The sequence below is a fragment of the Mustelus asterias genome, chromosome 26 (assembly GCF_964213995.1).
Source record: "Mustelus asterias chromosome 26, sMusAst1.hap1.1, whole genome shotgun sequence".
Lineage (NCBI taxonomy): Eukaryota > Metazoa > Chordata > Chondrichthyes > Carcharhiniformes > Triakidae > Mustelus > Mustelus asterias.
The window spans coordinates 41,740,027-41,812,115 of record NC_135826.1 but is presented as its reverse complement, the minus strand read 5'-3'; the positions used below and the strand labels follow the sequence as shown (position 1 = coordinate 41,812,115).

At 47.7% G+C, this 72,089-nt stretch overlaps 1 protein-coding gene across 2 annotated transcripts; it reads right to left on the bottom strand.

Annotated features, from left to right (window-relative positions):
• Positions 1-25,658: 25,658 nt before the first annotated feature.
• arrdc2 (arrestin domain containing 2) lies at positions 25,659-63,067 on the bottom strand. Of its 2 annotated transcripts, none has more exons than XM_078198596.1 (8): positions 62,236-63,067; positions 34,484-34,553; positions 33,215-33,362; positions 32,017-32,119; positions 30,731-30,987; positions 30,211-30,373; positions 29,319-29,482; positions 25,659-28,307 (listed from the first exon to the last, which is right to left on the bottom strand). In XM_078198596.1, exons 1-8 carry the CDS (start codon positions 62,492-62,494, stop codon positions 28,254-28,256), a joined length of 1,218 nt encoding a protein of 405 aa, XP_078054722.1. In that variant the 5' UTR covers positions 62,495-63,067; the 3' UTR covers positions 25,659-28,253. The 2 variants fall into 2 exon arrangements, with proteins under 2 accessions (XP_078054722.1, XP_078054721.1); XM_078198595.1 differs by lacking the exon at positions 62,236-63,067 and adding an exon at positions 39,222-39,609.
• Between the last annotated feature and the right edge of the window lie 9,022 nt (positions 63,068-72,089).

Genomic DNA, 72,089 nt, shown 5'->3' with positions numbered 1-72,089 from the left:
AATTAGGCAGCATCTGTCCAAGGTAGACTGGAACGAGTTACTTATGGGGAAATCTACAGAAAAGCAGTCAGGGGGTGTTCAAAGATGAAACGGGGAGGGTGCAGGCCCAACATGTTCCCTCTAGGGTAATAGGAAGGTGTAACAAACCCAGAGAACCATGGATGACCAGAGACATTCAGGATACAATGGGAAGGAAAAGAGAGGCTTTTAACAAGTATAAGGGAGTCAGTTTGTGGAGACATTAGTGGAGTACAGAAAGTGCAGGATGGAGCTTAAGAAATCAATTAGGAGAGCAAAGAGGGGATATGAGAAAGCTCTGGCTGGTAAAAGTAGGGAAAATCCTAAGATATTCTATATGTACATCAATGGAAAGAGGATAACCAGGAAAAGAGTAGGGCCCATTAGGGACCAAGGGGGAAGTCTGTGGGTGGAGGCAGAGGACATTGGTAGGGTATTAAACAAATATTTCACACCTGTCTTCACCCACGAGAATGAGGAGGTAGTTACGGAGCTCGGGGAGAGAGACTGTGAGGCTCTAGAGAAAATTATCATCGGGAGTGACAAGGTATTGGAGGGCTTAAAAGTGGACAAATTTCCAGGTCGGGATGAATTGTGTCCCAGGCTGTTGTGGGAGGCAAGGGAGGAGATTGCAGTGGCTCTGACCCAAATTTTTAATTCCTCCCTGGCCACCGGGGAGGTGCCAGAGGACTGGAGAACAGCTAATGTGGTCCCACTATTCAAGAAAGGTTGTGGAGACAAGTCAGGGAACTACAGACCAGTGAGTCTCACATCTGTGGTTGGGAAACTACTGGAAAAGGTTCTGAAGGAGAGAATCTATGTCCATTTGGAGAGGCAAGGTTTGATCAGGGATAGTCAGCATGGTTTTGTCACAGGGAGGTCATGTCTAATAAATTTGATTGAATTTTTTGAACATGTAACCAAGTGTGTGGATGAGGGTAGTGCAGTTGATGTAGTTTACATGGATTTCAGCAAAGCATTTGACGAAGTCCCACATTGGAGACTTATTAAGAAGGCTAATGCACATGGAATACTGGGTGATCTGATAAGGTGGATTCATAATTGGCTTGGCGGTAGGAGACAGAGGGTGGTGACAGACTGGAGGCCAGTGACCAGTGGCGTTCCACAGGGATCCGTGCTGGGCCGCCTATTGTTCATCATTTATATAAATAACATAGATGACTATGTGGGGGGTAGGATCAGTAAGTTTGCCAATGACATAAGATTGGTCGGGTGGTTAACAGTGAGGTTGAGTGTCTTTGGTTATAGGAAGATATAGACGAGATGGTCAAATGGGCGGATAAGTGGCAGATGGAATTTAACCCTGAAAAGTGTGAGGTGATGCACTTTGGAAGGAGTAATTTGACAAGGAAGTATATTTTGAAAGGTCTGACAGTGGGAAGTTCCGAAGAACAAAAAGACCTTGGCGTGTTTGTCCATCGATCTCTGAAGGCGGAAAGGCAGGTTAATAGGGTGGTGAAAAAGGCATATGGCACACTCGCCTTTATCAATCGGGGTATAGATTACAAAAGCAGAGAGGTCATGATGGAGTTGTATCGAACTTTGGTGAGGCCACAGTTGGAGCACTGTGTGCAATTCTGGTCACCACATTATAGGAAGGATATAAACGCACTGGCGGGGTTGCAAAGGAGATTCACCAGGATGCTGCCTGGGATGGAACATTTAAGTTATGAAGAGAAGTTGGATAGGCTTGGGTTGTTTTCATTGTAAGAAGTTTAACAACACCAGGTTAAAGTCCAACAGGTTTATTTGGTAGCAAAAGCCACACAAGCTTTCGGAGCTCCAAGCCCCTTCTTCAGGTGAGTGGGAATTCTGTTCACAAACAGGGCATAAAAAGACACAGACTCAATTTACATGAATAATGGTTGGAATGCGAATACTTACAGCTAATCAAGTCTTTAAGATACAAACAACGTGAATGGAGAGAGCATCAAGACAGGCTAAAAAGATGTGTATTGTCTCCAGACAAGACAGCCAGTGAAACTCTGCAGGTCCAGGCAAGCTGTGGGGGTTACAAATAGTGTGACATGAACCCAATATCCCGGTTGAGGCCGTCCTCGTGTGTGCGGAACTTGGCTATCAGTTTCTGCTCAGCGACTCTGCGCCGTCGTGTGTCATGAAGGCCGCCTTGGAGAACGCTTACCCGAATATCAGAGGCCGAATGCCTGTGACCGCTGAAGTGCTCCCCAACAGGAAGAGAACAGTCTTGCCTGGTGATTGTCGAGCGGTGTTCATTCATCCGTTGTCGCAGCGTCTGCATGGTTTCCCCAATGTACCATGCCTTGGGACATCCTTTCCTGCAGCGTATCAGGTAGACAATGTTGGCCGAGTTGCAAGAGTAGGTACCGTGTACCTGGTTTTCATTGGAGCTTGTTTTATTGGACACTTGTTTTCATTGGAGCAGAGAAGACTGAGGGGCGACCTGATTGAGGTGTTCACGATAATGAGAGGCATGGACAGGGTGGATAGGGAGCAACTGTTCCCCTTAGTTGAAAGGTCAGTTACGAGGGGACACAAGTTAAAAGTGAGGGGTAGGAGGTTTAGGGGGGATTTGAGGAAAAGCTTTTTTACCCAGAGGGTGGTGGCAGTCTGGAATGCGCTGCCTGGGAGGGTGGTGGAGGCGGGATGCCTCACATCCTTCAAAAAGGATCTGGATGGGTACTTGGCACAACATAACATTCAAGGCTATGGGCCAAGTGCTGGCAAGTGGGATTAGATGGGCCTCATGGGTCAGTGCAGACTCGATGGGCCGAAGGGCCTCTTCTGCAGTGTGGGATTCTGTGATTCTGTGATTCTAATCTGTGGGAGTGAGACTGATCGCTCTGCATTGTGTTCCTATTGAGTTCTCTTTGTAAATGGGGTTAAGTGCGATCCGAAGGTGTTCAGACGAGTGGGTTCCAGATTCCATGGCCAGCCTGTGTGAATACACAGGATCACACAGTGTTTACAATGCATTCATGCGGAATTAGGCCCACTAGTCTCCGCAGTTTTATGCCCCAAAGCTGCTCCCACCCTATTTGTAGAAGGAATCTATGAAGCAGACTCCCCCGCACCCCCCCTCCCCCCACCCCACCCCCCCACCCCCGTTCCCCCCCCCACCCCCACCCCCACCCCCCCCGTCCCCCCGTCCCCTCACCCCTGTGTCTCCCACAGGGGAAACATCCTCTCAACATCCACCCTGTCAAGCCCCCTCAGGATTTTCTACATTTCACTCAGATCCTCTCCTCATTCTTCTAAACTCCAATGGACACAACCTGTCCAATCAGATTAAAATAACCCCCATCAAAATAACCCCCATCTCTAGCGCCAGTCAACTTAACCTTTGAACCTTCTCTGAACTGCTTCTCACATATTTATATTCTTTCTGGGTGGCACGGTGGTTAGCACTGCTGCCTCACAGCGCTAAGGACCCGGGTTCAATTCTGGCCTTGAGTGATTGCCTGTGTGCACGTTCTCCCCGTGTCTGCGTGGGTTTCCTCCGGGTGCTCTGGTTTCCTCCCACCTGAAGAAGGGGCTTGGGGCTCCGAAAGCTTGTGTGGCTTTTGCTACCAAATAAACCTGTTGGACTTTAACCTGGTGTTGTTAAACTTCTTACTGTGTTTACCCCAGTCCAACGCCGGCATCTCCACACCATTCCTCCCACAATCCAAGGATGTGCGGGTTAGGTGGATTGGCCATGCTAAATTGTCCCTCAGTGTCAGGGGATTAGCAGGGTAGATACGTGGGGTTACGGGGATAGGGTCTGGGTGGGATTGTTGTCGGTGCAGGCTCGATGGGCCAAATGGCCTCTTTCTGCACTGCAGGGATTCTGTGATTCTTTAATAAAGGGACCAAAACTTTACAGATTGCTCTAGATGTGATCCTACCAACACCCTGTACAACTGTAGCAAAGCATCCCTACTTTTATATTCCATACGAACATAGAAACCATAGAAACTCTCCAGTATAGAAGGAGGCCATTCAGCCCATCAAGTCTGCACTGACAACAATCCCACCCCAGGCCCTATCTCCACAACCCCACACATTTACCCCATCTCATCCCTCTAACCATCCCGGGACACTAAGGGGCAATTTAGCATGGCCAATCAACCTAACCCGCACACCTTTCGGATTGTGGGAGGAAACCGGAGCACCCGGAGGAAACCCACGCAGACATGGGGAGAATGTGCAAACTCCACACAGACAGTGACCCAAGCTGGGAATCGAGCCCAGGTCCCTGGCGCTGTGAGGCAGCAGTGCTAACCACTGTGCAGCCGTGCCACCCAGACTGACATACTTAATTCATTATTTTTTTCTTTGACAACGTAAAAATGAGTTTTATTCTCACTCAGCAGCTGCCTGGAACCAATCCCAGAACATTGCTGTGTTCGAAAACTTCAGATGTTTTGTCATTCCTGCAGGAGTCGAAAATTTCACACGCATCTCGACCTTGGAACGTGAATCATTTCATTTTTCCATATTTTCCCTGGGTCAGTGGCTTCTAATAAGTGAAATTTGAGTCTGGGCGGAGCCCATTGGTTCTTGTAGCTTTAGTATGGTCACATTGTTTTGATGCTTTTGACATTTGAAGGGTGTTCAAACTCTGGTTTGTGTGTGTTTCAATGCCCATTCATTCCCACCCCCATCCCCCAACATCAAATCCTGATCTCTGCCAATAATGTCTCTTCTAAGCCCAAACAGAATTTCTTTCATTCCTGCTATCTTGTGATAGCTCTCCAGGACTCTGTAGCTAAATTGCAGCTCTTGTGTTCTCTCAGATTGATGGAAACGATCCCATCAGTTCCCCTGATTTCCTGCTTAACAGCTCTTATTCAGGCCGGCATTATCAACTGGCCTTTTATCCTGCTCCTATCCATGGGATCTTGCTGTGCATTAACTGTCTGCCGCATTTCCCTGCATTGCAACAGTGGCTGCACTTCTGAAGTACTTCATTGAAACATAGAAACTAGAAGCAGGAGGAGGCCATTCGGCCCTTCGAGCCTGCTCCACCATTCATTTTGATCATGGCTAATCATCAAATTCAATATCCTGATTCCCCCCTTCCCCCCATATCCCTTGATCCCTTTCGCCCCAAGAGCTATATCTAATTTCTTCTTGAAATCAGACAGCGTTTTGGCCTCAACTACTTTCTGTGGGAGTGAATTCCACACATTCACCACCCTCTGGGTGAAGAAATTTCTCCTCCCCTCAGCTCTAAAAGGTTTAGCCCTTATCCTCAAACTATGACCCCTAGTTCTGGACCCCTCCCACCATTGGGAACATTCTTTCTGAATCTACCCTGTCTAACCCTGTTAGAATTTTATAAGTTTCTATGAGATCCCTCTCACTCTTCTAAACTCCAGTGAATATAATCCTAACTGACTAAGTCTCTCCTCATATGACAGACCTGCCATCACAGGAATCAGCCTGGTAAACCTTCGCTGTACTCCCTCTATAGCAAGGGCATCCTTTCTCAGATAAGGACACCAAAACTGCACACAATACTCCAGGTGTGGCCTCACTAACACCCTATACAATTGCAGCAAAACATCCCTATCCCTATACTCAAATCCTCTCACCATGAAGGCCAACTATGATTGGCTGGAAATGGGAATGTTTAGTGGTTGTGAAAGGCACAATGAAAATGCAAGTTCTTTGGTCACCTCGCCGTATTCCCTGTATGAGGCTGGTACCAAGTGTCGAGCAGACTAAACATGGGTTGTCATTCCAGAGGTTAATTCTGCCTCTCTCCAGTAGTTGTCCAACAACAGGAGCCTAACTGATCTTGCTCAATTCTAGCCCAGACAACTGAATCTGATCTAACCTTCCAAGATGCAAATTTGAGGCTCTCAGCAATGATAACAAGACTTCCACACGAGAAGCATCTTAATGTCATATGCCCAGCCATTTCCCATAACCCCCTTTCACTTAATTACCTCCCTTACAATCACAGAAGGTGCAACAGCTGTACCCCCTCCCTCCTCTCTGTTTCAGGCCCCAGACACTCCCTTCAGGCTAAGCAGCACTTTACTTATACCTCCTTCAATTTGGTCCACTCTACTCGCTGCTCCCACTGTGGGCTCCGCTACACTGGGAAGACTAAACGCAGACTGGGTGACCACTTTGTGGAACACCTTCATTCAGCCTGCAAGCATGACCCCCAACCTTCCTGTTGTTTGCCATTTTAACTCACTATCTTGCTCTCATGCCCACATGTCCATCCCTGGCCTGCTGCAATGCTCCAGCCTGGCGCAAGCTGGAGAAGGAGTATTCATCTTCTGATCAGGCACGTTGCAGCCCTCAGGACTCAACACTGAATTCCACAACTTTAGACTGTGACCTTTCTCCTCCATCTTTACCTTTATTAACATCCCAAGGATATTTTTGTTCCTATGTTAAATACCTCGCACCCCTCTGCCCTCACCAGCCTGACTGTCATTTTTTATTATGTTTTTGGGCGACACGGTGGCACAGTGGTTAGCACTGCTGCCTCACAACGCCAGGGAACCGGGTTCGATTCCCAGCTTGGGTCACTGTCTGTGTGGAGTTTGCACGTTCTCCCCGTGTCTGCGTGGGTTTCCTCCGGGTACTCTGGTTTCCTCCCAAAGTCCAAAGATGTGCAGTTAAGGGGGATGGCCATGATAAATTGCCCCTTAGTGTCAGGGGGACTAGCTAGGGTAAATGCATGGGGTTATGGGGATAGGGCATGGGTGGGATTGTGGTCGGTACAGACTTGATGGGCCAAATGGTCTCCTTCTGCACTGTAGGGATTCTATGATTGTTCCGTTTTGTTTCAATCTCTCAAATCGCTATTTTCTCTGTTTTAAGTTTATCTATGAGTGTTACAAGTAGGCTTACATTAACACTGCAATGAAGTTACTGTGAAAATCCCCTAGTTGCCACACTCCGGCGGGTGTTCAGGTACACTGAGGGAGAATTTAGCATGGCCAACGCACCTAACCAGCACGTCCTTTGGACTTTGGGAGGAAACCAGAGCATAGAGGCTGGCACAGTGGTTGGCACTGCTGCCTCACAGCGCCAGGGACCTGGGTTTGATTCCTGGCTTGGGTCACTGTCTGTGTGGAGTTTGCACGTTCTCCCCGTGTCTGCGTGGGTCTCCTCCGGGTACTCCAATTTCCTCCCACAGTCTGAAAGACGTGCGGGTTAGATGCATTGACCTGAACAGGCGCGGACTGTGGTGACTAGGGGAATTTCATTGCAATGCTTTACTTGTGACTAATAAATAAACTTAACACGGAGGAAAACCATGCAGACATGGGGAGAACATGCAAACTCCACACAGACGGTGACCCAAGCCGGGAATTGAACCTGTGACCCTGGCGCTGTGAGGCAGCAGTGCCAACCACTGTGCCGCCCCTGAGATGAGGAGGGCAGTGAATCTCTGGAATTCTTTACCACAGAGAGCCGTAGAGGTTGAGATCATCGGTAAGGGAATCAAAATGCAAAGGAGTGAATGATTATCGGATCAGTCATGACCTAATTGAATGGTGGAGCAGATTCAATGCTTCTTTTTTTAATTTTCATTTTATGGGACGGAGGTGTCGGTGGTTAGATGCTTGCTAAACCCTCGCAGAGGCCATTTAAGAGTCATCCACATTGCTGTGGGTCTGGTAAGGATGTAGACCAGGTAAGGATGGCAGGTTTCCTTCCCTGATATTAGTGGTTTCATGGTCACCATTAGACTTTTCAATTGCAGATTTTTATTGAATTCAAGTTTCACCATCTACCATGGTGGAATTTGAACCCAGGTCCCCCGGGCTCTGGATTACTGGCCCAGCAACAATACCACCCACTGCCTCCCTGTCTGCTCCTCCATCTTATGGTCTCTCCCTACGGATGCTGCCAGACCAGCTGAGTTTTTCCAGCTTTCTCTGCTTTTGTTCCGGTATGGTTTGGAGAGGAAGGATAAATGGGATTCAGGGCCAGTGGAATTGCGCCATTGCATCAGTGAGTTAGAGGGTCAAAGGCCTTTGCCTGACTGAAACTTCTGGGATGGTGCTGCCCACACAGAAGCTGACAGGGCTGAATTGGATTGTCAACGGAAAATAATGTCAGAAGGAATGTAAAACAGGCCTCTGTGTCGACAACGAAAGAGTTGGGGAGTTGTACCAATGGCTTGGCCAACATTCCTTCTTCAAGCAACACCACCGCCCCTCATTAAATGAACATTCGCGGTGAGGCGATGGCCCAGTGGGATTATCGCTTGACTGTTAATCCACAAACTGAGCTAACGTTCTGGGAACCCGGGTTTGAATCCCGCCACAGCAGATGGTGGAATTTGAATTCAATAAAAAAAAATATCTGGAATCAAGAATCTACTGATGACCACAAAACAAACAGAGACAGAGTACAGGAATGAGATAGAGAATCTGGTGCGGCAACAATAATCTCTCCCTCAATGTCAACAAAACGAAGGAGATTGCCATCGACTTCAGGAAGCTAAAGAACATGCCCCTGTCTACAACGGGGATGAAGTAGAAAGGGTCAAGAGCTTCAAGTTTTTAGGTGTCCAGATCACCAACAACCTGTCCTGGTCCCCCCATGGTGACACTATAGTTAAGAAAGCCCATCAACACCTTTACTTTCTCAGAAGACGAAGGAAATTTGGCATGTCAGCTACGACTCTCAACAACTTTTACAGATGCACCATAGAAAGCATACTTTCTGGTTGTATCACAGCTTGGTTTGGCTCCTGCTCTGCCCAAGACCGCAAGGAACTACAAAAGGTCAAGAATGTAGCCCAATCCATCACGCAAACCAGCCTCCCATCCATTGACTCTGTCTACACTTCCCGCTGCCTTGGCAAAGCAGCCAGCATAATTAAGTACCCCACGTGCCCCGGACATTCTCTCTTCCACCTTCTTCCTTCGGGAAAAGATAGAAAAGTCTGATGTCACGTACCAACCGATTCAAGGACAGCTTCTTCCCTGCTGCTGTCAGACTTTTGAATGGACCTACCTCGCATTAAGTTCATCTTTCTCTACACCCTAGCTATGACTGTAACACTACATTCTGCATTTTCTCATTCCCTTCTCTATGAACGGTATGCTTTGTCTGTAAAGCGCGCAAGAAACAATACTTTTCACTGTATGTTAATACATGTGACAATAATAAATCAAATCAAATCAAAATCAAAAACCATTGTCGGTTGTTGGAAAAGCCCATCTGGTACATTAATGTTCTTTGGGGAAGGAAATCTGCCGTCCTTATCCGGTCTGGCCTACATGTGACTCCAGAGCCACAGCAATGTGGTGACTCTCAGCTGCCCTCTGAAATGGCCGAGCAAGGCACTCAGCTCAAGGGCAACTAGGGATGGGTAATAAATGCTGGCCCAGCCAGCGAAGCCCATGTCCCACGAATGAATAAAGGACCTCCCTTTCACTTGTGCCACGTTGCAGACTGGGTGATTTATTTGCCTCAATAACAACAGTCACTGTCTCACAGTGTTTGTTTCAGAGATTGAGTGATAAGCATTCTCTCCCACCTCGAAACCAGGAAGCTGAGTTCCATAGACTTTCACCCCATAACTTCAGCTGAGGCAAGCATTTTGCTGCCCTGTGGAACTGTATCACAGCCAAGTTCAGGAAATGATGAACAGACTCACACTAACTTCCACTCAATGCTATCCTAACTCGAGCATTAAGCAACTTATATTAAACCTTAGCAGTGGACTCAGCAGCCTTGCAATTGTAATTTTCACCCTCATTGGCTTCATGTTTATATCTAGAGGGGGTGTTGTGTGGAATTATCTACTCCCAGTAATCAGAATGATCACAATATCAAACACGTTAAATGATTGCACAACGTAAGATCGCAAAGTTTTTTTAAAGTTTATTTATTAGTGTCACAAGTAGGCTTACATTAACACTGCAATGAAGTTATTGTGAAAATCCCCTAGTTGCCACACTCCAGCGCCTGTTCGGGTACACTGAGGGAGAATTTAGCACCGCCAATCCACCTAACCAGCATGTCTTTTGGACTGTAGGAGGAAACTGGAGCACCCGGAGGAAACCCACGCAGACACGGGGAGAATGTGCAAACTCCACACAGGCAGTGACCCAAGCCAGGAATCGAACCTGGGTCCCTGGCGCTGTGAGGCAGCAGTACTAACCACTGTGCTGCCATGCTGCCCACGAACCACCATTTATATACATTTTTCTATATTCTTTTATGGGATGTGGGCGAATTGTTTGCCCATAATTGCCTGTGAACGGAGTGATTTACAAACATAGAAATTAGGCACAGAAGTAGGCCACTCGGCCCCTCAAGCCTGCTTCACCTTCAATAAGATCATGGCCAATCTGATTGTAACCTTAACTCCACATTTTCACCTACCCCCGATAACCTTTCACCCCCTTACTTATCAATGGCCCTCTAGGCTATTTGCAAGGGCAGTTAAGAGTCAACCACATTGCTGTGTCTCTGGAGTCACGTGTAGGCCAGAACAGTTACAGACGGCAGATTTCCTTCCCTAAAGGACATTAGTGAACCAGATGGGTTTTTACAACAATTAATAGTCTCACCATTAGCTGAGGCTAGCTTTCTATTCCAGATTTATTAATTGAATTAAAATTCCACCGGCTGCCATGGTGGGATTTGAACCCATGTTCCTGGGACATTAGTCTGGCTTTCTGGATTACTAATCCAGTGATGTTACCACTGTTGCCCCATCTATATACCACCTTAAATGCAGTTAAGTATCCCGAGTGGCATTATCAAACAAAATGTAATATCTCAGGAGGTATTTGGACAGATAAACCTGGTCAAATAAATAGTTCTTGAAGGAGCAGAGAGAGAGGCAGCGAATTTTAGGGAGCGAACTCCGACATTCGTTTCATCCCATGGCGAACCATGAGTCTCTCCCACTCTTATTGCCTGTCATTGGCGTGTTTGGAAGGATTTTACAAGTTGACACTCAACCTGTTTGACTGCATTTCAAACGACCTTGCTTGGCCATCAAGTCTCGAACGCAATGTTCAAGGGCAGGGCCACTTTGCCACAAGACCTCCTGGGGAAGATTAAGGCTGATCTAATCGAGGTGTTCAGGATCATTAAGGGAGTTGACAGAGAGAAACAACTTCTTCCAGTGAGCAGAGTCCAGAACAAGGGGTAGAACTTTCAAATTCGAGGCAGGCCACATGCAGGGGGGTGGGTGATATCAGGAAGCACTTATTTACGCAGAGGGAAGTGGAAATCTGGAACTCTCCCCCACCCAAGGCTGGGGGTAAGAAATGACAATGATAGATTTATGTTAGGGACTTGATGGTTTGGGTTATAAGGAGAGGCTGGATAGACTGGGACTTTTTTCTCTGGAGCGTAGGAGGCTGAGGGGTGATCTTATAGAAGTCTATAAAATAATGAGGGGCACAGATCAGCTAGATAGTCAATATCTTTTCCCAAAGGTAGGGGTGTCTAAAACTAGAGGGCATAGGTTTAAGGTGAGGGGGGAGAGATACAAAAGTGTCCAGAGGGGCAACTTTTTCACACAGAGGGTGGTGAGTGTCTGGAACGAGCTGCCAGAGGTAGTAGTAGAGGCGGGTACAATTTTGTCTTTTAAAAAGCATTTAGACAGTTACATGGGTACGATGGGTATAGAGAGATATGGGCCAAATGAGGGCAATTGGGACTAGCTTCGGGGTTTAAAAAAAAAGGGCGGCATGGACAAGTTGGGCCAAAGGGTCTGTTTCCATGCTGTAAACCTCTATGACTCTATGAGTCGACAAAGGTTAGGCAATGGTTACAAAATCAAGGTGGGTAAATGAAGTTAATGTGCAGATCTCCCAGAATGGAATTAAATTGCAGGAAAGTCATCTGGTTCACTAATGCCCTGTAGGGAAGGAAATCTGTTGTTCTTACCCAGTCTGGCCTACATGTGACTCCAGACCCACAGCAATGTGGTTGACTCTGAACTGCCCTCTGAAGTGGCCAAGAGAACCATCGAATAGCCTCCTGTGTTTTTGACTTCTGTAGTAAAGAGGAGTTAAGGGGTAGACAGTTCTCTCCTCCCCTCCCCGGGTTTATGCTGTACTGTCCTCGTAAACTGTTTGCTTGGTTCTGATGAAGGAATGAACCTTTCTGAATGTTTCTGTCTCGTGGCTGGAGGAACTGTTGTGGTTTCAGGAGATTGTGTTTCTATTTCAGATTTCCACTGCTTGTTATTTTGTCTCCACTTAATAAGGCAACTGCTTTCGTCAAGGCACCAGGGTGGATTTGGTGAAGAAGGCCCCGGGGTCTGCAAGAAACTTGTTTGTGTCAGGAAGGCCCATCATTAATGCAAAACACTCAGGCTTAGCTCAGAACTCTCATGCAAAATGTTATTAAGGAAAGTGTCACCGAAAATCTCTGTTGCCTTTCGCATTAAATCCTCTGGGTAAATATTTTTGATTGTCTGATTTCCGCTCGCATCCACTAGATCTATGATAGACCAAGGATTTGAATGGGTTGTACATGCATCCCAGGGAGGTCTTGTGGTGCAATGGGTTAGTGCCCCTGCCTCTGAGCCAGAGACTCCAGGGTTGAGTCCTCTCCCGCCAGACTTTGATGGCCAAGGAAGGTGCATTCAAAATGTGGCCAAAAAGGTTTAGTGTCAACCTGTAAATTCCTTGCAACATGCCAATAGCAGGCATTAAGATTGGGATAGACTCCAGATCTACCATGCTTGACATGGAGTGACGCCTCTCAAGCTATAATCCCTGGTGACAGATTAGTGACGTGTTCCAGGAATAACTAGCTGTGGAAACAGGTCTGCCTCAGTGCACCACTTGGTTTCCAGATGTACCACATTGGTTTGGCTCCTGCTCTGCCCAAGACTGCAAGGAACTACAAAAGCTTGTGAATGTAGCCCAATCCATCGCGCAAACCAGCCTCCCATCCATTGACTCTGTTTACACTTCCCGCTGCCTCGGCAAAGCAGTCAGCGCATGCACCTCAGACATACTCTCTTCCACCTTCTTCCGTCAGGAAAAAGATACAAAAGTCTGAGGTCATGTACCAACCGACTCAAGAACAGCTTCTTCCCTGCTGCTGTCAGACTTTTGAATGGACCTACCTCGCATTAAGTTGATCTTTCTCTACACCCTAGCTATGACTGTAACACTACATTCTGCACTCTCTCTTTTCCTTCTCTATGAACAGTATGCTTTGTCTATATAGTGCACGAAACAATTCTTTTCACTGTAAACAAATACATGTGACAATATTAAATCAAATCAATCAGCAATTCACCAAAGATCCTTGGACAGCACCTTCCAAACCCCCGACCACTTCCATCTAGAAGGACAAGGGCAGCAAATAAATGGGAACACCACCACCTGCAAGTTCCCCTCCAAGCCACTCACCATCCTGACTTGGAAATATATCGCCATTCCTTCACAGTCGCTGAGTCAAAATCCTGGAATTCCTTCCCTAACGGCATTGTGGGTCAACCCACAGCACGTGGACTGCAGCGATTCAAGAAGGCAGCTCACCACCACCTTCTCAAGGGCAACTAGGGATGGGCAATAAATGCTGGCCAGCCAGCGACGCCCATGTCCCACAAATGATTAAAAAAATATCAGGCCTTAGTGCACCACTTGGTGCAGGAAGAGAATTGGAATTAATCTTTTACACTTGAGGGATGGAAGCTTTATACAACGTGTGCTCCTAATTTTACCTTTTCAGTTCTTGGGCCTGGGATTTGACCGTGCCACCTCCTCTAGATTGTTCTCCTGCATTGGACATTCCAAACAATCATTCTCAGAGTGCGGGCATCCCTCAGAGCCGGCATTTATCATCCGTTCCCAACTGCCCAAGTTTCAAATCTGGAAAACCCTACAAGACACAGAGCTAGTCGCAAATCTATAACAGGAATCTAGAGGATATGGATCCAGGTGCATTTATGTGGGATGTGAGCATTGCAGGCATCTGCTGCATTTATTGCTTATATATAATTGCTATTTGAGGAGGTGGTGGTGAGCTGCTTTCTTAAACCGCTGCAGTGCATGTGGTGTAGGTAAACCCACAATGCTGCTGGAGAGGGAGTTCCCAGATTGTTATTGGACATCAGTCAGTCCTGTGTGGTGTAGGTACACCCCCAGTGCTGTTAGGGAGGGAGTTCCAGGATTGTTATTGAACTTCAGTCAGTCCCGTGTGGTGTAGGTACACCCCCAGTGCTGTTAGGGAGGGAGATCCAGGATTGCTATTGGACATCAGTCAGTCCCGTGTGGTGTGGGTACACCCCCAGTGCTGTTAGGGAGGGAGTTCCAGGATTGTTATTGAACTTCAGTCAGTCCTGTGTGGTGTGGGTACACCCCCAGTGCTGTTAGGGAGGGAGATCCAGGATTGCTATTGGACATCAGTCAGTCCCGTGTGGTGTAGCTACACCCACAGTGTTGTTAGGGACAGAGTTCCAGGATTATTATTGGACATCAGTCAGTCCCATGTGGTGTAGGTACACACACAGTGCTGTTCGGGAGGGAGTTCCAGGGTTTTGACCCAGCGACAGTGAAGGAACAGTGATACATTTCCGAGTCAGGTTGCTGAGTGGCTCGGATGAAACCTCCAGGTGGTGGTGCTCCCTTGCACCTGCTGTCCTAGGCCTCCTTGGCAGTGGAGGTCGCGATTGGTGCCAAAGACACTTCAACCCTACCCAAAAAAAAATCAGAAAAATATTTGTACTGGGTGTCTCCTTACCCCACACGAAACAACAACCAGAGGAGGCGGATAAACAAAATGTACTCGGGCGAGGAGAGGGGGGAGATGTGGGGAGTCATTCAATTCCAGTCAACATCAGATTGCAGAATGATGGTAAATGATTAAAATAAACAGAGTGAGACAGAATTAGCTTTTGGCTTCATCCCGTTCTGAACTTTCCACTTGGCTCCAATGCAGTGTTAGGGAACGGTAGCAACTGAGGGAAAAAAAATTGCCTTTCCCACAGCTAAATACCTCCCCCAGCAACAAAACAGTTTAAGATCTGAAAGATGAGGGGGTTGTGTGGAGAAGGTGATCGGGGGTAAGGTAATTAAATCACAATACCCACCCTCAATAAAACATCCTACCAAGGACTATCCATTTCTGTTGTAATTCTCAGTATGCCTGTAGCTTCCAAGAATACAGGTTAAAATAACAGGGTGAGGGAGGTCAGTTCCAGAGGAGCCAAGCCAGCACAAGGCTTTTGCAGCTGTGGGAATCATAGGATGAAATCAAAGCCCGATGGATTGCATTATACAGTACAAGTTTCTAAAACCAGTCCATGTCTTGTGGGCTTGGTCTGCTTCCAATGCCTGATGTCAGCATTACAGTGATGGATCAAAGGTCGTGTGTTGCTCTGAATGGTCACCTGCTTGGATGGCCCGGGCCTTGCCAAGTTTTGAGCGTTCCGTAAACACATTCTGCAGAGGGTTCACCGAGGGCTCCTGAGGTGGCTCAGACAGATCAGTGTCCAAATCAGAGGTTTCGGGAAGCAGGAGGCCGCGGTACACCAGACTGCAAACCACCCAAATCTCCTACCGTGTTGAAAGTGGAGAGAGCCCAAACTGTCAAGGGAGTGGATTTTACAGGAAGATTCAACCTAAAGGATTTTCTGCCAGTCTATCGGGGAGACAGCAGAAGACTAAGATTAGTTGGTTAGCTCTTTCAAAAAAACAGCATAGACACAGTGGGCTGAATGGCCTCCTTCTGCAGTGTAGGATTCTAGCTCTCTTCTCCTCTCTGCTAAAGGCCCTGGGTGGAATTTTCCCATCTGGCTGGCTGCAGGAATCGTTGCGGGTGGGACAGAAAATTCAGCGGACCATGTAAATGTCCACTGACCTCAGGCAGGAATTTCCGGTCTCGGGGTGCGCACAGGCGGAAAATCCCGCCCAATGATGCCTTGCTGAGACATTCTCAAGCACCAATTGCATCCTGGGTAAAAAGAGAAAGCTTGCATTTATATAGCGCCTTTCACATCTACAAGTATTAACTGTTTGTGCCCCCCATACCGGCCCTCCTCTAAACTCACATAGCTGATTTCAGGCCAAGATTAATATTGACAGGCAGGTCTCCCTGAGCTCAGAGAAGCATGGTGGCACAGTGGCACAATGGTTAGCCTGCTGCCTCACAGCGCCGGGGACCTGGGTTCAATTCCGGCCTCAGGTGACTGTGTTCAGTTTGCACATTCTCCCTGTGTCTGCGTGGGTTTCCTCCGGGTGTTCTGGTTTCCTCCCACAATCCAAAGATGTGCAGGTTAGGTAGATTGGCCATGATAAATTGTCCCTTAGTGTCACTGAATCATAAAGGTTTACAGCATGAAAACAGGCTCAACTTGTCCATGCCGCCCAGTTTTTATCATGAAGCTAGTTCCAATTGCCCGTGTTTGGCCCATATCCCTCTATACCCATCGTACCCATGTAACTATCTAAATGCTCTTTAAAAGACAAAATTGTACCCGCCTCCAGTACTACCTCCAGCAGCTTGTTCCAGACACTCACCACCCTCTGTGTGAAAAAATGTCTCTCTGGACCCTTTTGTATCTCTCCCCTTTCACCTTAAACCTAATTTTAGACTCGCCTACCTTTGGGAAAAGATGTTGACTATCTAGCTGATCTATGCCACTCATTCTTTTTAATCGATCTTCATAAGATCATCTTTAAGTCTCCTATGCTCCAGGGAAAAAAGTCCCAGTCTATCCAGTCTCTCCTTATAACTCAAACCATCAATCCCGGAGCATCCTCGTAAATCTTTTCTGCACTCTTTCTAGTTTAATAATATACTTTCTATAATAGGGTGACCAGAACTGTACACAGTATTCCAAGTGTGGCCTTACCAATGTCTTGTACAACTTCAACAAGACGTCCCAACTCCTGTATTCAATGTTGTGACCAATGAAACCAATCATGCCGAATGCCTTCTTCACCACTCTGTCCACCTGTGACTCCATTTTCAATACCCCTTGATCTTTTTGTTCTGTAACTCTCCCCAACGCCAACTTGCAATCTGAGATAACTTTCTTCACTGTCCACTATGCCACCAAAGAACAAAGAACAGTACAGCACAGGAAACAGACCCTTCGGCCCTCCAAGCCTGTGCCGCTCCTTGGTCCAACTAGACCAATCGTTTGTATCCCTCCATTCCCAGGCTGCTCATGTGACTATCCAGGTAAGTCTTAAACGATGTCAGCATGCCTGCCTCCACCACCCTACTTGGCAGCGCATTCCAGGCCCCCACCACCCTCTGTGTAAAAAACGTCCCTCTGATGTCTGAGTTATACTTCGCCCCTCTCAGCTTGAGCCCGTGACCCCTCGTGATCGTCACCTCCGACCTGGGAAAAAGCTTCCCACTGTTCACCCTATCTATACCCTTCATAATCTTGTATACTTCTATTAGATCTCCCCTCATTCTCCGTCTTTCCAAGGAGAACAACCCCAGTCTACCCAATCTCTCCTCATAGCTAAGACCCTCCATACCAGGCAACATCCTGGTAAACCTTCTCTGCACTCTCTCCAATGCCTCCACGTCCTTCTGGTAGTGCGGCGACCAGAACTGGATGCAGTACTCCAAATGTGGCCTAACCAGCGTTCTATACAGCTGCATCATCAGACTCCAGCTTTTATACTCTATACCCCGTCCTATAAAGGCAAGCATACCATATGCCTTCTTCACCACCTTCTCCACCTGTGTTGCCACCTTCAAGGATTTGTGGACTTGCACACCTAGGTCCCTCTGTGTTTCTATACTCCTGATGACTCTGCCATTTATTGTATAACTCCTCCCTACATTATTTCTTCCAAAATGCATCACTTCGCATTTATCCGGATTAAACTCCATCTGCCACCTCTCCGCCCAATTTTCCAGCCTATCTATATCCTGCTGTATTGCCCGACAATGCTCTTCACTATCCGCAAGTCACGCCATCTTCGTGTCATCCACAAACTTGCTGATTACACCAGTTACACCTTCTTCCAAATCATTTATATATATCACAAATAGCAGAGATCCCAGTACAGAGCCCTGCGGAACACCACTGGTCACAGACCTCCAGCCGGAAAAAGACCCTTCGACCACTACCCTCTGTCTCCTATGGCCAAGCCAGTTCTCCACCCATCGAGCCACTTCTCCTTGTATCCCATGAGCCTTAACCTTCTTAACCAACCTGCCATGTGGGACTTTGTCAAATGCCTTACTGAAATCCATATAGACGACATCCACGGCCCTTCCTTCATCAACCGTTTTTGTCACTTCCTCAAAAAACTCCACCAAATTTGTAAGGCATGACCTCCCTCTTACAAAACCAATCTTGGTGTCATCTGCAAACTTACTAATCATGCCCCCTATATTGTCATCCAAATCATTAATATAAATGACAAATAACAGTGGATCCAACACTGATCCCTGAGGCACACCGCTGGTCACAGACCTCCAGTTTGAAAAACCACCCTCTACAACCACCCTCTGTCTTCCGTCACCAAGTCAAGGAGGATTAGTGGGGTAGATACGTGTGTTACAGGGATAGGGCTGGGTGGAATTGTTGTCAATGCGGGCTTGACGGGTTGAATGGCCTCCTTCTGCACTGTAGGGTTTCTATGATCTCAGCCTGCGGCCCTGTTCCAGACTGTCTCACCAATGGGTTCAAAGCTCCCTCCCATAAACACTGTAGGCAGATGGTGGACCTCACCTGAGATTGGGGTTGTGACAAGTACTGATGTGACACAAGGTACAATGCCCGGCTATCACACACACACCTGGGTACACAGTAAAATTAGACAACTGAATTGAGTCATGTCAGCTCGAATCCATGGCCAGTATGAAACTCTTTAATATTACACTGTGCTGATATAGAGTTGACTTATTAATTCAACTGGATTTGAATTTACTGCCAACAGGACTAAACAGAGTAAAGACAGGAAGTTCCTGACGGTGGGGGAGTCCAGAACCAGAGGTCATAGTCTAAGGATACAGGGCAAATCTTTTAGGATTGAGATGAGGAGAGATTTCTTCACCCAGAGAATGGTCAGCCTGTAAAAGTTTATAAAGTTTATTTATTAGTGTCACAAGTAGGCTTACATGAACACAGCATGGTGGCACAGTGGTTAGCACCACTGCCTCACAGCGCCAGGGACCCGGGTTCAATTCCGGCCTTGGGTCACCGTCTGTGTGGAGCCTGCACATTCTCCCCGTGTCTGCGTGGGTTTCCTCCGGGTGCTCCGCTTTCCTCCACACTCGAAAGATGTGTGGATTAGGTTGATTGGCCATGCTAAATTGAGCCTTGTGTCAGGGGGATTGGCAGTGGGGTTACAGGAATAGGGTCTGGGTGAAATTGTGGTCGGTGCAGACTCGATGGGCTGAATAGCCTCCTTCTGCACTGTGGGGATTCTATGATTCTAATAGTTACTGTGAAAATCCCCTAGTCACCACACTTCAGCGCCTGTTCGGGTACACTGAGGGAGAATTTATCATGGCCAATGCACCTCATCAGCACATCTTTCAGACTGTGGGAGGAAACTGGAACAGCCGGAGGAAACCCACGCAGACACGGGGAGAACGTGCAGGCTCCATACAGACAGTGACCCAAGCCAGGAATTGAACCTAGACCCCTGGTGCTGTGAGGCAGCAATGCTAACCACTGTGCCACTGTGCCACACAGCAAATACACTATCGCAGAAAGCAGTTGAGGTCAAAACATTGTGTCGTCTGTGAAATGCTCTATACAGACACTTAAAGTTCAAAGTTTATTTATTAGTCACAAGTAAGGCTTCCATTGAATTACATTAAGGCTGCAATGAAGTTACTGTGAAATTCCCATTTTATCATTCAAGGGTACAGGTTAAACCTTTAACGATTGAGATGAGGAGAAATTTCTTCACCCAGAGAGTGGTCAGCCTATAGAAGTTTATAAAGTTTATTTATTAGTGTCACAGGTAGGCTTACATTAACACTGCAATGAAGTTACTGTGAAAATCTTCTAGTTGCCACACTCCAGCACCTGTTCGGGTACACTGGAGGAGAATTTAGCATGGCCAATGCACCTAACCAGCACGTCTTTCAGACCGTGGTTACCCAGGTGCGCTTACTTTATGGGACAGACAATGGACTGTGATTCAAACTTAATAAAAGCAAATTACTGCGGATGCTGGAATCTGAAACCAAAAGAGAAAATGCTGGAAAATCTCAGCAGGTCTGGCAGCATCTGTGAGGAGAGAAAAGAGCTGACGTTTCGAGTCCAGATGACCCTTTGTGGTTCAAGCTTAGTTTTATTAAAACACTTGCAAGTTAAGGAAAGAACTTTTACACAATAAATTAAGTTAACCCTTCCCCGAACTGGGCTGACTGCCTGAAAAACACAGTAAGAAGCCTCACAACACCAAGTTAAAGTCCAACAGGTTTATTTGGTAGCACAAGCCACTAGCTTTCGGAGCGCTGCTCCTTCATCAGGTGAGTGGGAGTTTTGTTCACAAACAGGGCATATAAAGACACAAACTCAATTTACAAAATAATGGTTGGAATGCGAGTCTTCACAGGTAATCAAGTCTTAAAGGTACAGACAATGTGAGTGGAGAGAGGGTTAAGCACAGGTTAAAGAGATGCGTATTGTCTCCAGCCAGGACAGTTAGTGAGATTTTGCAAGCCCAGGCAAGTCGTGGGGGTTACAGATAGTGTGACATGAATTCAAGATCCCGGTTGAGGCCGTCCTCATGTGTGCGGAACTTGGCTATCGGTCTCTGCTCAGCGATTCTGCGCTGTCGTGTGTTGTGAAGGCCGCCTTGGAGAACGCTTACCCGAAGATCAGAGGCCGAATGCACACAAAAACACACATACCACCCACTCTGGTGAAGGTGATTGGGCTGTTGGATTTAACTCATCGAGTTCGTGTCGATGGATGAACTCAGGGTTTTCTGGCCGTTGGACTGGATCTCGCACGTCCTCTTCCATTGCCATGGGGTATAGCAGGCCAGCCGAGTCTTCACTGGGGTTTGTCTCAAATTGTCTGTTTATATCCCCACTCCGAGCCCTTCTGGAATGTTCTCTGGCTTTTAGCCAATAGTGGAGATGCCGGCGTTGGACTGGGGTAAACACAGTAAGAAGTTTAACAACACCAGGTTAAAGTCCAACAGGTTTATTTGGTAGCAAAAGTCACAAGCTTCCGGAGCCTTAAGCTCCTTCTTTGGGGGAGTAGGAATTCTGTTCACAAACAGGGCATATAAAGACACAGACTCAATTTACAGAATAATGGTTGGAATGCGAATACTTACAGCTAATCAAGTCTTAAAGGTACAAACAATGTGAGTGGAGAGAGCATTAAGACAGGTTAAAGAGATGTATATTGTCTCCAGACAGGACAGCCAGTGAGATTCTGCAGGTCCAGGCAAGCTGTGGGGATTACAGATAGTGTGGCATGAACCCAATATCCCGGTTGAGGCCGTCCTCGTGTATGCGGAACTTGGCTATCAGTTTCTGCTCAGCGACTCTGCGCCGTCGTGTGTCGTGAAGGCCGCCTTGGAGAACGCTTACCCGAAGATCAGAGGCCGAATGTCCGTGACGATGAATGAACACCGCTCGACAATCACCAGGCAAGACTATTCTCTTCCTGTTGGGGAACAGTTCAGCGGTCACAGGCATTCGGCCTCTGATATTCGGGTAAGCGTTCTCCAAGGCGGCCTTCGCGACACACGACGGCGCAGAGTCGCTGAGCAGAAACTGATAGCCAAGTTCCGCACACATGAGGACGGACTCAACCGGGATATTGGGTTCCTGTCACACTATCTGTAATCCCCACAGCTTGCCTGGACTTGCAGAGTCTCACTGGCTGTCCTGTCTGGAGACAATATACATCTCTTTAACCTGTCTTAATGCTCTCTACGCTCACATTGTTTGTACCTTTAAGACTTGATTAGCTGTAAGTATTCGCATTCCAACCATTATTCTGTAAATTGAGTTTGTGTCTTTATATGCCCTGTTTGTGAACAGAATTCCCACTCACCTGAAGAAGGAGCTTAAGGCTCCGAAAGCTTGTGTGGCTTTTGCTACCAAATAAACCTGTTGGACTTTAACCTGGTGTTGTTAAACTTCTTACTGTTTTTAGCCAATCGGGCAGGGGTCACAGCAATCAATGAGGTTAGGCCAGGTCATCCTGGGTGCACATATCCTCTTTCAAGATATGGTCAATGACAAGGAGCCTGGCTGAAACTGGGGAATACACAATCATAATGGCTTCTGGCTGAATACCTCTTGATGGAGTTTGGGTCACAATGACTCTCCCATTGTTAAGGTCGAGTATCTCAAATGTGCAGGACAGGTCTGAGCTGAGCATGTTAGCTTTTGACCTGTGGTTACCCTGTCCACATTCCATCGGACCTTTTTGCTTGCAGAAGCTGTTGAGCTGTGGATTAATTTAAAGTGTCAAATTTTATGTTGGGCCTAGTTGCTTAGGCTGTTAGCTGCTTGGCCACAACTGTATGTTTTCAAGAAGGGGTTAGGTAAATCTCTCGGGGTGATGGGGATCAAAGGGTATGGGGGGGTGGGGTGGGTGGGGGAGGCTATTGAGTTGGGTGATCAGCTCTGAACATAATGAATGGTGGAGAAGGCTCAAAGGGCTGAATGGCCTCCACTATTTCTATTTTCTATCTAACATGATTTCACGTTGCGCAGCAGTCAGTGCAGAACAGGAGTTCCGCCATCATATTGGTGCCACTCGGTCATTATTGAAACTTATTCAATTTGCAGAAAACGTCAGGATCAAGATTTAACTTCAAAGAAATGTTTCACTGAAGAATTGGAAATCCTGATATCGTGACCTCCTCCTGCGCCGTAACCATTCTGTGATTACAATCTGCTGACTCTGCAATGTGGAACAGTGAGAAATACCAGGCCAGAGTGGCACAAAGGAACTACAGGTAATCTATCCTCTCTCATGCTCCCCTCGCAGTGACCTCCCTCCTGACTGCTGATGTACAGTCGGATTACAAACCGCACATTTGGGGCAACTTCTGTTTCTGGGGATGAAATGGGGAAGTTTACACAGCCTTTTGGAGCTTGCAGTGTTTTCAAAATAGCAGCGAGGTTAAGCAAGGTTTAAAATAACTTGCATTAATATAGCACCTTTAACAGTTCATACGAACGATATGACATGGACTAGCCATAATATCACTGAATTATTGGGGAAACTTTGAGAGGTTAAATGCCCTCCGCCAATCCTATTGCCTGGGACAGGTGACGGAACTTGGTCAAGGACTGTCTCAAAGGAAGGGACAGTAAGAAGTCTCACAACACCAGGTTAAAGTCCAACAGGTTTATTTGGAATCATGAGCTTTTAGAGCGCTGCTCAGTGGACTCACCTGATGAAGAAGCAGCGCTCCGAAAGCTCGTGATTCCAAATAAACCTGTTGGACTTTAACCTGGTGTTGTGAGACTTCTTCCTGTGCCCACCCCAGTCCAACGCCGGCATCTCCACATCAAACGGAGGGAGGTAGAGAGGGAGGGAATTCCAGAGCTTAGGACCTTGGCAGCTGAAGGCATGGCCACCAATAACAGAGTGATTGAAGAGGCCAGAATTAGAGGATTGTAGAGATCTCTGAAGGTTGAAGGAGATTACAGAGGGGGAGGAAAGGCCAAGAAAATGTGCGAAAGGCGAAAGTTTGTTATTTTTGAGGGGAAACTGCATCCGACTGAACGGTCACATTACAAAGAGCAAGGGCAACTTTCCGAACTTCCCTCAAACTGCTGCGTTATAGGAATTTGAGAGTAAGGGTGGAATTCAGTTTTATTTGGATAAATACTGGGATCAGCAAACCCACTGTCAAAATTGCACATTGCAAAGCCTACATTTCCAGAGCGTCACCAATGATTCATTCATTGCAGATAAAAACATGTATCAGTGTGCCGTGTCAAATGGCAGCTGTGGCTCATTGGGCAACACTCCTGTCTCTTGAGTCAGAAGATTGTGGGTTCAAGGCTCACTTGAGAAACTCAAGTGCACGCTACCCAGCTTCATACCGAGGGAGAGCTACACTGCTGTCCTTTGGGTGAGATGTTAAACCAAGGCCAAAGATGTGCGGGTTAGGTTGATTGGCCAGGTTAAAAAAAAAAATTGCCCCTTAGAGTCCTGGGATGCGTAGGTTAGAGGGATTAGTGGGTAAAATATGTGGGGGTTGGGCCTGGGTGGGATTGTGGTCGGTGCAGACTCGATGGGCCGAATGGCCTCCTTCTGCACTGTAGGGTTTCTATGATTTCTATGAAGGCTCTGTTTGCCTTCAGGAGTGAGCCACAAAGATCCCACAACACTATTTTCATAGAATCATAGAATCCTACAGTGCAGGAGGAGGCCATTCAGCCCATCACGTCTGCACTAATCACAATTCCACTCAGGCCCTATCCCCATAACCCCATGTATTTACCTAACTAGTCCCCCGACACTACGGGGCAATTTACCATGGCCAATCCACCTAACCCGCACATCTTTGGATTGTGGGAGGAAACCGGAGGAAACCCACACAGACACGGGGAGAACATGCAGACTCCGCAGTGACCCAAGGCTGGACTCGGACCCGGGTCCCTGGCTCTGTGAAGCAGCAGTGCTAACCACTGTGCCATTGAAGATGAGCAGGGGAGTTATCCTCCGACCAGAATTCCTCCCATAAATAATAATCACGAGAGCATTATCAGCTTGCTATCTCATTTCATTACTGCTTCCAGGAGATTCCTGTGCACTCATTGGCTGCTGCATTTCCTAAATTAGCGATTGCACTTCAGCAAGTGCTCAGTTCACCAGAAAGCACTTTGGGATGTTTGGAGGTGATGAAAGGCGCTATATCAGCTCACGTTTTTCTTCGTTCAAAATAAACATCATCTTATCAATGTGACATCACAGGGTTCTGCTGAAACGCAAAATGCCTACTGGCTTCCAACTTACAAGGTCACCCGATATGGCCACTGATATCCCTCTTTTCCTCTCTCTGTGATATTGTGCATCATAGGAGTGTAGAAATTCTTCCTCCACCCATCCCCACAAAAAACAACTGGGGGCCAGTTGAGGTTGACGGGTTTTTGTTAGGTATCGAAGAAGAGTGCAGAGGTGGGTTAAATGGAATTGAGGGGGTCAGTCATGATCTGATTGGTGTAAAGGCTCAAGGGACTGAATGGCCTCATCTTATTCCTCTGTTTCATGGCTGCTGAGGTGATGGGTCACTGCTGGGATTTCACCCTAATGCCCACTCCCATTGGGTGAGGGTCAGTGAGTTGCTTGACCCCAGGGATCGCTGTAACCAAAGGGAGTTCCGTTCTCAGCCAAATGCTACTTAACTTAGCAGCAAAAAGGAGAATCCAGTAATCAGGACAGCAGCTCCCAATAATTCTTCCCATATTCCCAAGCACTGCAGAGATGAGCCAACTCTTTGGAGTCAAGAGATGAAAGCCATCCTGTTGGACTCAGTGCCATTCTGGGTGGCACGTGCACCAACGGAGCCAGGAGGAGGATTCTTTACGATTACATTAACTACATCAGGTATGCAGAGTGGAATTTTCCGGTCATGCTCGCCCCAAGACTGGAAAATCCCACCGGAGGTCAACCTTTGCATGATCCGCTCCCCCCTGCCCACTACGATTCCCATGGCGGGCGGGACAGGAAAATACTGCCGTAGTCTCAATTATTAAGAAAATGACCAAATCACTAAGGATTTGATAATATTTTATTGTAAAGAAAAAAATACAAAAATAGCTTTTCTTTTAAAAAACACACAAATTAACAGTCTTGAAAAATGTGCAGGATTTTACACATACATGGAAGATGGATATTATAATCTTCCATACGATAACCAGAAATATTTCCCACAGCTCTCCCTCAAACCTAGGCATTGCCAACGCTAGCAAGTTGCATTCCTAGAGATGTTAATATATCACTTCCCGACTCCAAGAGCCCACCTGCAATCTCCCACCATTGGCAGCCTTACACGCCCATTCACCCCAACTTAATTTCCACAGCCAATTAGAGTGTAAAACAGTGTCTTCAGTACCTTCCTCCCAAATGAATGGCATTTGGCCTTCAGCCTTGTCACTAATATTTTTATAACTAAGGTTTTAAAAAATTGAAAATGATATCTTTCAATGCATCCATGATATTTACTCCTAAAATTTTGCTCTTGTAGACTCCTGGAGATTAATCCTCATTTCTTGGGATCTCCGGAGCAGTCCGGAGGGTTAGTCATACAATACCTACCCCTGAGCCAATAGTGCACCAATCCAACATTACAAGTTATTGTAGATCTTCAAGAATTGACTTTTCTTCTTTCAAGTAAAACCCAAATAGACAAGGTATCAAAAATCAATGTCAAATATTAACATGCTGCATGCCCTTGACATTGAAAGACTCTACTGCCAGTGTCCTAACTCACGGGCGGCACAGTGGTTAGCACTGCTGCCTCACAGCGCCAGGACTCAGGTTCGATTCCCAGCTTGGGTCACTGTCTGTGTGGAGTTTACGCTGTCTGTGTGGCTTTTCTCCAGGTGCTCCGGTTTCCTCCCACAGTCTGAAAGACGTGCTGGGAACAGGCGCCGGAGTGTGGGAATTTCACAGTAACTTCACTGCGGTGTTAATACAAGCCTTACTTCTGACTAATAAATAAACTTTAAACTTCACCAAACCCTGTTCACTCCATCACCGCTGTGCTCACTGACCTCCACTGGCTCCTGGTTAAGCAACACCTCGTTTCCCCCACAGCCTTGCCGTCTATCCCTGTAAACCTTGGAACAACATTCCAGGATTTCGGCACACCCACATTTCTGACTGCTTCAGGTATTTCAATCATTTAATCATCGCATAAACTCTAAAATTACCTCCACAAACCTCTTCACCCCTCTATCCTCTAAGTTGCCTTCCTGTTTGACTGAGCCCATTGCATTTAGTTCAATTGCACTCTTGTGAAAGGCTTTGGGATGATTTTACTATTTAAAATGTTCTACACAAATCCCATTTGCTGTTACTCTTCCTCATTGAATCAGTGGAATAAATGCTGGGAGAGGGAAGTTCTCACAGCGGCAGCAGCCGGTCTGGCAAGGCCTAGGTTTCTGGTCACATTGTTGGCCCAACTCCACAATGCAGAAGGCGGCCAGTTGAATAACACAAGTCATGTCAGTTTCTCCTTACACATTTACAAAGATGACCCTTTTTTTCAAAAAAAAACAAAGATACAGAAAAAAATATATCATTTACAATTTTCTTTCTGATGCAGGAAGCACAAATTATCGCAACTTTGACCATACATGGTCACCGCTGAACAGAGATATTTTATGCAACCTCCCTTCTTACTCTCCAGTTTTCCTTCACAAATTCCCCCCCTTCTGCCTCTCCCCCTTTTTTCAAACCCATGCGTCTCAGAAATCAACTCTCCTAATCTGTCCCTTCCTGGTTCACTGCCCATTTCTCCATCTGGGAAAAACCTTTAGGATATATCGTTTTTAAAAAAACGTAATCGGGGCAATACAAGGAATGATTATTGATCAGAACTCATCTTTACACAAGAAATTTTCTCTGCTCAGAATGTTCTGTAATACTCTTTCTCCGCATCCCTATGAGGACTGCCGGGGTGGGTCATAAGCATGAAACAGGTTCGTGAATCGTGGCGTTAAGTGCACGCAGCGCGAGGGACTGAATCTGACAGGATTTGCGTGGCCTCGTCATCAAATTCCCAAACAGCGACTCGTTAAACTGGGGTGGCCCTCTAACTGCCAGAATATGTGCAGAAGCAAATCCTACGCCACTCCAAACATTGGTGCGTACTGTCCTCCTTCTGTACAAGTTGAAGGCGCAAAGCAGATGGACAGCAAGCTTTGGCAAGGTGAATGCACAGCCAAACAGTCGTCAAAATCAAGGGTGGGGGGAGGGAGGTATGGACCCATTTAACTACCACATGTTCTCAATATATAGAAGAACGCTCTATACATCCTCTGCTGCTGCCACAGCTGTCCACTGGCTCTGCTCAAAGCATTCGATGAGGTGTTAAGTTCAGAAGAACAGAGCAGCCAAGGGAGACAGCAGACAGTTCAGCAAGAGGCACAAGGTTGGCCGAGGATCCCAATCCGACTAGCGTCATCTCCACAGAGGTCATTCTCTCTTTTCCTTTCCGAGGGTTGACCCTGTGCCCCTTCAGGCAGCAATATTCCGAGTTTGCTTTCAAGTTGCTGGGCAGAGTCCCGAGGCCCTGAAAGCTGTTTTTAAAATCTCGCTTTTCCTGGTTTTTGTTTTTGGGTTGCACATCCCGGTGAAGGTTTCAGCAGGTCATACAGCGGCGACGCATGTCCGACCTCGGGGGATGAGGATCAATCTAAAAGACAAATGGGAAAAGGCAGGTGAGGAGCGTGTTGGAGGTCATTAGAAACAAGAGTGTTGTGATCTGCAGCTACAGAGTTCACCGAAAAGCAGCATCGCGGGTAAACGGGGAATAAAAATACAAATAAAAATAAAACTCAGCTCTCGATGGAGAGAACTGAAAAGCAGACATGTTTAATTGGTATTCAACCTGGCTAGACCAGACTTGGATAGTTCTGGTCTCCATACTGTAAGTAGGGTATCGAGGCACTGGAGATGGTGCAACTAAGATTTACTGGAAGTGAGACTGGAATTGCGAGGTTATAAATTGAGAGGGTGGCACGATGGCACAGTGGTTAGTACTGCTGCCTCATAGCACCAGGGTTCGATTCCCAGCTTGGGTCACTGTCTGCATGTTCTGTCTGTGTGGGTTTCCTCCGGGTGCTCCGGTTTCCTCCCACAGTCCAAAAGACGTGCTGGTTAGGTGCATTGGCCATGCTAAATTCTCCCTCAGTGTTACCCGAACAGGCGCTGGAGTGTAGCGACTAGGGGATTTTCACAGTGACTTCATTGCAGTGTTAATGTAAGCCTACTTGTGACAATAATAAACTTTTAACATCCAGAAGGATTAAACAGTTCTTTTCACTGGAAAAAATAAGGCTGAGGAGGGTCAGCTGATAGAGGTTTTCAAGATGGTGATAGGGCAGGCGTAGAGAAGATGTTTCCACTTGAGGGCAAGGCTAGAACTAGGAGCCTTCAGTATAAGATAGTCACTATTAAATCTACAGGGAGTAATCTCTTTACCCAGAGTGGGGAGAATGTGGGACTCACAACCACAGGGAGTGACTGAGGTGAAAAGTATGGGTGTACTGATGGGGAACACGAGAGAGAAAGGAATAAAGAATGTACTGAGAGTGAGATGGAGGCAGCCAAGAGGAGATCTGTCAACAGCAGAAATACCAGCATGGACTATTTGGGGCCGAATGGCCTGTGTGTTATTTGTAAGGCAAGGTTTGCCAAATCTTACCTCTGAGTAAATGGGTGGAGGTCGGTAACGGAACTCCTGTACGTAGGCGAAGAAGGGTCTCTCCAACATCCCGCCAAGCTCCTCATCCTCCTCTGGGAGGGTCAGTCCTTGGTCAGTCCGTTCGGCATCCTCCTCAGAAACAACCGCCGAGTAATCAGGGGGAGCTGAAATAGAGCGAGAGGGACATGAGGCCAAATGCTGGGATGGAAAATAACCAAGAAAAATGTGGCAAGTTTAAAGAAACTGAACTCGCTCTCAATCTGAGAGAGAGGTGGTGGAGTCAGGGACCTGCATGTTAGTGATGACATTCTGAAGGTGACGCAAAGGACTCTTCCTGTTTTAAAGCATTCACCAGCCACCTCTCATAGGAACAAGAGGCCATTCAGCCCCTCTAGCCTGTTTCAGCATTTAATCAGATAATGGCTGATCTGTCCCTTAATTCCATAATCTTCAATGCTCTTACCCAATTAAAATCTGTTAACCTCAATTGTGAAATTTTCAAATGCACCCCCACCCCCCGCCTTTAACATTATGTTTCCTCCTCTCCTCCAGGAGACCGCCCCCCCCCCCACCACTGGGATCTCCCGCGACCATTGGGTGATCACTGGGGGCATTCCCGCTGTAAAGCACTCTCGCTGTGAGGCTGACCTCATGGTCGAATAGCTGGGAATGGGAAGTGGGCGGTTGTGTGAGGACCTCTGGAACCTCTGCACACCAGGACAACGAGGAGAGATGGAGGAGAAATTGAGGGGGCAGCATATGGAAAGTGTGCTATGTAAAACAGGCTGTGGGTGGGAGAGTGCGGGTAAGCATTATACGAGCAAAGGTTCTCACTGCTACGCTCCTGGCCCGATAGCTCAACGTGAGACACGCGGCAGCGCGAGGTACTTACGCTCTGGTCTCTCCGGGAGACTGAGACGCAGCCAGTCAATATCCATACTGTACTGGCTCCCAACGCTGGACGAGCGACTGCCAAACGGGTGGAGAGGGATTGTGCCAATCACCAGCGGCAGCTCCAGGGAGAGTTTGGATGTTCCTGGGATCTCAACATAAACCTGGAATGGTCAAACACAATAATCCGTGTCATTAAAAAAAAAAGATTGGTCAAAAAACATTCCCTTGCTGACCGCTCGCGTGTTCTCTCTCTCTCCATCCCTTTCCCCAACTCCCACCACCATCCCCCTCCTAACAGTCTGCTCTTTCTCCTCGTCACATTAGGTTCCCCCCCACCCCCTCCAGCTCTCCCCGCCCCAGCCCCTCCAGCTCTCCCCCCACCCCTTCCAGCTCTCCACCACCCCAGCCCCTCCAGCTCTCCCCCCACCCCTTCCAGCTCTCCCCCCACCCCTTCCAGCTCTCCACCACCCCCCCACCCCCAGCTCTCTGTAAAGCCATCATTGCCCAGGGACACCTACCCGGAGCACGTACTCCACCCGAATCACTCGGCACTGCAGGAGGGAGGGAGACACGGGCGGGATCTTCAAGGGACGGCCGTGCCATGACCCCCTCTTCCTGGGGGCGACCCCCTCGCCTTGCAGCGTTGCCACCACCGACTTCTTCTGCTTCATCGTGCCCCTGGCGATGAACGTCTGTATTTGGACAATAGCGGCTTTGGGGGTCACTGTGCGGGAACAGCAGTTATCGACCTCCGCAAAAATGGGGATCACTTCACCTGGGGGGAGGGGGCAAGACAAGGGTTACTGTCACAGAGCTCCAATCACACACACAATCATCGAGGGGAGGGAAATGGGGGAGGGGCAATTATAACTCCACTCACCAGACAGGAAGCCCAGGGGGGATGGGGTAAAGTACCCCTTACCCAATACAGTTCTCAATACTACTCTCATCAACTTCAGTGGGGAAGAGAGTTGATGGGGTCTGGAGACAACACTGTCCCCAATTCCCTACAGTTTTCCAGGAGTAAGGGGGCTGGACTTGACTCAAATTGTCCCACACACTTTGTAACTCTTTAAAAAAAACTCTTCTGTCTTGTTTTTTCATAGCGTGAGGGAAACAGGAGGCCATTCAGCCCCTCAAGCTTATTTCCCCAATCAGTCAGACCATGGGTCATCTGTAAATCTCATTAATCCCCTCACTCCCTTTACTCCACAGCTCTTTATATTATTACCCAACAAGTATCTACCAATCTCAGTCGTGAAAACTCCAGTTGGTACCTGGTACCCTCCTCCCTGCCACCGCCCCCCCCCCCTCCCCCACCCCCACACAGTGAACTGGCTCCAGTTTCAGGGTGCTGTTCTTTATCCTGAGCTCTTTGCACCCCTCTCTCGCCAACATCTCTGCACTGATTCAACAGAATCACTTTATTAATTTTTAAACACCTCGATGACATCACCTCTCAACCATCTAAACTCGAGGGAACCCAAGACCAGCTTAGGAAATGTATCCTTGCACTTTTAACCCATTAAGCCCCGGTGTTGTTCTGGCAAGTCGGAGCTGAGTGCAAAACATTCAAACGTGGGAAGTGTTTGGAAGGAAAGTTGGCGAACTTGATCCCTCGAGCAACGTCATGAGAAAACAGATCATCAGCTCGCTGCTTTGTGTGGGATCTTGCTGTTGCGTTTCCTACATTATAATAGTGGCTACGCTTGCCTGTAAAGTTTTTGGGAAGTCGGAAGTTGTGACGGGTGCTATAGAAATGTGATGTTTTACTAACACAGGATGTTAGTGAAGATGGAGTTACCTGGTGTGTAGCCTTTGCGGTCAATCTTTGCAGTCAGTGACACGTGCCCGAGGTTACAGTACCAGACACGAGCTAACTTCTCTCTTGTACCGGCTTGGGGAGCCTAGTGGGAGAAAGGGAGAAAACATTAATACAAAAAATTCGCTCAGTTCATTAATCAGGTTGCAGACACAAAGCCATGGAACACTAGACCCTGGAGACAACACTCACCCATTTAAACACCTCTCCACAACCCATGCACGACCTACTCACCCTGACAACAAGTCATAGAAACTAGAAGCAGGAGGAGGCCATTCGGCCCTTCGAGCCTGCTCCGCCATTCATTTTGATCATCGAATTCAATATCTTGATCCCCCTCTTCCCCCCCATATCCAAGTTCAGCCTAAACACTTCATTCACATTGGGCCAAATGCGGGCAATTGGGACTAGGTTAGTGGTAAAAGATGGGTGGCATGGACAAGTTGGGCCGAAGGGCCTGTTTCCATGCTGTAAACCTCTATCACTATAACTCTGAAGGGAAATCCAGCAGAATTTCAGCAAACTCATCGTAACATTGTTATTCCTAACATTGATATCTGCAGAGAAAAAAAGGACTTTCAACCTCTTCCCGCACTTACCCCCCACCCATCACTGACCGTGCGGGATGTATCCCGGTGTGTTTAAATGATGGTATCCATCAGTGAAATTTCAGCTCCAGGTCCCAGCTTGATGGATCACCAGTGAGTAGGTGGCTGTTTGGAAGATTCCCCCCATTCAAAAGTAAATTAAGAGATTTGGATACAAAAGTGGATTGAGGTTTACAATTCAGAGAGGGGAAGATGCCCTTTGGGGAGTGAGTGGGAATGGTATTGGAACAGGAGGAGACCATTTAGTCTCTTGACGCTGTTTCACCATTCCAGTTCGATTGGATTCGAGATGCATCGACTTGTCTTGTGAATCTTGGTGCCTTTCCCAGCAAAAATCTCAGTTTTGAAATGGTTAACTCTTCCTCCTGACAATCTTATGTGATCTCACCCCATTCACCAATTCTACAGGTGGGAGGATGCCCATAAACTGAACACAATTACTGGAGTTTACCTAGAGCTTTATGTAACTACCATCACTTCTTCCCCTTTTAGTATTCCTCAAGAAAGGCAAGATTCAGAGAGTTAACGACAATCACTGGATTGCCACCGTTTGAGGGTGGTGAGGTTCTTACCAGCAGTAACGGGGTGTTAATGTCAATGGGTTCGATGACTGTGAACTCGCGTTTGATTTTCTTAACAGTGGCCCAAGGACGGTGAAGTTTGACTTTGACCCAGTATCTCACACTGCCGTGCTTCCCCTCGAAGGATGTCACCAGGTTTCTACAGGAAGGTGAAGAAGGCACAAAATCGATACATTAACTAACGGCAGCAGGACAAAGAAACACTGGCACAAATTGATGGATTATAATGGAATTTTAGTGTTTGTTTCTGAGGCAAAGTCGCCATATTCCCAAATAACCCATAAGCCTTTGAGAGGGGAGAGCTGACTGGTGATGATTTAACCCGAGGATCACCACACCTCAGGCAAGGGGCAAGACAGGGCCTTCATGAATGACCTCAGCCGGCACAGGAATAGAACCCGTGCTGTTGGCATCGTTCCGCATCACTAACCAGCCGTCCAGCCAACTGAGCTAACCAATGCTGGGAGGACTAACAGGGGAAACACCCGAGGTGATTCTACTGATACAGTTCCGCACACTCTTCCTATTCACCCTCACCGTGTGAGATCAACGTGCTCTGCCCGAGGACCCAGTCGCTGTGGACCTGCCCACCTGCCTCCATTTTTTGTTTCACCACCACATTAATGTCAATTAACAGCTCATTCTAGGCTCAAGTCAGGCCTTTCTCTAACATTTTTCAATCTGGTTGTTCTGCAGATTTTTGATACAACCAATTCAACACTGAAGGTATTGTGTTTACACAGAAGCCAATAGCGAGATATGATCCGCTACAAAGGATTGAACAAGGCAAGCAAATGTTTTGGGCCCTCTTGTAGATAGAATTTTAAAAGTTTATTTATTCGTGTCACATGTAGACTTACATTAACACTGCAATGAAGTTATTGTTAAAATCCCCCTAGTCGCCACACTCCGGCGCCTGTTCGGGTACACTGAGGGAGAATTTAGCATGGTCAATGCACACTAACCAGCACGTCTTTCAGACTGTGGGAGGAAACCGGAGCACCCGGAGGAAACCCACACAGACACGGGGAGAACGTGCAGACTCCGCACAGACAGTGACCCAAGCCGGGAATCGAACCCGCGTCCCTGGCGCGATGAGGCAGCAGTGCTAACCACTGTGACACCCTGCCGCCCCAAGAGGGTCAGGGGAGAAGGTTTAAATCTACAATAAGGAGTCTTGTCCAGAGACCTAGAGAAGAGTGGCTCTACAGAGAAGCAACTGCCCTCAAATGGAGAATAAGGAGGATTTCCGATACTCACTCTTCAGGAAGCTGGAAGCTGAATGGGAATTCATGTCGACCAGCCTGGAGAACAGTGACATCACCATTATCTGAAAAGGAAGAGACAAAACTATAAAAACGATGGATCATACCACTCGGCAACTTTGTATGGACACATTAGATTGAGAGCTCAGGAAATGAGACTGTTTCTTAAGTGACAGTGAGGAGAAAGGCTGAAGGAACTAATTAAATGGCATGTCATGTACTATGACCACTCAGACTCAATTCAACCCCAACGAGTTAGCAGTCATGAAGAACATCCTCTCATTGACATTCTGCCCTTGTGAAGGTTATGGGTTCAAACCCCACTCCAGCGACACATGATCCAGACCCACATCTCCAGTGCAGGACAATGGGAGTGCTGCACAGTCAAAGGTGGCATATTTCTAAATAAATATTAAACCGAGGTCCCACCTGCCCTCTCAGGAGGCACTACTCTGGAGAACAAGAGGGTTCCCCGCAGTGTCCTGGCTAATATTCATTCAACCAGTATCTCCCAAACAGGTGGTCTGGTCATCATCGCATTGCTGACTGTGGGATCTTGCTGTGTGAAAAACTGGCTGCTGTATTTCCTACATGACTACGCTTTGGAAAAGTATGTCATTGGTTGTAATGGGCTTTATGAAATGCTGAGGTTTAGCCTAAATAACGGCAATTTCTTTGGTAACCCTCACAGTATTGGGACAGTATAGAGAGTTACAAACTGAGACCACTGCCTGAAATGTCATACTGCCATTTTGTTTTTGTTTAAATTTTGCGCGCGGCGGAAGGAATGGAACATGCACACCGTAACCAGGTAGAACCTCTGGTTCCTGAACTCCATGTTCATGGAAGTTTAATCTGATGCGGCCTAATCAAATGGAAAATCACACTACACTGCTGTCTAACTTCCCCCCTCACCCTTTCCCAGGTTGAATAACACAGGGGGTTCACACTCGAGAAAGCTGCTTTGTCTCTTCCTTGTCTAGTTTCTGTCCAATTAGGTTTCAACAACAATGAGCCTGATGCAATTTAAAGCAATTGACAAACTCCATCTAAAGCCTGCTTAACATTTCCACTCCTTTATAAAGCTGGATCGACACATTTCCACACACAGGACAACTTAACAAAAAGTGGACCCCGGCAGCAAAAGGGACATTCGCCTGTTGTATTTCTTTAAGCGAATCAGCAACCTTAGGACTCACTTGCCAGGTTAGCCCTGTCAGAATGTTCCGGATGGTTAGCCACCCACATCTCACAGGGAGTGAAGGTCACGGTGTCAGCTAGTGGACAGAATAATTCCCCAATTCCACCAAGTGGTAATGACTTAACCAGGCAACAAGCCAGCCACAAATCTCAAGAACAACGATTATTATTAGAATCATAGAATCCTACAGTGCAGAAGGAGGCCATTTGGCCCATCGAGTCTACACCGACCACAATCCCACTCAGGCCCTATCCCCATAACCCCATGCATTTACCCTAGCTCGTCCCCTTAACACCAAGGAGCAATTTAGCATGGCCAATCCACCTAACGTGCACATCTTTGGACTGTAGGAGGAAACCGGAGCATCCGGAGGAAACCCACGCAGACACGGGGAGAATGTGCAAACTCCACACAGGCAGTGATCCAAGCCGGGAATCGAACCCGGGTCCCTGGCACTGTGAGGCACAATCAGAAGTCTCACAACACCAGGCTGTGAGGCAGCAGTGCTAACCACTGTGCCACCCATTAAATTATTACTGTCACCTTCCTGTCATGAGAACAGCTGATGGATACCAGGCTGTAAAGTGGCCTTTGGTTAGAGAACTCCCAAGTTTGGGGTTCTCAAAGCTCATAGAAGAAGGAGAAGGAAGATAGAGGATGAGAAGAATATTGAACGGGTGCTGGGGTAGGAGAAAGTGCAATGAGTCTTGCCTTCAACACCGAGGTCGAGGGATATGGAACTTGAAGCTTCGAGGAGCATTCTGCAATCCCAGAGTGTGTGGGGAAGCCGGAGTGTGGTTTTGATCCTGTCCACAGAGGACAGCAATGACATTGACCCTGACCCGTTGGTCTGCGTGTTGCAGGAAGGGCGGATAAGTGGGATTTCCTCTAATCGAGGCAGCCCAGAACAATGGGGGTGTTAACCTTAAACTGAGAGCAGGGGCGATGTTAGGGAGCACTCCTTCACACAGTGGAGACTGGCAATCTGGAACCCCCCCCCCCGCCAACCCCAATTAAAATAATCAAAGCTGAGAGTGGTAGATTCTTATTGGGCAACTGGATTAAAGGTTATAGAATTAAGACATGAAGTCAAGATACAGATCAGCCATTATCTAACTGACTAACAGAACAGGCTTGATGGGGCCGAATGGCCTCTTCCTGTTGCCAAGTTGTGCGCAGGATGCGTTATTCTCTTACCTACAATCACTAATAACTTCATTCTTGGTCAATCAGAATCCTTCACAACACAAAACTAACTGAGTTCCTTCAATCATTCACTGGGTAGGTGGAGGACGTCAAAGCAGACAGGACATTCAGAGTGCAATTGCCATCTCTTCACTGGCTCAATTCATTCGTCAATGGTCTCATCTGTTGGTATTTGTTGCTTTGCGCTCTCCCTCAGAGAGCACGGTATGAATGATTCACAGGTTGATTACAGGATGGCAGGATGGTGACATCATTGTTTTTGTACCTATATTTTCTTCCCCTGGGATAAGAATTACGTGAAATCGTGCACGGATTCTCAGGTTATCATTCTGACAGCCCTCAGTGTACAGCACAGGGGCATATCCTCACCGAAAAAGTAATGCGGAGGCCGGGGTGCATGGATTAGAGAGAGAATTTCCTAAGCTCCCACTACAGTGATGGTGGTGTGAATCTGTAGGCACCCTGTACAATGAAGTGCCCCAGATCAGCAAGATCCCAGCCCTGCAACGGATTGGCTTATTTCAGTCCTGATGCTGATGAGGGGCAGGGGTGGGAGGAGGGCAGGGGTCACGTCATGATCAATTTCCAAACCCAGGGAGAGTTAATCACAGCTCGGGATTTGGTGGGAGACACCAGAGCCAAAGGAGAAATTAAGTCAAAAGATCTACACTTTGGGATTTAGGAGTTTAATATTTGGAGCTGACTTTTAACTGCGTCTCTAATCCCCATTATAAACCTGGAACCCGGGTCTCGACAGAGCTGAGTGTTTGGCCCCAGTGAGACACCCCCCCCCCACTTTATTAACTTGGCTGCCACAAAATTCTCTCCCTCTCCATCAAGAACGCCTCTGCAAGGACTAATCATCAAATCAAAATAGAATTTTTTGAAAACCTCAGCGGCGAGACACATGTCCGTACTTGTTGGAACAAAAAGTACAGAAACAAACTGTTCACCTTTCCCAATAACCTACAGGATAACCTGCGATCTATAAAGGTCAGCACAGGCTGTGAGGATGCAACACGTTTCTATCTAAATGCAAAGATTTAGTTGATCAATTTCTTCAATCCAGAAAGTAAAGCGGGTAAAAGGATTTCCAGGGTGCTTTAAGAACACCTGCAGGAACATTGACAAGCATCTCACACTCTGAATGTTACTTAAACTAGAAAATAATCAGAATTGAAACTTGGACAATTAATTGCCACAATACCCGCATAGGTTTGGATTTTGACAGTCACCGTTACATTTTCCTGTGACATTCCAGGTTTATAATGGGGATTAGTCCCATAGCATTGCTCCTTTTCCTAAGCTCAACCTTGCTTTAAACTTTTAAAAAATATCCAATGGAACTCAAAGTTGACACTAAAACAGCAGGTTATGGATCAGAAGCAGAGAAGTCCAATAATTTCATGACATTTCTCTTCTTAAAAGCATTTAAGATAAAGGCCCTGACTGTATATTTTATACTTCTTTAGATGTTTAGACTGTGCACCCTCCTGTCCAAAAGGGGGACAGTGCTGAGCCAGTTAAAGGACAAAGCTGACCGGGTCTGACTGGCACCACGACTTGGGAAATGTTCAAACAAAGACAACAGAAACAGGATTGTCTGAAATAAAGCAGCCAGCAAAGTTTACAAGGAATGGTTCAACAAAACAGTGCAATCAGAGGCGAATAAATGCCTTCGTAAACCAGTTAGAATAGATTTTTAACCAATAAAAAGAGGACCTCACTCTGACAAAAACAGAGTGAGGAAACAGACTGCAGCTAGCAGTGTCCTAGGATTGAAGATCTGATTTCATAATTGCTTCAACCCGAAATCAGCAGAATAAGTGTCCCAATCACTGAAGGTACATATTGTACAATTAATAACTCAAAAGTTACGTGACAAAGCACAGACACAAAGCTTTTAAACGGAGAGACTCGCAATCTAGTCAAAATGAAAATGAAACTTACTTTCTGTTTTGAGAGAAAGGTTACTGTAACTGCTGAGAATCAGTATCACGCTGTAACAAGCTCAACTCCTGGAGTCAGAGCCTCAGCGTCAGGGGATATTTACACCACACACAACATTGGCTATGAAATATCACCGATCAGAGTGAAAGCAGTGCGGGAGCTGTGATAGCTGCCCTGGTTTCCAGCTGATAGTTTGTACCTTGACATTATAGCCACCCTCTTGAAACTTGACATTATAGAATAAAACAGTACAAGAGAAGGCCATTCGACTCATTGTGCCTTTGGAGGGGAAGAAAAGAGCATCTTAAAATTCTAATTGCTCTCTGAAAGCAAGCTGTCACTGAGTGAGAAACACATGTGGCAATGGGATACTGACCTAGCTGCAGCAGATTTGTCTTCTTGTTATAATACTCCACTTCATCGCTGTAGTTTTGAGTATAAGCAGTGCTGGAGCCAGCGCTCCTGGACTCAGTCCAGTGCACTTTTGCATAGCCCTCAGCATGCAGTTTTAAGGATTGGATCTTCATTGCTGCAGCGAGTTCCAGGACAACTTTCCCTGACACTTCATCCCCAGTGCTGTAAACTGGCACTGAGCTGGGGTCTGGACTGTCCAGCACCATGGAAAACCTCTTCAACTTATACAAAATCATCTCTTCTCTTTTTTAAAAACAAAAACAACAAAAAAAAACCAAGTAAATGCAACTTGAAGTTGGCGAGAAAGTCTTTGCGACTTCGCGCTGGGAAAAACAATCGATAGGCTGGCTGTGGGGGGGACTGTCCCTTTAAATAGACACTCGGCGCTCCGGGGGGCGGGGGCGCCACTGATTGACAGGCCGGCCGTCCAATCGGGTGGCGGGCCGTTCTGGCGGCCGTCCAATGGCAGAGCGGCTTGGGGGCAGGACTCAGTCAGCCTTTTGATTGGCAGCTCCCCGGGAGAGAAAAACAAGTGGGCGCGCGCATGCGCCCCGGGGCCGGCTGACCCACCTCGCTTGTTTTCAACAGGAAAAAAAAGGGAACGGCGCTAAGCCGGAGACTGGCTGCAAATTGCCAAATCTCCCCGCCTATTGGAAGGAAAACATCACGAGAGATTGCAGCCAGCAGGAAAACAAATAAGGGGGAAACAAAAAAAATCCCCAGCCTAAAGGCAAATAAACAACTTTAACAAAAGTTCCCTAACTTTGGCCAAAGCTCCCAAACTTTGGCCAAAGTTCCCAAACTTTTATCCTCCTCAAACTGCAAACTCCTTTTACCCACTGGACAGCACAGCTCAAAACACAAGGGATGTTTGCTTTGCTCCCCAACTTAATACTGATTTCAAACCCACTGGAATCACTTTATAAAGTGGTTTAAGATAATTCGGTACTCGTTCCAAATGTTTCTGAACAAATATTTTGCTTCGTGAACTTTCTATTCTTGATTTTTTTTTAAAACAGTTGTCAACAAGTCGGGTTATGCAATTTTATAAAAAAAACCTGCAAACTTTGCAATTCCACAGCCCGACATGTTCTATTGTTCCCTGAAGGATTTCTCTGCTAACCAAACCTGTCTCTGTAGAACTAAGTTTAAAAAGGATTCCTCGACAGAACAAGGCATTTCCCAAACAGCATTAGTTTGGAACTCAGGTCTGCCAGGTTACACTAAAGTTGCAGCACTTGTTTTAAAAAGTAAAACTCTTTAAAGTTAAAAAAAGTTAAAGTTTATTTATTAGTCACAAGTGAGACTTACATTAGCACTGCAAAGAAGTTACTGTGAATATTATTTTGAATGACAGCTTTATTAAATAGCTGGTCACAATGAAATGTGGAGCCGGGAGGGAATGTTCTAATTATTTTCCAAATTCAGGAGAATTTTGTCCTTTGGACTGAACAGAAATAGCTCGAGGTTCTCTTAGCCTGTTCCACTGGTTTGAGGAGTCATTGAAGAGCACAGGGGGATTTCATTCAGGATAGCATCTCAATTCAAACCAAACAAAAAAAGTAACATGATTGTTCACGTACCAGCCAACTCAAGAACAGCTTCTTCCCTGCTGCTGTCAGACTTTTGAATGGACCTACCTCGCATTAAGTTGATCTTTCTTTACATCCTAGCTATGACTGTAACATTACATTCTGCACTCTCTCGTTTCCTTCTCTGTGAACAGTATGCTTTGTCTGTATAGCACGCAAGAAACGATACTTTTCACTGTATCCCAATACATGTTGTGGAGATGCCGGCGTTGGACTGGGGTAAATACAGTAAGAAGTTTAACAACACCAGGTTAAAGTCCAACAGGTTTATTTGGTAGCAAAAGCCACACAAGCTTTCAGAGCTCCCCCCTGGAGCTCTGAAAGCTTGTGTGGCTTTTGCTACCAAATAAACCTGTTGGACTTTAACCTGGTGTTGTTAAACTTCTTACTCCCAATACATGTGACAATAATAAATCAAATCAGGGTTGCTGTTCGCAGGATCTTCCTGTGCACAAAATGACCCACGCCTGCCTACACGGGATCTGACAGCACAAAGCAACAAGTGACTGCACTTCAAAATAACTGATTGCAGCTGATTTGGGGTCCTTGCTATGAAATACTGAATCAATGGAAACACTAACTTTCCAAACAGGTTCCAAGTTCCAGGCTTCAGGGGCTGGCCCTTGCTGCCATCTGGTGGCGGCGGGAGGAAGGTGCTGGGGGTTTTGAAACAACAGGATTTGCATTCAAAATGCACCCTTAACAGCAACTTGCAATTATATAGCATCTCTTGACATTTCAAAGCTTTGCACCGGAGTTTAATCAAATAGAACATATCACTCTGGGTGGCACGGTGGTTAGCACTGCTGCCTCACAGCTCCAGGGACCTGGGTTTGATTCCCAGCTTGGGTCTATGTCTGTGTGGAGTTTGCACATTCTCCCCATGTCTGCATGGGTTTCCTCCGGGTGCTCCGGTTTCCTCCCACAGTCCAAAGATGTGCGGTTAGGTTGATTAGCCATGCTAAATTGCCCCTTAGTGTCCTGGGATGCGTAGGCTAGCGGGGTAAATGTGTGGGATTACGGGAATAGGGTCTGGGTGGGATTGTTGTCTGTGCAGACTCGATGGGCTGAATGGCCCCTTTCTGCACTGTAGGGACTCTATGATTCTATGACTCGGACACATGGAGATTCCAGCATCGGCAGCATTTTGCTTTTGTGAGATGGGTATGAGGATAAGTGGCCAATAGCTTGTTTGGAAAAGTAGGGCGGTAGAATGTGACAGCACAGTACGAGGCCATTCGGCCCATCAAATTCATGCAACCTCGCTGCAGATGAATCCATCCCAGCAGGAATTTCAGAGTTCAGTGTCTGGATAACTGAGGGCTACTGGTTGTGGAGTGGTTAAAATCAAGGATGCTTCAATTAAACTGCTCTTCCAATTTGTGCAAAAATCCTGATCCATACCAACTAGAAAGATCACACACTTCATTTTTACCCTGTGTGGAATTTGCTCGTCTTGCTTGCGAGTGTTTTGAAGGTTGCTACAATTGGCTTATGCATCTGAACCAGTTAGTTAAGCTTTGACAAAGGGTCATCTACACTTGAAACGTCAGCTATTTTTTCTCCTTACAGATGCTGCCAGACCTGCTGAGATTTTCCAGCATTCTCTCTTTTGGTCAGTTAGTTAAGGATTGATCGTAGAATCCCTGCAGTACAAAAGGAGGCCATTTGGCCCATCCTGTCTGTACCAACTCTTACCCAGGCTTACCACGTAACACCATGTATTTATCCCACTAATTCCCCCCTAACCTACACATCTCTGGATATTCGGGGGCAATTTAGCATGGCCAATCCATCTAACCCACACATCTTTGGACTGTGGGAGGAAACCGGAGCACCCGGAGGAAACCCACGCAGACACGGGGAGAATGTGCAAACTCCACACAGACAGTGACCCAAGCTGGGAATTGAACCCGGGTCCCTGGCGCTGTGAGGCAGCAGTGCTAACCACTGTTCCATTGCCGTGGGATTACGGGGATAGAGCCTGGGTGGGATTGTGGTCAGTGCTTTCTTAATGGGCCAAATGGCCTCCTTCATGCACTGTTGGGATTCTATGATTCGATGGCAAGTTCTCTAGAGGGTTTTAAAACCAGGAAACAAGTTTGAAAAGTGAAGACAACCAAAAGTGGGGATCATCGATAAAAAAATAATCAGGAATTTTGGGGAAATGTCTTTACACAGAAAGTGGAACTCATTACTCAAGGAGTGGTTGAGATGTTTAATATAAATACATTTAAGGGGAAGCTGGATAAACACATGAAGGAGGAAGGAATTGAAGATAGGGTGAGTGAAGAACGGGTGGGACAAGGCGCACACAGAGCGTAAACAACAACATTGACCAATTGGGTTGAATGGCTTCATTCTGTGCTGCAGATTCAATGAGTACTCGAACTCTTGAGTCATGCTGACTTTCCAGAATATAATTACTGCTGTGAGGCTCCGTACACAGGCGTGCAGTAAATGTCCGCGGATTGTACCGCCTGCAAGTCATTCTGGGTACAGTCTCATTGTTGGCATCCTGTTAATGATGAAGCTCGGTCTGTGTCGGTCTCCCGGGGAAAACGTTAACGATCTGGGGACACCATTAGATATTAAATCAAAGGAGCCAGAGGTAGATGAACGATGATAAGATCGTGCGGCATCGAGCTTGGATTCTGAGAGCTCAGAACAAGGAGACGGTTAGAAAGTTAGCGCTCATCCACTTAGCAATGAAATCAGGAAGCTATCTCCCCTCCCCCCCCCCCCCCCACCCCCCACCCCCACCACATGGAAACCTGGAACTCTTTCCTGCACCACCCCCTCCCCTCACCAGAAACGGTATCTGAGGGTATCAAAGGAGCACGGAACCAAAGCCAGTAACGCACAAATCGGCCAAGATTTAACTGAATGGCGGAACACACTTGAGGGGCTGAATGGCCTCCTCCTGTTCCTATCTTCCCGAGGAAGGGGGCGACAGAGGGAGGGAAGGAGTCACACATTTTGGAGATCTTCCTTTGGGGTAGATTAGAATGCTATTTCAATGCAGTACGAGGGTGGTGGAGGGGAGGGGAGAAACTGGAGGGAGAGAAATCTGGTGGAGATGCACTCACTTTGTTGCGGGAACATAAATCTCACTGCTGAGTAACGCTGCTGACCTTTTAATCCAAGGAGGGGGATCCGGGATATCCTGACACAAAGACCCTCTCAATTAACATCAGGTATAAAGGACAAACTTGCATTGATATAGCATCTTTCACATCCTCTGCGTGTCTCAAAGCACTTTACAGCCAATGAATTACTTTGGAAGTGCAGCCTCCGTAGGAAACACAATTGCAGATTTGTGCACAGAAAGATCCCATGAGCAGCAATGTGCCAATGGCCAGATGATTGTGCTTTTATGTTGATTGAGGTGTAAATTTTAGCCAGGATACCAAATAGTTTTTATGGGATCTTTCCATCCATCTGAAAGGGCAAACATCTGAAATAGTGATCAGAGCTGCAAGATTAACATAACCTCTCTGCTTTGCAACTCTATTCCTCTAACATTCAACTAGATTTTGGCGACTAGTCCATTTCCCAATCCCAGGAGGGGAGGCTGGCCCCTCTACTGCTGATTGATTAGTGACCTGTGGGAAGAAGTCACAAAGATGTCACGGGCATGCACCATAGAAAGATGCTTTCTAGATGTATCACAGCTAGGTATGGCTCCTGCTCTGTCCAAGACCGCAAGAAACTACAAAAGGTTGTGAACGAAGCCCTGTCCATCACGCAAACCAGCCTCCCAGCATTGACTCTGTCTACACTTCCCGCTGCCTCGGCAAAGCAGCCAGCATAATCAAGGACCCCACGCACCCTGGACATTCTCTCTTCCACCTTCTTTCATCGGGAAATGAGGTCATGTACCAACCAACTCAAAAACAGCTTCTTCCCGGCTGTCATCACATTTTTGAATGGACCTACCTCATGTTAAGTTGATCTTTCTCTACACCCTAGCTATGACTGTAACACTACATTCTGCACTCTCTCATTTCCTTCTCTATGAATGGTATGCTTTGTCTGTATAGCGCGCAAGAAACAATACTTTTCACTATGTTAATACATGTGACAATAATGAATCAAATCCCTTGGCTTTTCCTTCCCACCCCCTCCCTTCCTGAAGATGCCAACTGTGACTGGGTGGGTGCCATGGGTTGCATTCTTGCCCATTGACCCTGTGTGAATTTAGGCAAGTTATTTGGCTGCAGGAGCATCACAGCTTCGTTTTTATTCATCCCCTTGTTTGCTTTACAGACACGGAAACCTCCCAACTGAGTCACACAGCAGTGATCAAGTCCCAGGTTGAGTTTTCTCTTTCGTTCAATGGAATATTCCTGTTAACGGCCTCATTTTTGATTGGTCAGCTCAGCATGTTGCAGGACATGGACAGAGTGGATAGCCAGGGTGGAAGAGTCAATTACTCGGGGGCACAGGTTTAAGGTGCGAGGGGCAAGGTTTAAAGGAGATGTACCAGGCAAGTTTTTTTTTTCACAAAGGGTGGGGGGGTGCCTGGAACTCGGGGGAGTTTTAAGGGGCGTCTGGACAAATACATGAATAGGATGGGAATAGAGGGATATGGTCCCCGGAAGGGTAGGGGGTTTTAGTTCAGTCAGGCAGCATGGTCGGTGCAGGCTTGGAGGGCCGAAGGGCCTGTTCCTGTGCTCTAATTTTCTTTGAATCAAAACCCGTGACTTTCTCTGGTGTGTGAGAAAATGTAAGAAGTTTCACCTGATGAAGGAGTAGTGCTACAAAAGCTCACAATTCTATATAAACCTGTTGGACCTTAACCTGGTGTTGTGAGACTTCTTACTGTGCCCACCCCAGTCCAACCGCCGGCATCTTCACATTATGTTTGACAATAAATGATACTATTTATAATATAACAGATCATCCACTGACAGAGTAGAATCTTACTATACAGAAGTTGGCCATTTGGCCCATTGTGCCTGTGCTAGCTCTTTGGATAGTAAGAAGTCTCACAACACCAGGTTAAAGTCCAACAGGTTTCAGGCAGGGCCTTCCAGATCACAACTCCTCGCTGGGTAAACAAGATTCTCCTTATTTACCCTCTCTTTATCAGTTACCTCTAGTCCGTGTGTCTACTGGTTACTGATTCTCTCACCAGTGTAAACACTCTCTCATTATTTACTCAGTCGCATCTCTCACAATTTTGAACCCCTCCATTAAATCTCATCTAAAACCAGCAGACACCCAGACCCAGTGAGTTACAGTCAGGGGCAGGGGAATCATGACTACAAGGGTCGCTGTAGTGGGGCTAAAGGACTACTCCTGGTGTGCAGGTGAGTGAAACATGCCTCAAACCACCTAGACATGACCCTACAGTCAAACTGAGTTCCGGTCCTTGTTTTCTGAAATTACCATGGATAATGTTCTCTCTCTGATTCTCGAGAGACACACGAACCCCTCAGGCAAGAACGCAGAGGCGTGTGCAACCCCCTCCTCCCATGCAAGTCAACACCTGATTCTGTGATAAGAAAACAGCGTGACAGAGAGCAGGAGAGAAATAGCCGAGGACAGAAAGAGGCAGAGAACGAAAGAGAGAGACAGCGAGTGAGAAAGAGCCCAAGAAAAAGAGAACACGAGAGGGCCACAGTCTTAGTTAGTTTATTTATTAGTCACAAGTAGGCTGACATTAACACTGCAATGAAGTTACTGTGAAAATCCCCGAGTCGCCACACTCCGGCGCCTGTTCGGGTACACTGAGGGAGAATTTAGCATGGCCAATGCACCTAACCAGCACGTCTTTCAGACTGTGGGAGGAAACTGGAGCAACGCACACAAACACAGGGAGAACGTGCAGACTCCACACAGACAGTGACCCAGGCCCGGAGTTGACCCCAGGTCCCTGGTGCTAACCATTGTCATGATGTGGAGATGCCGGTGTTGGACTGGGGTAAACACAGTAAGAAGTTTAACAACACCAGGTTAAAGTCCAACAGGTTTATTTGGTAGCAAAACCCACACGAGCTTTCGGAGCCTTTAGCTCCTTCTTCAGGTGAGTGGGAATTCTGTTCACCAACAGGGCTTATAAAGACACAAACTCAATTTACAGAATAATGGTTGGAATGCGAATACTTACAACTAATCAAGTCTTAAAGGTACAAACAATGCGAGTTGAGAGAGCACCAAGACAGGTTAAAGAGATGTGTATTGTCTCCAGACAGGACAGCCAGTGAGATTCTGCAAGTCCAGGCAAGCTGTGGGGATTACAGATAGTGTGACATGAACCCAATATCCCGGTTGAGGCCGTCCTCATGTGTGCAGAACTTGGCTATCAGTTTCTGCTCAGCGACTCTGCGCCGTCGTGTGTCATGAAGGCCGCCTTGGAGAACGCTTACCCAGAGATCAGAGGCCGAATGTAAAGGTACAAACAATGTGAGTGGAGAGAGCATTCAGACAGGTTAAAGAGATGTGTTCATGTCACTGGGTTCATGTCACACTATCTGTAATCCCCACAGCTTGCCTGGACTTGCAGAATCTCACTGGCTGTCCTGTCTGGAGACAATACACATCTCTTTAACCTGTCTTAATGCTCTCTCCACTCACATTGTTTGTACCTTTAAGACTTGATTGGTTGTAAGTATTCGCATTCCAACCATTATTCTGTAAATTGAGTTTGTGTCTTTATATGCCCTGTCTGTGAACAGAATTCCCACTCACCTGAAGAAGGAGCTTAAGGCTGCGAAAGCTTGTGTGGCTTTTGCTACCAAATACCTGGTGTTGTTAAACTTCTTACTGTGCTAACCATTGTGCCACCGTGCCGCCCCTAAGATAGAGATAGAGAGTCAGGAAGAGAGGGTATGAGGCAGCATGGAGCAGCAGCGAGACAGAGAGAAAGCGGGGGAGTGAGTGAGTGAGACCGGGAGATAGGCCAGAGAACATGGTAGGGTTTTTACTGTCTGTGAGAGACAGACACACAATGCGCTGGGAGACTGACCAGTTTCTTTGCCCGTGATTGGGAGAGGCACTCTTGGGTCTAGAACATGTTTTTGATCACAGGTTGCTGCTCTTTAACACCTGTACATTCTGCGCTCTACACAACCACACCCTAGAATCTGATAAACAGGATTCTGTGCAAGACCCGACAGGCTATACCTGTATCTGTAAGTGAGAACTCCATGTCAATAATGAGAGAGGAGGGAGATTAAACTTTGACCCACATTATAGCCTCTGTTTCATTTCACCTTCACAAATTTTCACTCTTCCCTCTGTAGGATCCCTACAGTGCAGAAGGAGGCCATTCGGCCCATCGAGTCTACACCAACCACAATCACACCCAGGCCGTATCCCCATAACCCCATGCATTTACCCTAGCTAGTCCCCCTGACACTAAGGGACAATTTAGCATGGCCAATCCACCTAACCAGCACATCTTTGGACTGTGGGAGGAAACCGGAGCGCCCGGAGGAAACCCACGCAGACACGGGGAGAATGTGTAAACTCCACACAGACAGTGACCCAAGCCGGGAATCGAACGCAGGCCCCTGGCGCTGTGAGGCAGCGGTGCTAACCACTGTGCCACCGTTCCTGGGAGAGTGTTCCAGAGACACGCTGTAATCACCCCGGTGCCTCAACCCAGAGCTTTCAGTGACGCAGTGTAAACACTAACTGTCAGGCAGCTATTCAGCACTGAGGGCATCACAGTAGAGCCTGGTCCCTGATGTTCTTTTGGGAACTCAACGTGGACCAACCAGCTTTAACTAACAACTTTTGCCTCTGGATCAGATGACTATGGCTCCAATCCCACATTCCAGTGACACTCTGATGCAGTACCGAGGCACTGCAGCATTGTCAGAGGTACTCTCTTTTGGATGAAATTATCTTTGCCCACAATTTGTAACAATGCTGCCTTGGCTCTCGCATTCCCTCCCCAAATCTCTCGACAACCCTTTTCTCCTTCCAACTATGTGACAAAGCTTTTCTGTTCCACCTGTCCCAATATCTCCTCATCTGGTTTAACATTTGTAATTAATTACCCACATGGCGCTCACTGGGATCTGACAATGTCAAAGGTATGAACAATGTCATTGGTGTAATGTTAGTATGAACTTACTCCAGATTTAACCCCGGTGCTGTACCTGTCCTGGGAGTGTTTGATGGGGACAGTGTAGAGGGAGCTTTACTCTGTATCTAACCCCGTGCTGTACCTGTCCTGGGAGTGTTTGATGGGGACAGTGTAGAGGGGGCTTTACTCCAGATTTAACCCCGTGCTGTACCTGTCCTGGGAGTGTTTGATGGGGACAGTGTAGAGGGAGCTTTACTCCAGATTTAACCCCGTGCTGTACCTGTCCTGGGAGTGTTTGATGGGGGACAGTGAAGAGGGAGCTTTACTCTGTATCTAACCCCGTGCTGTACCTGTCCTGGGAGTGTTTGATGGGGACAGTGTAGAGGGAGCTTTACTCCAGATTTAACCCCGTGCTGTACCTGTCCTGGGAGTGTTTGATGGGGGACAGTGAAGAGGGAGCTTTACTCTGTATCTAACCCCGTGCTGTACCTGTCCTGGGAGTGTTTGATGGGGACAGTGTAGAGGGAGCTTTACTCCAGATTTAACCCCGTGCTGTACCTGTCCTGGGAGTGTTTGATGGGGGACAGTGTAGAGGGAGCTTTACTCTGTATCTAACCCCGTGCTGTACCTGTCCTGGGAGTGTTTGATGGGGACAGTGTAGAGGGAGCTTTACTCTGTATCTAACCCCGTGCTGTGCCTGTCCTGGGAGTGTTTGATGGGGACAGTGTAGAGGGAGCTTTACTCTGTATCTAACCCCGTGCTGTACCTGTCCTGGGAGTGTTTGATGGGGGACAGTGTAGAGGGAGCTTTACTCTGTATCTAACCTCGTGCTGTACTTGTCCTGGGACTGTTTGATGAAGAGTGTGGAGGGAGCTTTACTCTGTATTTAACCCCATACTGTACCTGTCCTGGGAGTGTTTGATGGGGGGACAGTGTAGAGGAAGCTTTACTCTGTATAGAACCCCGTGCTGTACCTGTCCAGGGAGTGTTTGATGGAGACGGTGCAGAGGGAGCTTTACTCTGTATCTACACCTGTCCTGGGAGTGTTTCATAAATCATTGAATGCCTACAGTGCAGAAGGAGGCCATTTGGCCCACTGAAACTGCACCGACTCTCCAACAGAGCACCTTACCCAGCACCTATCCCCATAACCCCATGTACGTATCCCACTCATCCTCCTAACCTACACATCTTGGGACACTAAGGGGCAATTTAGCATGGCCAATCCACATAACATACACATTTTTGGACTGTGGGAGGAAACCCACGCAGACTCGGGGAGAATGTGCAAACTCCACACAGACAGTGACCAGAGGCCAGAATCAAACCCGGGTCCCTGGTGCTGTGAGGCAGCAGTGCTAACCACTGTGCCACCAATTGATGCAATAGTTCGTGCCTCACAGCCAAAAACTGTGTTGCCCACATTAATGCAAATTTGTTAAGAAAGTTTAAATGTTTTGATATTCATGGCAGCTGTCATTGGTGGACTCCTCTTGTTCCTGTTCAGTGCCATACTGAGGGAGTGTCACACCCGCACAGGTGCTATCTTTGGGCAGAAATGTTAAAATGAAGCTGTGCCTGCCCTCTCGAGGTGGTTACAGAAAGATTATACCGCACTATTCTGAAGAGCACAGAAACATAGAAGATAGGAGCAGGATGAGGCCATTCAGCCCTTCGAGCCTGCTCCACCATTCATCACCATCATGGCCTAATCCTGCTTAAAAATAAAAGCAAACTACTGTGGATGCTGGAATCTGAAACCAAGAGAAATTGCTGGAAAATCTCAACAGGTCTGTAAGGAGAGAAAAGAGCTGACGTTTCAAGTCCAGATGACCCTTTGTCAAAGGGTCCAACTACTCCTGCTTTCTTCCCATAGCCTTTGATCCCATTCACCCCAAGTGCTATATCCAGCCGCCTCTTGAATACATTCAATGTTTTGGCATCAACTACTTCCTGTGGTAATGAATTCCACAGGCTCACCACTCTTTGGGTGAAGAAATGTCTACTCATCTCCATCCTAAATGCTCTACCCCGAATCCTCAGACTGTGACCCCTGGTTCTGGACTCCCCCACCATCGGGAACATCCTCCCTGCATCTACCCTGTCTAGTCCTGTTAGAATTTTATAGGTCTCTATGAGATCCCCCCTCATTCGTCTGAACTCCAGCAAAAACAATCCTAACTTATTCAATCTCTCAGTTCCACAGTTCTCCCTGGTGTCCCAGCCATTCATTTATCCCTCAATTAATATCAGGGAAAAAAAAACAGATCATCTGACGCTTATTGCATTTCAGTCTGTGGGATCTTGCTGTGCATTAATTGGCCCAGTAAGAGTTTTAACAACACCAGGTTAAAGTCCAACTGGTTTATTTGGTAGCAATGGCACTTGCTACCAAGTAAACTTGTTGGACTTTAACCTGGTGTTGTCAAAACTCTTACTGTGTTTACCCCAGTCCAACGCCGGCATCTCCACATCATTAGTTGGCTGCCATGTTTTTTACATTAGTGACTGCACTTGAGGAGATGTACAGGGATAAAAAGTCTTTGATTGGCTGGGGAGAACTTTGGGATGTCCCCTCTATTTAAAAATATAACTTCTTGCAATCAAACATCAGTGTAAAAATCGATTGCTGATTTCACGAGAGAAGGGAAGTGAAGAGACGGGGAAAGCGTTGCAGCATCTCGCTCTGGGACAGAAAATGTTCGAAACAAAAAAACCCCCCCAAGTGCCTCATTTCCTAATCTGAGTTTGTCACGCCACCTTAAAGGATGTTGCTCCACCTTAAACTGGGTGGAGAAATCCCCAGGCTTGACCAAGCTGTCAATCATTGAGTGTCACCATGGCAACCCAGGTTGCATTGGCTTTTTTGAGCTTCTGCTATTGGTTCTTTCCTCTTCCTGAACAGTGTCAAAGCCAATGAGATGTGTGCACATATCACCGGCTACTTTTATCACGATATCGCAATGTTTAATAATTACTGCTCTTAATCAGCAAAACTGCAAATAAATGAAGTTAAACCCACATTTCCAAATATTCCCCCCCCCCTGCCATTCTAACACACTAGTATGTTTTTATCAGTGTCACAAGTAGGCTTACATTAACACTGCAATGAAGTTATTGTGAAAAACCCCCTAAATTCCACTAATTAAAAAAATGAACATTGTGTGTGTTGGACACGACATTACATTTGTCCATTTTACCAGTTTGCAGGGTAACTTGGGAAGGCACGGTGGCACAGTGGTTAGCACTGCTGCCTCACAGCGCCAGGAACCCGGGTTAGATTCCCGACTTGGGTCACTGACTGTGCAGAGTCTGCACATTCTCCCCGTGTCTGCGTGGGTTTCCTCCCACACTGTAAAAGACGGGCAGGTTAGATGAATTGACCATGCTAAAATTCTCCCTCAGGTGTACCTGGACAGGGGCTGGAGTGTGGTGACGAGGAGAATTTCACAGTAACTTCACTGCAGTGTTAATGTAAGCCTACTTGTGACTAATAAATAAACTTTATTTTTGTATTTGATCTTTTTTCAGGTTGATTTACAGGAAGAGGCAGAAATGCTACAAAAATCTCATGTGGGAAGAATATCACTTCTTCAATAAGAACTACAAATGGCTATTCCCCCGCCCCCCCCCCCCCACCCTTGCCGGTGGGATGATTTTGGTCGCTGAACAATTATTAGTGTCTTTGTTCCAAAAACGTAACATTGGAAGCAGAACATTGCAGCGAAGCTGTTTGGAGTGGCTTACCTGAATGGTTCGCATTCCCCTCGGTAACACCTTTTCACATTGCTTAGACACCGCCCTGGTAGAAAGCCCCTTCCAGCAAAACCTGCACACCCTCATGGGTGAGGTCATTTTTTTGTTCGGTTACAGGATGTGGGCGTCGCTGGCTGGGCCAGCATTTATCGCATTTAAGAGTCAACCACGCTGTTGTGGCTCTGCAGTCACATGTAGGCCAGACCGGGTAAGGGCGGCAGATTTCCTTCCCTAAAGGACATTAGTGAACCAGATGGGTTTTTCCGACAATTGACAATGACTGACCCTTCAGCTAAGGGGAACAGCTGCTCCCGATCCACTCTGTGGTTAGCCACAATCGCGACAGTATGTCTTCATAGACTGGGACTTTTTTCTACGGAGCACAGAAGGCTGAGGGGTGATCTTATAGAGGTCTATAAAATAATGAGGGACATAAATAAGGTAGATAGACAACATCTTTTGCCAAAGGTAGGGGAGTCTAAAACTAGAGGGCACAGGTTTAAGGTGAGAGGGGGGAGATGCAAAAGGGTCGAGGCACAGAGGGTGGTGAGTGTCTGGAACGAGCTGCCAGAGGTAGTAATAGAGGCGGGTACGATTCTGTCTTTTAAAAAGCATTTAGACAGTTACATGGGTAAGATGGGTATAGAGGGATGTGGGCCAAATGCAGGCAATTGGGACTAGCTTAGTGGTTTAAAAAAAAAAGGGCAGCATGGACAAGTTGGGCCAAAGGGCCTCCCTTACTCTATTAGACTTTTAATTCCAGATTTTTTCTTGAATTCAAATTTCGCAGTCTGCCATGCTGGGATTCAAACCTGGGCCCTCAGAGAATTACAGTGGGTCTCTGGATTACTTGGATTCAAAGCCAAAAATTAACCAGATGAACCGGTGTTGCTGCTGGTTGTGGGATCCTGTTGTGCATACTTCAGAAAGGCACTCCAGAAATGCCAGTTCCTTCTTTCAGTGTCCGAGACTGGCGAGAGTGATGAAGACATACTGTCGCGATTGTGGCGAACATGAGTCAGTGTCTCAGAGACTGGTATCTGCTACAGGAAGGATGACTTGAATTTTTAAAGCAGCTTCCAAATCTCAAAGTGCTCTGCAGCTGATGGAGTAGTTTTGGTGTGTAACGAGACAGCCAAATTTGTACACAGTAAGATCCCACAAGCAGCACAGTAATAGTAACCAGATAATCTGTTTCAGTGACGTTGGGTGAGGGATAAATTTCAGCCTGGCTACTGGGGAGAAGTTCCCCGCCCGGAGAGAAGTCGCCCTGGACTTTAAATACCTCATCCAAAAGACATCGCTCCCTCAGCACCACACTCACTCCCTCCCTCAGCACCGCACTCACTCCCTCCCTCAGCACCGCACTCACTCCCTCCCTCAGCACCGCACTCACTCCCTCCCTCAGCACCGCACTCACTCCCTCCCTCAGCACCGCACTCACTCCCTCCCTCAGCACCGCACTCACTCCCTCCCTCAGCACCGCACTCACTCCCTCCCTCAGCACCGCACTCACTCCCTCCCTCAGCACCGCACTCACTCCCTCCCTCAGCACCGCACTCACTCCCTCCCTCAGCACCGCACTCACTCCCTCCCTCAGCACCGCACTCACTCCCTCCCTCAGCACCGCACTCACTCCCTCCCTCAGCACCGCACTCACTCCCTCCCTCAGCACCGCACTCACTCACTCCCTCAGCACCGCACTCACTCACTCCCTCAGCACCGCACTCACTCACTCCCTCAGCACCGCACTCACTCACTCCCTCAGCACCGCACTCACTCACTCCGCACCGCACTCACTCACTCCCTCAGCACCGCACTCACTCACTCCCTCAGCACTGCACTCACTCCCTCAGCCTAGATTTTGTGCTCAAAGTGGGATTTGAATCCACAAACTTCTGCCTCAGACGAGTGTGATACTCCCACGGCCCTGAGGGAGACATTAACAAGTTCCCTCAAAGGATGCTGTGCAGCCATGCGCAGACTAAGCTCTCTAACCACCTGCATGTGGGGTAATTAGGGCCCCACACTGGGGAAGGGAAGGAGCAGCAAGGTGGCAGCAGTAGAATAGCATATCCGCATTCTGTCTGCCCTGCTGTCCCGGTATGTACAAACTGGAGGGGCTTGCCAACGCATCGTAACAGGGTCTACTCCCTGGCCTTGCCACATTCCATCTGACTCCATTGCAACATACTGAAGAGAAAGGACGAGTGAATGACCTTCACGCTATCAACGATCCCACTCCTGATCTCTGGACCCTGTTCTCAAATCAACCTGTTTTTTCAAAATGAAAATCGACTCACATTCACAAAACATCATAGAAACATAGAAGATAGGAGCAGGAGGAGGCCATTCGGCCCCTCGAGCCTGCTCCGCCATTCATCACAATCATGGCTGATCGCCCAACTCAACAGCTTAATTCTGCTTTCTCCCCATAACCTTTGCTCCCATTCGCCCCAAGAGCTATATCCAGCCGCCTCTTGAATACATCGAGTTATATCAGCGCGTTGGTTATGACATTGACCGCTCTTGCTCAATCGAACAACATTAACCTAACTTTCTTCGCCGGATGACCCTGCCCCGTTTAGGTGTCACAGCCTTTTCCCCACGATTCAGATGAGGTGATACCACGATCACATCCACTTTTGACATGCTGGCGGTACCAGGGGAGTGCTGCACCGTCAGAGGGGTTGCATTTCAGATGAGATGTTAAATTAAGGCCCCATCTGCCCTCCCTGGGGAATGTAAGAGATCCCCCAGGGCCACAAAATAGAACAGGGGAGAGTTCTCCCCTGTGCCCTGGCCGATCTTTCTCCCACAATCAACAGCATTAACAATAACAAATCATTTGGTCTTTTTAACCCATTGTTATTGTGGGATCTTACTATACAGAATCTCTACAGTTCAGAAGGAGGCCATTTGGCCCATTGAGTCTCCACTGACTCTTATCCAGATTCTACCCCTTTAACCTCACGTATTTACCCTGCTAATCCCCCTGACACTAAGGGGCAATTTAGCATGGCTAATCAACTTAATTTGCACATCTTTGGTGTGTGGGAGGAAACCCACGCAGACACGGGGAGAATGTGTGCAAATTCCACACAGACAGTGACCCAAGGCTGAAATTGAACCTGTGTCCATGGCGCTGTGAGGCAGCAGTGCCAACCACTGTGCCACCCTAAAGCGTACCATGCACACTTTTTCTATTGCATTTTGCTACATTCCAAAGGAGACCACATGTCAGAAAAAAATCTTCATTGGCTGTAAAGTGCTTTAGGAAAACCTGCGGTCATGAAAGGTGCTATATAAATACAAAATCTTTCTTTAATGTAATGCCAAAAGGTAACCAACCTTGATGCTTGGGTAGAGATTGGTGTGACTCATCTGATCTCTGCCAGAAATTTCACCGTTGCGGATGTCTATTTCCCACAGAAATCGCAGCACAAGGCAACACTGGTGTGTTCTCACAAGCTGGCCTTATGATCGGCCGCTGTCAATGGGGCTCTTTCTGTGCGGACATTGCCATCCAGTATCAAGTGTTATCCAGCAGAGGGAACATGTGAGCGGCTAGGAGCTTCAGCTCACTCCCACCCTCGCCCCAGGCAGCCTGAGACAGATAAACACAGGCACAGAATGCAGCCAGTCCAGTTCAGGAACAGCAGCGATGATTACATTCAAGCTGACGCACTCCTGAAACAGTCTGATATTGTGTGAGAACTGCGTCAGGGCTAAGGGCTGCCAACCCTCTAGAATTGAGCGCACATCTCCCAGGTCTAAAGATTAATCCCTAGGATGTGGGTGGCTCCAAGGGACACTAACATTTCCATTTATCGATTACTGTGAAATCTCAGTGCTGGGCAAAATGCTGTTTCACTGACTGTCCAAAAAAACTAGAGTTTGCTTCCCAATTAGTTGTGAGGAAGATTGTGTACAACGGGTGGCACAGTGGTTAGCACTGTTGCCTCACAGCACCAGGGATCCGGGTTCGATTCCCAGCTTGGGTCACTTTCTATGCGGAGTTTGCATGTTCTCCCCATGTCTGCGTGGGTTTCCTCTGGGTGCTCCGGTTTCCTCCCACAGTCTGAAAGACGTGCTGGTTAGGCTTCCGCCATGCTAAATTTGTACCCGAACAGGCGCCGGAGTGTGGTTAACGTAAGCCTACTTGTGACTAATAAATAAACTTAACATTCTAGAGCAGTGGTTCCCAACCTTTTATGTCACATCATACCCCAATATGTCATTGGAGACCTCTGTACTATTAAAAGAATTCTGAGACGCACCTCCTATTCTCTGTATTCTTCCCTTACTGGGAACTTTTGTCTTTTAAACTTCTCCCTGTCCTCTTGCCTGTTTTTTTTTAAACCTCTCCCTGTTTCTGTCGCTTACCCCCAGGGTTTTTTGTGTCCTTTTTTGAGTTTCTGCTTTTTGTGTGGGCACACGGGATCTGTGTCTTCAGTTCCAAGTCCCATTGGCCACGCGTGTGGGTCTGACCAACGTTAAAAAAAATCAAAACCACACATGTCTGTCTCTTTCCACAAACACAGGAAACCCAAAGTTTGTTGGCCCTTGGACAGCCAACCACAGAGCTGAAGATGAGGGTTAGTTTTAGTTTAATTAGGTGAATTGTGAATCTGTTTTCATGGCACACTTTGGTGGGGGGGTGGGGTGGGAGGGGGGGGGGGGGGGTGGATTTCTGTGGGCCATAGCCCACTGGTTGGGAACCACTGTTCCAGATGACCAATGGCAGGAGTGTGGGAAATCATGTGATGACACCTCCAAAAGTAATGTCCAATCGAAGCTGGCAACGCCTGTGACAATTCGGAGCAACTCGACTTACCCAGTGCTGCCAGCGGGGAGAATCGTGCCCAGGGTCTCCATTCCAGAATTCAGAGACAAGACCAGAAAATATTCCACATCTTCACTTGCTCAATATTCTCCCCTTTGCTCCAAAATCCACCTTTAAGAGGTTTGGCTAAGTATCTGCTTAAAAGAATGTCCTCAATAACAGCTTATAGAGAACTCTGAAGCCATCATAGTTTCTCAGAGGCACCAGGGATATAACTGGACACCAGCCAACAGCAGGCGAAACCAGGAGGGGTGACTGAAACAGAAAATGCTGGAAATTCTCAGCAGATCTGACAGTGTCTGCGGAGAGAATATCGAGACAATATTTTGAGTCAGGGCTCAAAGGTCACCCAGACTTGAAACGTTGGCTCTATTCTCTCTCCATAGACGCCGTCAGACCTGCGGAGATTTTCCAGCATTTTTTGTTTTTGTTTCAGATTCCAGCATCCGCATTATTTTGCTTTTATTGTAGGGGTGGCTGAAAACTTGGTCACGGCTACTGTTTAGGTGAGCAGTCTTAACACAGGAGGTGGAAGTAAAGACATTCTAGGGAGGGAATTTAATTTAAAATGGATTTTTCATGTGTTGACATGGCAACCATTTGATGCCATTCTCTCGTTGTCTTGAGAAGGTGGTGATGAGGTTTCTAGAATCATTTGGCAGTGGGTTTGATAAAACACAGTTGCTGGAATTCTACTGGCCCGCCCTGGGAATCGGAGCAGGCGAGGGGCGGACAATGGGAAGATCCGTTGACCTCAGGTGGGAGTTTACGGTTTCGGGATGAGCGAGGCTGTTAAATCACACCCTGTGTCTCTCTGGGCCATTTGAGGTGGGCTGTCAAGAGTCAACCATGTTGGTGTGGGACTGGAGTCACTTATAGGCCCCGACTGGGAAAGGCTGGCAGATTTCCTTCCCTAAAAGGACAAGTAGTAAAGTTAAAATTTATTTATTAGTCACATGTTGGCTTACATTAACACTGCAATGAAGTTACTGTGAAATTTCCCTGGTCGCCACACTCCGGCGCCTGTTCGGCTCAATGCACCTGACCAGCACGTCTTTCAGAATGTGGGAGGAAACCGGAGCACCCGGAGGAAACCCACGCAGACACGGGGAGAACATGCAGACTCCGCACAGGCATTGGTGCTGTGAGGCAGCAGTGCTAACCACTGTGCCACAGACAATAATAACCAGTTGGTTTTTCATGAGAATCTGACAGCTTCATCGTCGATTTTATGGAAGAAGCTAAAGACTTTCATTTCTATAGCGCCGGACAACCTCCTCGCTTTGCGGGCAGTGACGTAATTTTTTTGAGCTGTGCTCACTATTGTAATGTACGAAACACGGCAACTAATTTGCACACAGCAAGATCCCACATACAGAAAGTGATAATTACCGGATAATGATTTCCAGTGATGTTGTTTTGTCCAGAGGATATCTTCTCTGTCCATCTCCTACACAATGCCATTGGATTTTTTTTTAGTCTCATCTCATCCAAGAACAAAAAGTATTTGTAATCGTGCAGCAGTCCCGCAGTAACGTGCCCGAGAGTCAGGTTAGACTCTGTGCTCAGGTCTGTGGAGGGGGGGGGGGGGGGGGAAATCGATCCCACCATCCTCAGATTCCAGTGGCGAGAGAGGGTGGATGACCCACTAAAACCACAGCTGGATTTGCACATCCCCCCCCCTCTTTTTCGACAGGAGGGACCCAGAATGAGCCAGTGCATCTGCGAACCGGACGGAGTGGTGCTGTAAAATCAGCAGAAAAACGTACAGGAAAGAGATAGAGAATCTGGTGAACTGGTGCAATAACAATAATCTCTCCCTCAATGTCAACTAAACAAAGGAGATTGTCATCAACTTCAGGAAGTGTAAAGGAGAACATGCCCCTGTCTATGTCAATGGGGATGAAATAGAAACTCGAGAGCTTCAAGTTTTTAGGTGCCCAGATCACCAACAACATGTCCTGGTCCCCCCCATGCCGACACTATCGTTAAGAAAGCCCCACCAACCCTTCTACTTTCTCAGAAGACTAAGGAAATTTGGCATGTCAGCTACAACTCTCACCAACATTTACAGATGAACCATAGAAAGCATTCTTTCTGGTTGTATCACAGCTTGGTATGGGCTCCTGCTCTGCCCAAGACCGCAAGGAACTACAAAGGGTCATGAACGAAGCCCAGTCCATCGCACAAACTAGCCTCCCATCCATTGACTCTGTCTACCCTTCCCGCTGCCTCAGCAAAGCAGCCAGCATAATTAAGGGCCCCACACATACCCTCTTCCATCGGGAAAAAGGTACAAAAGTCTGAGTTCACGTACCAACCAACTCAAGAACAGCTTCTTCCCTGCTGCCGTCAGACTTTTGAATGGACCTACCTTGCATTAAGTTGATCTTTCTCTCCACCCTAGCTATGACTGTAGCACTACATTCTGCACTCTCTTGTTTCCTTCTCTATGAACGGTATGCTTTGTCTGTATAGCGCGCAAGAAACAATACTTTTCACTGTATACTAATATGTGACAATAATAAATCAAATCAAATAAAATCAGCTGCTCTCAGGACGTTTAGTGATCTGGGATCTCACTCCGACTGTCAGAGCGAAATCATCTTTAAAAAAACCGGGATATCATTGCACACTCTGTAATGAGCATTTTGATCGGTCAGCGAAGGCTGTGAATTGAAGCACCTCAGACATGATCGATGTAGAAAACTTGAATATTATTTCGCTCTGACTGCTCACTCTGAAATGTTTGTGATGTTCTTATTTTATGAATAAAATAAAATCTAAGTGTGCAGCGATATGGAGCGAGTGAAACTGCACTGCCCCTGGTCAGGAACTCAGTCCGGCTGAAATCCAGGGGCTTTGGGGCGAGGGTGAAGGTGTTTAATTTTTAGAGGAAGGTATCTGTCTGTGCTGCTCCATGAAGCAGAGGGTGAAAACAACAGAATATGGATGTCAGCGGCAGTGTCAGGGAACCCTGTACCCAGAGTGGAAAATGTCCTGAATGTATGTGTGTCGAAGTGAGGGCTTGCGTGGGTGTGTGCAAGTTTGCGTGAGTGTGTCTGGCTGAGTTAGTTTGTGGGTGTATCACTCCAATGATATTTGGGCTGTCTGTACAGCAAGTGCCAGGACTAAGGTTTACGATCAAAATTAGGGATCCCAGACCCTTTAACACAACCTCCTGGAATTAGTCTGAATGTATCCAGAGCATCACGTCACAGTACTTTCTGTTTTCGAGTTGTAAATTTCCCGATTTTTCGGATTTATTTACCAACAGCAGAGGCAATAATAAGATTTGCAATTGTTGTTCTGCATTGCATCAAATTCAACACATTACACAGTGCGATCCCACAGTCAATCTTGAATCCGGCACCCCCATCCCACCCCCCCGACAGGAATATTTACCCCCCTCTCACACACGCACACACACACACATATCCCTCACTCCCCCAGTGGACACTAATATTTACCCCCTTTTCTCCCTCTCTCTCACACACACTCACATATCAACCCCCCCCCCCCCACAGTGGGCAGTAATATTTACCCCCCTCACACAGACACACCCCAGACAGTATTTACCCCCATCTCTCTCTCACACACAGACACACAATCGCAGAAATCCCCTCAACTGCATTGTACAGTAACATTTACCCCCTCCCTTTCTCTTGCACAAACACACCCCATCCTCCAATATACAGTAACCCCCATGCACACTAACACCCCCCCTCAGTGTACACGAACACCCCCCCCCCCAGTGTACACTAACACCCCCCCTCAGTGTACACGAACACCCCCCCCCCCTCAGGTGTACACTAACACCCCCCCCCCCCCTCAGTGTACACTAACACCCCCCCTCAGGTGTACACTAACACCCCCCCCCTCAGGTGTACACTAACACCCCCCCCCCTCAGGTGTACACTAACACCCCCCCCCTCAGGTGTACACTAACACCCCCCCCCTCAGGTGTACACTAACACCCCCCCCCCCTCAGGTGTACACTAACACCCCCCCCCTCAGGTGTACACTAACACCCCCCCTCTCAGTGTACACTAACACCCCCCCTCTCAGTGTACACTAACACCCCCCCTCTCAGTGTACACTAACACCCCCCCTCTCAGTGTACACTAACACCCCCCCCTCAGTGTACACTAACACCCCCCCTCTCAGTGTACACTAACACCCCCCCTCTCAGTGTACACTAACACCCCCCCTCTCAGTGTACACTAACACCCCCCCTCTCAGTGTACACTAACACCCCCCCCTCTCAGTGTACACTAACACCCCCCCTCTCAGTGTACACTAACACCCCCCCTCTCAGTGTACACTAACACCCCCCCTCTCAGTGTACACTAACACCCCCCCCTCAGTGTACACTAATACCCCCCCCCTCTCAGTGTACACTAACACCCCCCCTCTCAGTGTACACTAACACCCCCCTCTCAGTGTACACTAACACCCCCCTCTCAGTGTACACTAACACCCCCCTCTCAGTGTACACTAACACCCCCCCCCTCTCAGTGTACACTAACACCCCCCTCTCAGTGTACACTAACACCCCCCCTCTCAGTGTACACTAACACCCCCCCTCTCAGTGTACACTAACACCCCCCCTCTCAGTGTACACTAACACCCCCCCTCTCAGTGTACACTAACACCCCCCCTCTCAGTGTACACTAACACCCCCCCCTCTCAGTGTACACTAACCCCGCCCCCCCAGTGCACACTCCCCCCCCGCACTGACCTGGGATGGGCTGCTGCCGCTGTTTGAAGTAGTTTTGATAGGAGGTGTAGTCGGAGTACACGGTGTTCATGCCGATGCTCCTGCTCTCGAGCCAGTGAACCGCGGCCATGCCCTGGGCGCTGATCAGCAGCGAGCGGACCCGCACCGCCGCCCGCAGCTCCAGCACCACCCGGCCCGACACCGCCTGGCCCCGGGTGTACACCGAGCCCTCCCGACGCTCCGGCAGCAGCAGGAAGCCGCGGATCCTGCCCACCTTCATCTCCCCCCCTTCCCCAAAAACAGCCCGGCTGGGCGATCCGAGCAACACAGTCCCAGAGCCGCCTGTGGGATCTTGCTGTGCGCTGTCCTGGCTCTTGCCCTGGTTCCTCTGGCTGCTGCACTGGCTCCTGCCCTGGTTCTTGCTCTGGCTGCTGCCCTGGCTCCTCTTGGCTGCTGCCCTGGCTCTTGCTCTAGCTCTAGCTGCTGCCCTGGCTCTTGCTCTGGCTGCTGCCCTGGCTCTTGCTCTGGCTGCTGCCCTGGCTGCTCCTCTGGCTCTCCCCCCCCCCCCCCCCCGGGACGCTTCCTTGGGGACTGGGGAAAAGTTTAGAAACTTTCTCTCTCTCTTGCAGTTGGCTCCTGCCCTGGCTCCTCTGGCTCCTGCCCCCACTGGCTCCTGCCCTGGCTCTTGCTCTGGCTGCTGCTGCCCTGGCTCCTGCCCTCACTGGCTCCTCTGGCTCCTGCCCTCACTGGCTCCTCTGGCTCTTGCTCTGGCTCCCCCCCAGCCTCCGGGAAGTTTCCTTGGGGACTGGGGAAAAGTTTGTAACTTTCTGTCTCCGCAGCAACTTGACCAAGTGAGAAGTGACAGGACCAGCTGCTGCTGACATCCCCAACGGCAGCCAATAGCAGGGCAGGGGGGGGAGGAGCCTCTGCCTCCACCAATGGCCAACCGGCTTGGCCAAAATCAAAAACAAACTCGCTCGCTTTTAAAGTGACAGTCCCTGTCCAAGGGAGTTGCCAACCCTCCCGGGTTGCCCGGGAGCCTCCGCCAAGTGATTGGAAGGGTTTAGGGGAGGCGGTGGCTGAGTGGATTAGTAATCCAGAGTAATCGAGAGAGCCAGGGAATGCTCTGGTGAACCTGGGTTCGAATCCCATCACGGCAGAAGGTGAAATTTGAATTCAATAGTGATCTGGAATTAGAGGGGTAAGGGGGGGATCTCATTGAAACTTAGAGAATACTGAAAGGCCTGGATAGATTGGACATCGGGGAAATATTCCCATTAGTGGGAGAGACTTACTATTAATGCAAGTCTACTTGTGACACTAATAAATAAACTTTAACTTTAGACAAGGGTCCGAGGGTACAGCCTCAGAGTAAAGGGACGGCCCTTTAGAACCGAGATGAGGAGGAATTTCTTCAGCCAGAGAGTGGTAGAACATGGAACATAGAACATTACAGCGCAGTACAGGCCCTTCGGCCCTCGATGTTGCGCCGACCAGTGGAACCAATCTAAAGCCCCTCTAATCTACATTATACTGTCAGGGGATCAAATGGGGCTTGTATTCTGTAGAAGGGTCATTTTGATCCCAAATTTCCACTCTGCTTCTCTCTCCCCAGATGCTGCCAGACCTGCCGGGTTTATCGGGCATTTACTGTTTTTATTTCAGCTTCTGGCTCAGCTTGCGATGCCCTGATAGTCGAATATCTGCAGGCTGACACACACCATCTGGGTTCACAATGTGGTAGCAGAAGGTGACAATGGAATGGGGTGGGGAGAGTTGGGGTGACATTGTTGGGAACCGATAGTGAACATAAGATGGTTGCCATTAGAACGTTGCTAAGGGTGGCTGAAAAAACTGGGGCTCTTGTCTGTAAAACATTCACACTTTCAAAATATTTCTAATCATAGAATCCCGACAGTGCAGAAGGAGGCCATTCGGCCCATTGAGTCTGCACTGACTCTCTGACAGATTACCTTCCCCAGACCCTTTCTCCTGTCCTATCCCCATCACCCACACATTTAGCACGGCCAATCCGCCTAACCTGCGCATCTTTGGACTGTGGGAGGAAACCAGAGCTCCCGGAGGAAACCCACGCAGACACGGGGAGAACGTGCAAACTCCACACAGACAGTGACCCAAGCCGGGAATTGAACCTGGGTCCCTGGCGCTGTGAGGCAGCCGTGCTAACCACATCGGGAGAAGAGTTCAAGGTGGTGAAGAAGGGTGGGTTTGAGGTGGTTTTTCACAAAATCTTACAGCAAAGACGGAGGTAATTCGGCCCATCGTATCTGTGCTCTCTGAAAGAGCCGCCTGCTCTTTATGAGTTGCAAGAGGGGGAGGGGAGGGGGCGGAGGAGGGAAAGATGCTGGGAGAGGATAGGTTCCAGAGAGTGGGAGCAGCGTTGCCCCTTTATAGTCGGGTAATGGGCAGAGAATGGAATTCGAACTGGTGGAGAATTCAGGGGTCAGTGTTCAGAGGTTTGATGTCAATGCTCCAGGGAACAGAGCCTGATTGGACGTTGAGTAGCAACCAGCAAGACAGCAGGCTCCGCAATGCCCTTTTGCATGTCTGCCTCAGCCGCTGACAGCTGCAGCACAGCGCGGCATGATCAGAGGCTGCATGGAGTAACTTTCCGATAACACAAGGTGTAATAGGCTGGGCAGCCCGTGTGTGCAAACAGATATCTGTGCATCTGTCCATCAAGAGATGTGGGCAGGGTTTGTAACCTTGGAGAGTGATGACCTTGCTGAGCATCAGCTGAAACTGCAGTCTCTTTCTCTCTCTCTCTATTTCAGTGTAGGGAGATCAAATCCTGTCTGACATTGGAAATAAGAACCTTTTGCAACATAAGGACATCTCAAAGTGCCTCAAAACAAATGCAGTGCTCTTGTGAGTGTATTTCATAGAATCAGACAATCCCTACAGTGCAGAAGGAGGCCATTCGGCCCATCGAGTCTGCACCGACGATTACCCAGGCTTACCCCGCTAACATTAGGGGCAATTTAGCATGGCCAGACACCTAACCTGCACACCTTTGGAGTGTGGGAGGAAACCGGAGGAAACCCACGCAGACACGGGGAGAATGTGCAATTCCCACACAGTCACCCAAAGCCGGAATCGAACCCGGGTCCCTGACGCTGTGAGGCAGCAGTGCTAACCACTGTGCCACTGTGCCGCCCAAAAAGACAAAGGGATAGGGATGTAACAGAAAAAGATTCAGCTACTAATTTGTGCACAGCAGGATCCCAAAATGGCGACATGATATTAGTTAAGGGATATGTATTGGTTCCAGGGCACAGGGGAGAACTCCCCTGCTCCTCTTCGAAGGAGTGGCTAAAGCTTCTAACATCCACCCGAGAGGGCAGATGGGCAGTTGGCTTGACATTGTACCCAAATGACAGCACCTCTGGCAGTATAGCACTCCCTCGGTGCTGCTCCAGGAGTGTCAGCCAGAATTATGTGGCAAAGCCCCTGGAGTGGGTTTTGAATATAGAACGTTCTGAGCCAGAGGTAAAGGTTGTCGCCACTGAGGCACTGCTGACTACACTGGCCCAGCTGGTCAACTTTGCCAAACATCTGTGAGCTCAACTGGAAGGCAAATCCAATTTTTAAAAATAGCTACAATAAAAATGACAAAGAATGGAATCAAAGTGTATTTATTTTTCCTGCTCTTGCCTCCAGCTTTCTTCCCTCCTCTGCTAACTCTTGCTGTGGTATTGGCTGCTTCACAGCTCTCCAATCCACAGCTAAGTGAGATATTCGACCATGAGGTGCCGAACCAGAGCCAAGTCTGATCCGACCATTGATGGATATAGAAACCAGCCCATCAAGTCAGGAGTTTGATGGAATACTCCCCACTTGCCTGGATGGGTGCAACTCCAACAACACTCAAGAAGCATGACACGATCCAAGATAAAGCAGCCTTGCTTGATTGGCACCACATCCCAAACATCCACTCTCTCCACCACCGACGCTCAGTAACAGCAGTGTGTACTATCTACAAGATGCACTCCAGCAATTCACCAAAGATCCTTAGACAGCACCTTCCAAACCCACGACCACTTCCATCTCGAAGGACAAGGGCAGCAGACATGGGAACACCACCACCTGCAAGTTCCCCTCCAAGCCACTCACCATCCTGATTTGGAAATATATCGGCATTCCTTCACTGTCACTGGCTCAAAATCCTGGAATTCATTCCCTAACGGCATTGTGGGACGACCCACAGCACATGGACTGCAGCGATTCAAGAAGGCAGCTCACCACCACCTTCTCAAGGAGCAACTAGGGATGGGCAAGAAATGCTGGCCAGCCAGTGATGGTGATGTCCCACGTTTGAATAAAAGAATCTTCCAGCACAGGGTGATTGGATAATGATCAGGAATGATCCGTTCCCAGCCGAGCTCTAGGATATCCACTCCCACCTGAAATCAGCCACCTCAACACAGAACAAGAATCAAATGACCAAAGCTGCAATGGATATGTTTAAACCTGTGCTGCTCCAATTCCTGTCCACCCTCTGATTTGAATCATTCCAATTGGTGGACATTCCTTCAGCTACCTTGGCCAATTCCCCCTCTAATCTTCTCCCGCTTTCTTGCTTGGGATGGAACTTTTAAGTTATGAAGAGAGCTTGGATAGGCTTGGGTTGTTTTCATTGGAGCAGGGAAGACTGGGGGCAACTGATCGAGGTGTACAAGGTTATGAGGGGCATGGACAGGGTGGATAGGGAGCAGCTGTTCCCCTAAGTTGAAAGGTCAGTTACAAGGGATACAAGTTAAAAGTGAGGGGTGGGAGGTTTAGGGGGGATTTGAGGAAAATCCTTTTTACTCAGAGGGTGGTGACGGTCTGGAATGCGCTGCCTGGGAGGGTGGTGGAGGCGGGATGCCTCACATCCTTTAAAAAGTACCTGGATGAGTGCTTGGCACATCATAACATTCAAGGCTACGGGCCAAGTGCTGTCAAGTGGGATTAGGTGGGCAGGTCAGGACATTTCATGCATCGGTGCAGACTCGTTGGGCTGAAGGGCCTTTTCTGCACTGTAGGATTCTGTGATTTTGTGACTCTCCCTTTTCCCTTTACAGGTTCCTTCTGAAACCTGCCTCTCTCCTGTCAATATGTCACTCAGTGTCATGTTTCAGTTGAGTTATGATGCAGTGAAACGTCTCAGGATGTTTTAGTAGCAGCAAGTTGCTTTTTTAGGTGGATGAATAGGACAGAGACGGATGAGGGGATGGGAAGGGGAATATCTGGGAATTGCTGGAAGGGTCTTGTCAGAAAGGAAGAAACTGATTCCATTGGGAAGAGGGTCGGTAATCCATGGGACACCGATTTCAGATAATTGGCCTAAAATGTGAGAGGGGACACGGGGAGAATGATATTTTTACACCTTGAGTTGTTATGATCTTCAAAGGGTGGAGACATTAAATTTAGATTAAATTAAACCCAGCATTTCTGGCCTCGAATAAGTGTTCTCCCCTCCTGATCTCTCCTTGTCTGTTATCTCTCACCACTCCCTGCCTGCTCCCCTCCTTTTGATCCCACTACCCTCCCCAACTCCCCCTCACTGCGGCCCCTCCCCCCACACTTCCCTTGCTTCCCACTTTTCTACAGGGGTGGGGGTGGGGGGTGGGGGGGGGTGGGTGGTGCGAGGAAGTTGCAATATCCTCTCTTTGGAAGTCAAACAGTAACTGCCATAGGTCAATATGACAAGTTCTAGAAGTTTGGAGAAGTCATGTGACATACCTCGCACCACTTTTCCCAGACACTGGGCAACGTTGAGGCCTTTAGCACCAGGTTGGAGGCCGTGAGATGTAAACAGCCACCATTGGTCATAGCCGGCTAGGGCTCATCTGCAAGACCAGTCTGGAATGTTCATGCAATGCAAGGGATGATACATTCTAGGAGGTGCGATGTGATCACTCAGAAACTTCCAGAAGCTATCATGTGACCAGCTGGAGCCATTTTATCAGGTCCAGCAGCCAGCCATTTTGAAAAACAGTAAAAGAATTTTACAGTCAGGCTGACAGAGATTATGCATTTATTTTCTGACCCGTCCTGATTGGGACACGTAATAAATCTGGAATAGAAAGCTAGTCTCAGTAATGATGACCATGAAACAATTGTCGATTTTTGGAAAACCCACCTGGTTCACTAGTGCCCATTAGGGAAGGAAATCTGCCGTCCTTACCTGGTCTGGCCTACATAAAAAAATAATAGTAAAAGTTTTTACAAATATATAAAAAGGAATAGAGTGGCGAGAGTGAATGTTGGACCCTTGGAGGACGAGAGGGGGGATTTAATAGTGGAAAACGAGGAAATGGCTGAGACTTTAAATAGGTTTTTTGTGTCGGTCTTCACGGTGGAAGACACAAATAGTTTACCGAATATTAACGATCGTGTGTTGGTAGGAGGAGAGGTACTCAATACAATTATTGTTACTAGAGAGGCAGTGCTTGGTAGACTAACGGGACTGAAGGTGGACAAGTCCCCGGGCCTGGATGGAATGCATCCCAGGGTACTGAAAGAAATGTCAGAGGTAATAGCGGATGCGTTAGTGGTTATTTATCAAAATTCACTGGACACTGGGGTAGTGCCGGCTGATTGGAAAACGGCTACTGTTACGCCGCTGTTTAAAAAAGGAAGTAGACAAAAGGCGGGTAACTACAGGCCGGTTAGCTTAACGTCTGTAGTTGGGAAAATGCTGGAATCCATCATTAAAGAAGAAATAGCAGGCCATCTGGATAAGAATGGTTCGTTCAAGCAGACGCAACATGGATTCATGAGAGGAAAGTCATGTTTGACGAACTTACTGGATTTTTATGAAGATGTGACTAGTGTGGTTGACAGAGGGGAACCGGTAGATGTGGTGTTTTTGGATTTCCAAAAGGCATTCGATAAGGTGCCTCACAAAAGGCTGCTGCAGAAGATTGGGGCACACAGAGTTGGGGTAGGGTGTTTGCGTGGATTGGGGATTGGCTATCCAACAGGAAGCAGAGAGTTGGAATAAATGGGTGCTTTTCTGGTTGGCAGATGGTGACTAGTGGCGTACCGCAGGGATCGGTACTGGGGCCTCAACTGTTTACTATTTATGTAGATGATCTGGAGGAGGGGACTGAGTGTAGGGTAACAAAGTTTGCTGACGACACGAAGATAAGTGGGAAAGTGAATTGCGTGGAGGAAGCGGAAGGTCTGCAGAGAGATTTGAATAGGCTGAGTGAGTGGGCGAGGATCTGGCAGATGGAGTATAACGTTGGCAAATGCGAGGTTATTCACTTTGGAAGAAATAATAGCAAATTGGATTATTATTTAAATGGAAAAAAATTACAACATGCTACTGTGCAAAGGGACCTGGGGGTCCTTGTGCATGAGTTGCAAAAACTTAGTCTGCAAGTACAACAGGTGATCAAGAAGGCAAATGGGATGTTGGCATTTATCGCGAGGGGGATAGAATATAAAAGCAGGGAGGTCTTGCTGCATCTGTACAGGGCATTGGTGAGGCCGCAGCTGGAACACTGTGTGCAGTTTTGGTCCCCTTACTTACGAAAAGATATATTAGCCTTGGAGGGAGTGCAGAGAAGGTTCACCAGGTTGATACTGGAGATGAGGGGTGTAGATTATGAGGAGAGATTGAGCAGTTTAGGTTTGTACTCATTGGAGTTTAGAAGGCTGAGGGATGATTTTATAGAGGCATATAAGATAATGAAGGGGCTGGATAGGGTAGAAGTGGAGAGATTCTTTCCACTTAGAAAGGAAACCAGAACTAGAGGGCACAGTCTCAAAATAAAGGGGGGTCGGTTTAGGACAGAGTTGAGGAGGAACTTCTTCTCTCAGAGGATGGTGAATCTCTGGAATTCTCTGCCCACTGAAGTGGTGGAGGCTACCTCGCTGAATATGTTTAAGTCACGGATAGATGGACTTCTGATCGATAGGGGAATTAAGGGTTATGGGGAGCAGGCGGGTAAGTGGAACTGATTCACTTCAGATCAGCCATGATCTTATTGAATGGCGGGGCAGGCTCGAGGGGCCAGATGGCCTACTCCTGCTCCTATTTCTTATGTTCTTATGTACATGTGACTCCAGAGCCACAGCAATGTGGCTATTTCTTAACTGCTCTCTGAAGTGGCTGAGCAAGCCACTCAGTTCAAGGGCAATTAGGGACAGGTAACAAATGCTGGTCCAGCCAGCGACACCCACATCCCCATGGTAGAATTAAGAAAATCGATATTAAAATTAGTGAAATGGATTAATAAGTTAATTTTTAAACAAGCCAAGCACAGAGATTCATTTCCAGTGAGGTGAGTGCGTGTTACGTGTGGTGTGAGTTTACCTGAGTCATGTGATCATGTATCCATTAATTATGGAGCCCGCTTATTTGTGGCTCTTTAACCTCATCCAGTTCCACCCCTTACTTCAGTTCATCTGGTGCTGAAACCTCACCCATGCGTCTATCACCCCTTGACTATTCCAAACTACACGGCACAGTGGCACAGTGGTTAGCACTGCTGCCTCACAGCGCCAAGGACCCGGGTTCGATCCCAGCCTTGGGTGACACAAAGAAATTATAGAATCCCTATAGTGCAGGAGGAGGCCATTCAGCCCATCGAGCCTTCACAGATAACAACCCCGCCTACGTATTTACCCTATTAATCCCCCTGACACCAAGAGGCAATTTACCATGGCCAATTTACCTAACCCACATATCTTTGGAATGTGGGAGGAAACTGGAGCACCCAGAGGAAACCCACACAGACACGGGGAAAAGGTGCAAACTCCACACAGACAGCCATCCAAGGCCAGAATTGAACCCGGGTCCCTGGCCCTGTGAGGCAGCAGTGCTAACCACTGTGCCACCGTGCCCCCCTATGGGTTGTAGGGTCTCTTTTGGACTCTATGATTCTATGATTCTATCAGAAGTCAGGACGTCCCCAAGAACTTTTCAGCCAATGGGGTTGTTTTTGAGCTGTAGTTACATGTTGTACTGTAAGTAAACAGGACGGCACGATGGCACAGTGGTTAGCACTGCTGCCTCACAGCGCCAGAGACCCAGGTTCAATTCCCGGCTTAGGTGACTGTGTGGAGTTTGCACGTTCTCCCCGTGTTTGTGTGGGTTTCCTCCGGGTGCTCTGGTTTCCTCCCACAGTCCAAAGATGTGCGGGTTAGGTGGATTGGCCATCCTAAATTGCCCCTTAGATGTGTAGGTTTGGGGGATTGGCAGGGTAAATACATGGAGTTCCGGGGATAGGGTCCATGTAGGATGTTCTTTGGTGTGGACCTGTTGGGCTGAATGGCCTGTTTCTGCGCTGTAGGGATTCTCTCATTCTATGATATCCCTTGATGATCTCCATGTTTTAGTCCCCAGGGAGCTCACCTCATCTGCCCAACTTACCCTAACTTGCACCATGTCCCACTCACCCATCACCCCCTGTACCCATTGACACAAACTGGCGCCCAGGTAAGCAGTGTCCTAATGTTAAAATACAAAAATAAGTTTAAAATTCACATCCTTATTTCCCAAATTCGTCCATCCCCTATCTCCACAATCGCCTTCAGCTCCACAGCCCTGGCAGATCTCTCCTTTACCCCTGACTTTCTGCTCAATCGGATTTTAATCGCTACAACATTAGCAGTCGTGCTTTCAGCTGTCTAGATCTTAAACAATGGAATTTCCTCCCTAAACACCACTCCCTCTCTACCTCACATTCCTGTTTTAAGACACTATTCAAAACCTCTTCCTTTGACCAAGCTTGTGTCGTCTGTGCTAATACCTCCTTTAGCGGCTCAATGTCAAATTTTGTTTGATAATTATTCCTGGTAAACCATAGTAAAGCTGCTATATAAATGCAAGTGGTTGTTGTTGTAGCTGTACGTGCAGT

Coding starts and splice junctions, on each gene's coding strand:
- arrdc2 (XM_078198595.1), bottom strand. CDS start 39,495: ATGATTTTGTATAAGTTGAAGAGGTTTTCCATGGTGCTGGACAGTCCA. Junction 33,363..34,483: donor AGCTTCCAGCTTCCTGAAGA/GTGAGTATCGGA, acceptor ACCTTCCTGTAG/AAACCTGGTGACATCCTTCG. Junction 30,374..30,730: donor GGGTGGAGTACGTGCTCCGG/GTAGGTGTCCCT, acceptor TGACCATTCCAG/GTTTATGTTGAGATCCCAGG.